Below are 69525 nucleotides of genomic sequence, written 5' to 3'. Positions count from 1 at the left end.
CACACACACACACACACACACACACACACACTACACACAAGTTGTAGGAGCATAATGCACACAGCACAGTAGGTGTCTGCATGCAGACTTGACTGAATGTGCAGGGAGAGCCCAAACATGCCAGACGGGATCAGAATCCGCTGCTCTGTGCTCTGCCGCCGTGGCGACCCCGGGGTTAGAGGAGCTGGACAGGAAGGGTGGCAGACCTTAGTGTCGGCACTGTGGGGGGATGCCAGGGGAAGTGAGGATCACACACACACACACACACACACACACACACACACTTATAGTATGTACAAGGGCAGGAATAAACACATGAGACTGGTTCTTCTTACTGCATGTGAGTCACTGTCGCCGCGCTCATACACCTCCTTTCTAGCAGCAGCAGGCAGCTGTTTACAGCAATACAAATAATACAAAAAAAAAAAAACACTGTACACAACCTGCCAAGCACCAAACAGCAGACAGACAACGTTAGCTAATAGCTGGTGAAGCGTTCAGCAGCTTAAGAGCGAGATATTTCCCTCAGGAGACGACGAAAAACCGAAACGGAGCGAGAAGGAGAGTGAATATCGGACTCGATTCATCCGTTTGACAGAAACACAACTGGAAAAAAAAAAGATGTCGCTTGGCGTCTGCTTGATGTGTAGATAAACAACAGTTCCCTAACACGAGTGCTAGATCTGCTTTATAAGGTGAACATCTGTCAGTGGTGTAAGTGCAGATCGGCTTGTTTTCCCCCCCCCCCGCAGGTAATGCAGCTTTTAGTGCGTTTCAGCTGAGGTGCATTATGGGTCTTGCATGAGAAACGTACAAAACATCTGGATGAAAACTGAAAGTCTTATCCTGTTGAATTCTTCTCCATCCTATTGAAGTTAAGAACCCTTTTCATAACCATTGACGACCATTGACGCATGTATTCACAATATCATTGTCAGAGCTCCGGAGCCCATTGCGAAGAACAGATGCCAATGAATTATCCAATAATGTCTTGAGTTGTGATTCATCACACGTCGAGTCTTTGGGGTTAAGTTTAGGTCTATTTCAGTTCCAGTTGAGCTTGATAAAACACTCGGCGTATCCCGCATCAATAATACAGCGATCAACACGCCGCACACAGCGTATGAGGCTACATCCTTTTAGCCTTGTCGGCCCAAATGGATTTCCATGTTTCTGCATGTAGCTGCCACACCGCTGAATTATTTAAAGGCGGTAATTAGGCTGCTGTATGTGTCTGGAGAGCAAAATAACGGTCAGGACATTGTTAGTTTGTATTATTCTACCGCCATCACCCCCCCCCCCCCCCCTCTTCCTCCTCCTTATTGTGTTTATTTTGGCCTAATTCCAGCTCCCCGGTTCATAGAAAAGAGCAAAATACAAGCACTTAAATTGAATAGATGAAAAAACCCCAGGCAAAAAACATCATTTACACTGTGTGCAGGTCTGTGTGTGTGTGTGTGTGTGTGTGTGTGTGTGTGTGTGTGTGTCTTTCCCTTCCTGTCGGATCACGTTTGTCTAAGCAGAGTGTGTACACATTATACAGTGGCCGACTGTCCCGAAGCTGTTGTGGTATCGCTGTCCCGATGGCATTTGCATTTTAACGTCGCGTCATCTCCACCAACACCACGTTTGTGTTTTTTTGTTTTTTTTATGAATATAAGCTGGATGCGTGTCACAAGAACAATGGGTTTTGTGGAGCGTTGCCCCGCTCATGAACCGGGACGAGCCAATGCTCCGTGACCTGGATAGCAAAGAGGAGAGCCCGCCATATTAGAAAAGGGTCACGGTGTCAGTGGCAACACACATTCGTGTAAAAGGGGGGAGAAAAGCACACACACACACGCACGCACACACACACACACGCAGCTGCACACACACACGCAGCTGCACTCACACGGGACGGCCTGGCTGTAGCGTGCGTCGCGGCGGTTGCGCTTCAGCTCGTTTCCCTCAGCTTCACGCTCATGTGCCGGTTTGATAGCAGCGGGTTTGCTGCTGTTCGAAGCGCAATCTGGGAAGGGAAGGAGCGGATGCATTTGGGAACATGACCTTGTTAACGGTGTTGCTGAGCGGTTGATTTTTTTTCTTTTTTTGCAGCTTTACACACAACCAGAGTGTGAGTTCACACAGCGGCTGAACCAGTAAACTCCGAGGTCACGGGCCAAGTCTAAAAAGGTCTAGATCTGGAAGGCAGCAATAAAGTACGTCAAGTTCAAATAGTTACGCTTTCCAGGACGCTCATAGCTGCAAAGCATTCAACAAGCACTAAACAAGACTGTCCCTCGTAATAAGAGCAGCTCCGCCACATTGAATCCACAGCATCTGTGTTATTTCCACAACTGTTAAAGATCAGTGGTACGAATTACAGTAAAGTGGAGCTCGATGTTAGAGAACTGCCAACAGCAGCGATGATGGAAGATGTGGCGACCGACAGATGGACTAAATCCCCTTCAGCTCTGAGGAGAAACTCTTGAGAGTTCTCCCAACCTAAAAACCAAAACGGGACACGTCTGCTATAAGCGTTGAGTTTGAGCTTGTCTCTTTACCCGTCCTTCGTCCTTCCCTTTCTCCTCCACCTTCGACACGCTGACCTTTAAGGCCTCCCTCATTTTCTCACTATCTCAGTCCTTTTCGCTCTTTCTCTCCTTCCCTCTGGTCGTTTCTGCTGAACTGTGAGGATTGAAGGGATGTGGGAAGAAAAAAAAAAAAAAGAAAGAAAAGAAACTCGGGATCATGGGAAGGTGTGATGGCGGGATGTCTGTCGGGACCTCGGGGATGAAAGAGCACGGCCCCGTGAAAGGAGAGGCGAAAAAAAAAAACCCTTCCTTTCCTTCCTCCTCTCTCAACGGTCATTGAAGGAGTAACACCTTCAATGACCGTTGAGAGAACCTAGATGTCCAGTGGCAGCAGCGGCTCAGCTGTTGGGTCATCGCCAGGTGTAAAAATATGCGCTTTCTGCAGTATGAGAAACCACATATACATGACGTACAGAGTAATATGGTCTGGTCTGACACTGATAATTCAAGATTCTGGATCTCAGGGCGCTTCGGCCTTTTCTCCGCTCGCAATTCATTCATCTCACTGTCGTTTGATCTGATCATACCTATCAGTAGCAGAACCCTGCTTCTTCTTCTCCTCCTCCTCCTCTATCCAACTCTGAACCCCCACCCGTCCATCCATCCATCACCTCAATCCTCGCCCCAAACGAGGCCCTGGTACAGCGCAGCGATACTGAGGGAGGTCGCCGTGCGGTCACTGCGCAAAGCCTGGTCGCATTGTGACTCCAAGCTGCAGAATGTGCCATGGTGCATTAGCGCGCTGCCGCCTGGCTGAGCATGAGGCAGAGAGAGAGAGAGAGAGAGAGAGAGAGAGAGAGAGAGAGAGAGAGAGAGAGAGAGAGAGAGGAGGAGCTAAGGGATGGAGTAAAAGGCAAAAGGATGGGGAAGCAAAAGAGGGAGGAGAACCGAAGGAGGATAAAAGGAGAGAGAGAGAGAGAGAGAGAGAGAGAGGAGGAGCTAAGGGATGGAGTAAAAGGCAAAAGGATGGGGAAGCAAAAGAGGGAGGAGAACCGGAGGAGGATAAAAGGAGAGAGAGAGAGAGAGAGAGAGAGAGAGAGAGAACATCAGCGCACTTACACAAGCAGAGTTCAGAGGCCCCGGGGGCACAGGGTCCCTGTAAGGTGGCTCATCAAATATGGAGGCAGATCAAGGTTGTGTGTTCGCTCCGGTATCGACTCCTCATCTTCTCCTCTTTAACTCTTTTCTCCCTCTATCCCTCCATTTCTCTTCTCAATTCACTTTCTCTGCTCACCGTTTCTGCTCTCCATCACTTCCGTCTCTTCTGGATGCTACTACTTAATGAAAACAACTTGTCCACGCTGACCCACCGGGTTTGACTGAGGGTGTCTTATGACCGATGTCCCTGGTTTGATTCTGGCCAACAACCTGTCTTTAGCAGGTCCTTTACTTTGTTGGCATCCTTGGCTTCAGTCCATCTGCACAGACTACTATCAATCAATGATACAATGCCAAATTATCTTATCTAAGAAAACAAATAAGGTGATAGGATTTTATCCATATCATGTGCACCGTTAAATAAAAACAGATGGGATGTGATTGGAGGATGTGACGGACCAATGGGAGAGCCCGTCGTGATGCTGCTGGCGCATGATCTCACTTTCATCCTCGCCCTAAGCAGGTTTACACAGCTGCGATCGGCCCGTTGCTAATCTGCTCTGCACCAACTGCATGTGCTGTAACTAATGCATGCATGCACGCACACACACACACACACACACACACACACACACGAGTTTCTGAGTCTACATTGAAGGCAATGAATTTGAGGGCGCTGAAAGGCGACCTGTGAACGGTCAGGTTTTTTCTATTTTCAATATTTCTTTTAAGTGATGACACTGATAAATGGTTTGTTATTAACTTCCCTGTTGAAAACCATGCTCTGTGTGTGTGTGTCATGAAAACACAAAGGTGAACGTGAAAATGTCAGCAAAAGCATCACATTTTATGTTCCAGTCAGTAAGTGAGGAACAGCTGATGAAAATGAAACATGTTTTCAAAGTCGTTGGCGTTATTAAGCACTCATATCCGTACTTGGTATCATCAAGTACTCAAATGTAAAGTACTTCCATCCCTAATGTGTTTTAATGTCGGAAAAAATTCCCCTTAGCATGAAAAAGATGAATAAAAGAAAGCTTTTAAGATTAAGGAGCCTACACAAGCATACAGACTTTGACAGAACATGGACAATCAAACACGCACACACACACACACACACGCACACACTCAATTGTCAGAAGAAAGAGGTCACGTCGGGGGTCGTCGTCCAGGGACTTGTGCTGAAAGTCAAACATGAAAGAGCTCTACCCCGAAGGCTCTGGACAACCTCCATGACATGTGACCGAGGTCAAAGGAAGCCGCAGCGGGGCCGTGCTCTCACTATTAACCCATATAACACACACACACACACACACACACACACACACACACACACACACACACACACACACACACACGGTTTACTTGTACTCACTCTTTCTGCGCACACACACACATGCGTGTTTGTCATCAAAGTAGCAGTGTGTGGCCGTGTTGCGATAAAGGCGAAGGCTCTGGGGGGGGGGGGGGGGGGGGGGTGGGGGGGGGGGGGGGGGGGTGGGGGGGGTGGGGGGGGGGTTGGTTGTCCATGGCCCGTCCTTGACCCTCCGCCGCACCTTCGACAGCTTTGAGTGACGGAGGATGACAGATAATTAAACAATGTTAGTCACAAATAGAAGAACTGCAGGGAAATGTACAGCCTGCCTTGTTTGGCGCGCTGTTTTAATAGCAGTGGACATTAAATAAATAATGAAACGGATGTTCAGTACGTCATTACCACGACGACGAAGAAGGCGATGAGACAATTATCGTTGTTGTATTGTTACTGTAGACGTTTACATCACCGCTAGACAGTATAAAAGACTGTTTTTGTATTCCTTTTTGACATTTTTGATTTATTTTGGTAAGAAATGGGGGCATCCAAATGGCAAATTTAAACAGTTAAGAGAATAATTTAATTTCACATTTGGGTGAGTTTAACTTTCGCCACACTGCGTGACTTTGACCGTCAGTTCTCTAGGATTTGACAACCATAAACCCACGATAAAGTAGATTTACGTGAGCCTGGTGATTTTTAATCTTCTGAATCCCCTAAATTCTCACGAGTCTGATTTGCTCAAGAAGTAAATACTGTGAACCCATACTGGAGTATTTCTGCCGTGACACGCATTGATCTCCACAGGACAGATGTGCTCACGCTCGGTCAGGGTCAAGTGGTCAATAGCAGTGATCGGAGAGAGGCCGCGCTGCACGACCGGCCCGTCGATCCCACAGAGACATGGAGAACATGGCTGTTTAATTTCACATCGGCCTCCAGCGTGGCAGCAGGTCCGGGCGTGCAGCAGGAACAAACTGGCACTCTGAGGCCTCCACAGTATTGGCAGGATCGATCTGCTTATCTCAGGCCAAGTGTGAGCTTCCAATCCTTAATGCATGGTCAATACAAAACACACGAGGGGATGCATGAGGAGACGGCTGTGGACTCCGCACGGGAGGGTGGAAGTATCCATTTCTGGCGTGCCTGCAGCCACTCATCTGCCCTTCTCTGTCACAAGCCATTACATTAACTCAGACCCAACAGGTGTCGCCGGACACAGCGGCCAACGACTGCATGCTAATGAAGGCTGTGTTCATGCAGGAGTTGTGTCCCACTTTTTCATTTGAACACCTGCAGCCAGCTGTTTGCTAAATTAGTCAATAGTGAGGTAAAAAAAAAAAGAAAAAAAAAAGGAGGAAGGTCACTTCTTTTAAATACACCTTTAATTAAATTCAACTGACTGCTTGTGGAGACCAAATAAACAGTATTGGAGGTGCTCAATCATGAATCAACAATAATAAATATCTGCCTTTAGTTAACTGTATATGACACTAAACATGCTGGTGGAAAGTCCCTATTAGAGAGCTATAGAGGCCTTTTCAGTGACGTTTTTAGGTGGGAAAATGGTGGGGCAACAACTTTTTGGACATATGCAAAACCAGAAAATGACGTTATTTTACATAATACGATATTTCACAATTCAAATATTAACACAGGTGACAATTCAACTTAACCATACCTGTTCTCCTCAACTCTCTGGTGCGCTGGAAATTGGTGTAAACAAAGATGCTAGAGATCCTTAAAGCTCGTTCTTAACCAGGCAGCGTCTCCTCCGAATAACGCACGTGGGAAGCGAAAACAAAAGCGTCATCTCTGACAAGCTAACTCTTAGCAATGACGTCATAGGACCAGGCAAACAGCCAATCAGAGTGCAGCGTGACAACACGCAATCAGTATGCTCTGCGCATGCGTGTTGTTGTTCTCTCCCGCACTGGGCACTTAGCCCACGCCTCAAAGTTGTGCATTAATCCATAATTATATTCATTTATAAATGACTCAGTACCACGAAAACATCACTTTATCTTCCTGATGCCGGCAGGGGGCGCTAGCGTCGCCTCAGGGTGATTTATTGAGACAACATAAAACAATAATTAAAAAAAAGGATTAGGCCAAGTTATGCCTCAGTGCGAATATTACGCGCTATTATACAGTCTGCGGCTATTATTAATGCATTCTACTGTTTCAAATGTGAGATGAGAGTTGTGGTAAATCAGGGCTCGTTTCCTGGTGACCATGTTTCCACGGCAATCATGGAACCCGTCAACAAATCCAGGAAACGGAGACGTGGAAGATGTAAAAACTGGTAAATAAAAGGAACTGCTTTTGAGAGTTTGTTATGTTATGGGACATTTTGAACACATCTCCGAAAAATCAGGCCAATGTTTTCTTATTGTCCAATTTGGTGCATGTTAGCGTGAATATCTCGTGTGCCTTACGGTGTTATTTTTTTGCAGGACGCACGGATCTCCCCCAGACGGGCTCATGTTTCCAGCTGTTGTCGTCGGGAGCCCAGAGAGGCTGGATGAACGCGTGAACAGACAGGTGGGCTCATTAACATAACGGATAGATTAATATCACATCAATAACAATAGATTAGTGTCTACCCCACATGGTATAACCACCACATGTGTACACAATTAAAGGTCAAAAGAGTATAAAAGTCTCAGGAGTATTCACTGAGCCTTGATGTGTTATAATGTAGGCCTGAATGGGATTTCACTGCTGTGGGTTTATAAAAATGCAATTAAATGAACAAGGGCACATGTTAATCTGTGGAGGAGCTACTGTGCTGCGTTCAAAGACATGGTTGGCCTATAAATACTTCCCTTTAAAACATGTTTTTTCATTAAAAGCACACAATGAAATGAAAATGAAAGCCGGTGCTTCAAAAAAAAAAAAAAAAGAACTCTACACTACATGTACTTCATTTCCACATGTGCACCTTTTGTTGAGGTCATAGCAGGAAACACACACAGGTGTGACTGCGTGCGGTTATCCCAGTAAGCCATGCCAGTGAGAAAGCGCACACAACTGCACGCACAACTTGTGTGTCGCCCTCCAGGGTCTGTCGGCGCTCCACGTGGCCTGCCTTTACGGCCGGCTGGCTACGGTGCAGCGCCTGGTGGAGTCCGGGCAGGAGCGGGTCAACGGCAGCGATCTCCAGGGTCGCCGGCCCGTTCACATGGTGCTGTCGGCCCGGAGCTCACCCAACGCCTCCTCCTGCCTCGCGTACCTGCTGGAGCACGGGGCCGACGCCAACGCGTAAGGGCCTCAATGTGTGAACAATTGCTCTGCGCATGTGTTTTGTTTTTTTTTTAACTTTAGGCAGCTGCATTTTCTATTATGGGTTTCGTTTATGGATTCTGTCAGCTGGATCCAGAGGCACTCGGCTTATTCAATCACCAAAGTAAAGCGATATAAAACGAGAAGCTTAGAATAAAAGCTGCAGAGAGCAACAGTGGAACTGTGATTACAGTGAGACGATGGTGAAAGTTTATAGCTGACTGTAGGAAGGGATAATGATGGTAATGAGGATAATTATGACAAAAGAAATGGTGGTGATGATGATAACAGAAACAAGCCGAGAGAACAGAGGGTTTTTTTCTTAAATACTTTTATTTCTGTTGTTACCAGTACCACAGATTCAGGGACGACCCCGCTGCACCTGGCCGCCTCCGAAGGCCTCCTGGACTGCACAGAGACCCTCACGCGGGCCGGAGCAGATGTGCTGGCCCAGGACGGCACGGGACACACCCCTCTGGATGTGGCCCGCATCTGGTGCCGCAGGAAGGTGGCCAGGTAGCGAGCTAAAAGAACAGTTCAGGGTTCAAGGTTCTGTGACGCTGTTACGGTTACGATTGTCAAGGCTGCTTGTGTTTCATGTGGAGGTATCTGAAAAGCTGCATGTGGCGGGCGGAGAAGAAGAGAGAAATGCAGGAGAGGAAGCTGGTTCAGACGTTGTACAGAGATCTTGTGGATGTGGTCAAACTGAATGATCTCAATAAAAAGGTTAGTTTGTATGTTGTGGAAATGATCCAACATAAATGAACCCTAAACTGTGATGTCACAGATGTCATCAAAAAAAAAAAATCACATATTTTCTGGTATTCTGTTCATCAAATGTTATAAAATGTATACTTCAACAATGTGTGACATATCTTTCAGACACTTGTAGATGAGAAGACGGCAGAGTGGGCGAACAAGAAAGGTTTTCCTCTCCTAAAGGATTCATCCCCCAGAGTCTTGGCGAGTCAGTACCACACCCAGTGCCTCCCATCGGATCAGAACACTTCTCATCCAGAACGAGCCAAGCAGCAGTCGGAAGGTCCTCCGCAGGACCAGGGCACCTCCACTAAGGGACCTCCAGCCTCGTCCTCCAGACCCTGGACCGTCTTCACGGGCCTCCAGCCGGAGAAGCCCCTCAGAGAGCCGGACCTGCGGGACCAAGTCACGGTGTGGCGGGGCGGCGCCGGCGGCGGCGGGCGGCCTCAGTACAGAACCGAGTGGGACGGCACGCGTCGCCCCGCCCCGGACGTGCCTCTGGATGTCCTCGAGAGGGTGTTGTTCCCCAGAGCCTTCCCATCCAGGATCGCCTCCCCTCGGTGCTTTGAGCCACGGGACATTGTGGAGGTCCAGCACAGAGGACAGCCCCGGGGGCGGAGCACCTCCCCCTGGACAGAGGTGGCCATGCACCTGGCTGAAGCGCTGGAGCCCGGACACTACTGATCGTCACACTCCGACACCTGGAATTAGTATTAGTGTGGAGGAAATGTATTAAAACTCTGCTGTTGAAATATGTATTTTTACATCCAAACTTTGTGGGAGGATCAAAGAGCATGAAGCCCTTTTTAGATTTAACATAGTTTCTATACAACATTTTGAGGAAATTAACATTATTGTAATTCCAGGATTATACTTTAGTAAAAGTTCTGGCAGTGTCCTCTGTGCGTAACAGCAAACCTTTCCCAACTCAATATTCTGCCGCGCCGAGACTAAAGTGACAAAATTAAAAATGCCACATGAACGGAGGGGTGAGTGAGGGGTGAGTGAGGGGTGAGAAAACCTCAGTGAACTGGGTCACCTGTCTCAGATGGATCCCTGCACTTTCACTGGTCCCCCCAGGGAACCGACTCTGGGATCCAGGTGAGGGCTTGTCAGCAGCATGGTTGTGACTGCGAGCTGTGGCCTGTCAGCTTAAGGTGTGTGTGTGTGTGTGTGTGTGTGTGTATGTATGGGGGGGGGGGGGCAGTGTCGCAGTTTTGTCTTTTTTCCTTTACTTCACACCTCGGCGGGGGTCACCACAGCCTCAACCTGGTGTGACCCAGACACATGGGACTTCAATAACATAAAGCCATCCAACTATGGCTGTCTCACTCACACTCTCTCACTCTCTCTCACACACACACACACACACACACACACACACACACACACACACACACACACACACACACACACACACACACACACACACACACACACACACACACACACACACACACACACACACACACACACGACGGTGTGGAGTTCAGGGTTGGACAAAACAGAAAATTTTTACTGAAAAAAAAAAAAGAACATTAAATGGGTGAATTAAAGTGATTTTAATTGGAAATGACGAGGATGAGTACATCTATTTTTTGCCTTTATTTCCTTGAACACCAACCTGTGAAAAGAAGCGTTTAATCCGACAGTTATTTCAACAAAATCTTTTATTAAACATTTGTGTGCATACCCGCCTACAAAAGAATTGCACTCCGTAATTGGTAAAAAAGAATGTCGGCCTCTTTAACGGCGCTTCCGTCAAACCACTTTGAGCAGCTTTTGTCCCCCCCGACACACGGGAGCTCACCAGAGCCGCTGCACAGGTTCGATCTTCACAAAGTGTTTTCTAGTCGTCTGATGTCGGGTTAAAACTCAACGATCAATGTACAAAAATCTGTTTGTTATTACTGCGAGTGTTCTTTTAGTGCTTTTTGTTCAAACAGTCCAGCCAGACTACAGCGCTGGTGATTAATGACTCCGTGGATCGTTTCGTGTGGACGCGTGTAAATGATCCGGACCGGGAGATTTCACTTTAATTTAAGGGCGTTTCAATTATAAAAGTAATTATATATATATATATATATATATATATATATATATATATATATATATATATATATATATATATATATATATATCTATATATATCATGTCACGTCTTGTAATTAAAACGCCTCCATCGATCTGAAGCCCATTCATTACAACTTAACGTCTCTCTGATTTAAAGTCATCTTTAAAAGTTCTGCCGTCTCCGACCTTCTTCATCAAAGTGTTCACTGGTGTCGTCTAAATGACGGCGGATCTCATAACCCCCCCCAAAAAAAAGAAAAGATGATATTGACGTATCTGCCAAAAAAGTCCAAACAGATGGTGGTCGACCCTGGACATAGGAAATTAAATACCAACGTTTTAAAAAGGTGGAAGAGTCCAACATGACGATAGGCAAGCGGTGCTCTACGGAGATCCCTACAAAGAGGTCTCTAGGCGATGATCGCAGTAAAGACAGACGGACAGAAAGACAAAGAGAGACGAACGTGTCCCGTGTCCACAGTGAGCTCTGCTCCGCTCATTGGTCCGACTTCTTCTCTATCCGCTCTTCTTCTCACTTTGGCCACCGTTTTGTTTATTTAGTCCCATCCAGAAACAAAATGTCCAAAAGTCCTTCCTGCTTCCCCCTTACTCTCCAACACATGCTCTCACTCACTCACACGCCCCCCCCCCCCCTCCTACCCTGACCCCCCCGCCCCCAGCTTGAGCTCCTCAGTACATCTTCTGTCGGCTGGGCAGCACTGCCTCCTTGAGGAAAGAGAAGATGAGGAGGATCCCGGACCTCTTCCCCCTCTTGCCCTTGGTGAAGTAATTAGACACCACATCGTCTAAAAAGAGAAGAAAGCGGGCGTTATGCGGTTGTTCTTTTATTCTGTAAATAAGGAAATGTATCAAGAAATGTATCAAAACAAGGAAAGACTGACTCGACATCATTTTCCTTTAATTACAATGTACTTTAAACCTCATAAATATGTTCTGAGGACGTTTATCATAAGCATAAGGTAGCTTAAGAATTTCCTCGATTCCTTGACGGACAAGACAAAAACAACACACAAAGCTCACCTCCTTGCTGCATGGTGGACGGAAGCACATTTTCCCCCGCCGACAGCGACACGAAGAAGCCGAAGGGGATCACCCACAGGCAGATGGTGAAGTACGCCAGCACCTTGATGCCAGACGAAAGCACACGGGAGAAATTCAAAATGGCAGAAAATCGTTCCGGGCCGCGTCACGGAATCGTGAATCTTGAGATGACATTACCTCCGAGAATGGATAATACTCTTGCGCAAAGTACTGGAAGGCCATATAATGGTTCACCACCACCAACACTGGAGCGTGAAGAAGAGGGAGAGAGGAAACGATGTTGGGGGGAAAAAAGTAAAACAAGGAGGAGGAGAATTAAATGCGTGCGTCACACTGACCACAGGAGAGGATGAAGTTCGGGGAGCTCAGCAGTATGTAAGGGAACGTCCGCAGGAGGCCGAAGTACACCAAGTTGGTGAAGAGGCCGAGTCCGACCATCAGAACCGGGAAGCCCTCAAAGAGATAGAGACTCGCCAGCACACCTGTGGAGAACTAAACACATTCACACACACACACACACACACACACACACACACACACACACACACACACACAGGGACTCAGATCACAGGCGTCGTTCACTGCAGTGTGCTCTTCAAAACAATCAGTCTGTATCCGCTTACTCACCATTATCATGTACTTTATTATTCGACTGGTGGCTACTGTGTATTCTTCTATTAGTTCTGCCAAGTAGTACAGGCCAGCAGCTGGGTGAGGACGAAAATAAGGCGAGGATTAAACAAACCAAAACAGGGAAAAACAGCAGAAACAGAGACGCCATTCTTTGTCAAATCAACACTTCTACAGACACTGGTTCATTTAGCGACTTCATCCACTTCTTTTGCTGGAAATCAACAAATATTTACAGTAAGTTTCCAAGTTTTCTCTTCTATTTCTCTGCCAGAACAAGCCACACATTGCTTCGTTATGTTTAATACTAAAAGGATGGAGCTGAAACTTTTTTTTTTTTTTTTTTTTTAAATGGTTGCAATGCAATACTTCAGTATCGGTACCATCACAAAACTATTTAAATAGCTTACTTTGAGGAATATTAACAGACTTTTCTATACATCTTTGGGTAGAGATCAAAGAATAAATAAAGAACAGTGAGAGTCGGACCAGAGATTCAAGGCCAACTTTTTCTAAAGCAAATAAAAAAGGTACTGAGGTTCAATATCCTGCTCTAGTCAACAGCGAAGGTAAAGCAAGAAAGCCTAAATAATATCAGTTCAGTCAAGTGAATTAATATAAAAATCACATCGGCAACACAGACCAAACACAGACCAAACATGTACGCCAGGTGAGAGCTCCCAGAGCAGAGGCTCATGGGAAAGTCTGAGAGCTTCATCACGCAAAGTCAATCTACAGGGTTATTCTTTTAACCTTAATCACATCTATTTATAACAGGTGGAATAAGATACGGAACGATGATAGCGACTTGAGAAAGCAAAGGCGCTCACGGGTCACACATGCTCTTTCACCTAGTTTTGACAACAGTGTCACATTGTTGCAAAAGCAGCTTATGAGTGGCAGCAAAGTGCCAGAAGGAAAGCTACTCAATAAGGCCTCCGTACCACTTTCCAATAAGTTGGCATATTTCACAAAAAAGGACTATAAACGTGTCTGTGGTTCGTTACGTTTGTAATAAACAGATGTGATGCTTTACGTAAATATACAAAGCAAATGTCAGGTTGTAACCGACCTATAAAAGCATCGGTAAATGTTTGATGTGTGCAGATAAGTCCAGTTTGCCTTATTAGAAAGTGTTGCCATCATTTCATCTGATGGTGGTTTGTGTTGACAGGCAAACCTGGACATGATTGTCCCTTGATCGAGTCTCTAGAGAGCAGACACTGACAGAGCTCGACAGTCAAACAGCCACACCTGACAGCTGCAGCAGGTGGTTTACGTGGCCAGGTGACTAACTGACAACGTGGCTCCTAAAAAAAAAAAAAAAAAAAAGTTTTGGAGCAAACTCAACATGTTGCTTGTAACAGACATTGTGACCAAACTAAAGTCATTTGCTGAGGCATCGGCTGATTGATTAACTCCAGTTTGAATCGATAAGACGAGAGAGAGACAGAGAGAGAGACAGACACAGAGAGAGAGAGAGAGAGAGAGAGAGAGAGAGAGCGAGAGAGAGAGAGAGAATGCATGCTAGCTCAGTGTTAGCAAACATAGCAGTGTCTCAAGAAAACTACTTAAGATCCAGAAATGTCAAACTCTAACCACAATACCTTATTGTACTTTTACTCAATGCTATACAGCCGGAACATACGTAACGTCATCATCTTGTAAGAGTACAATAACTTAAACAGCATCTTGTATTCGTTGCACATAATTCCCTGTGCTAGCTAGCTAGCAAAACATGCTATCAGCACTTCGGTGGACTAATAATCTCATTACTCAATCCTGAGGCAACGTTACTCTTGCATTTTATTATTAACACATTGGTCAAAGCTAGTAGAGTCGCTGCTTTGTGAAACGGAGCCCCGTTACCGTTACACAGGCATATATATTTATATACCTGCTGACTTGGTCCGCTAGCATTAGCGAGCGATCAGTGGCTAGCTAGCTAGCACTTGCAGTGATTTCCCAGCATGCACTTACCTATTGCTAGAGTGACGAAGGATATCTGGATGACTAGCGACAGCCAGCTGAGTAAATAAATAAACCACATCTCTCTGCATATGAAACAACACACACACAAATGTGGGGAAAAATAATACAGAAAACAGCTAGCTGGCTGCTAACTAGCGCTAGTGCACCATGTAGAGCTCAAAGTTCCTCCCCCCCGGCGTTTAGAGTCCAGGCTGAGGAGAGGAGAGAAGAAGGGCCTCAAAGGAGGGGGAGCTTTGGTCACAGCGCCACCTGTGGTTGGAGGAGAAGTGCAGGAGCGTGACAATGACTATTAAGCTCCTAAAATAAATACGTTGTAGATGGCTACAGGTACTATGTTATTATTCAACTTTGAGTGCGTATATTTACAGTTTGCCTCTATTTCATCTATCGACACATCTTGATGAAATCTTCTGAGCCACAGACACCCCGAGAAATAAGACGGAATTCTTAAAGTATGTCAAAACTTTGACTTTTGTCTCTCCTTAAATTTCTCACATATCTATTTTTTTTGTTTTTGTTGGTAAAAATGTGCCTCCTTTAGCAAACATTTGGCATAAATATTGTTGTGTTAAGGAAATAGCTGGTTTCCACAGCTATGCTGTTGGCTGACCAAGACATTGACTCAAAACACTTTTGCCTGGAATTTAAGAAAAACGTCCAAAACATCGTCAAACAACACAAATTAATACATTTGTCACATCTCTGACTTCATTCATTAAATTAGCTGGTTTCTCAGGGCCTCCAATACGGTCACATTCGTTTCAGGAAAAGGATGTAAGTACAAACATATATACATATAAACATATACATACACAAACATGCTTCCTTTCTTCTGCTCATTAACCTTTTACTTTAAAGTAAAGACGTTTGGGTATTAATGCCAACGTTCTCACAGTATCATGATTGTCTCTTGTTCACACGCAATTCATTTTCAATATCCTTAAATATCAGTTTCAGAACCGCCTGTCTCGCTTTCACTACCTGTATGTCTCTATCTCCTGCTTTCTGTCTCACACGCACACACACACACACACACACACACACACACACACACACACACACACACACACACACACACACACGCACTGGCTTTCATGTGCATTGATTCAATAACACTGAGGGGACAGAATACATTACTGCATCTCCAAAAGCTATAACACCTTTGAGACCGAGGAGGAAAACAATAAAACATGTATGCAGGAGAGTGAAAAGGCAGGCCTGCTGGTAAAAGGAGCTAAATAAAGTAAATATATAATGTGAAACAGTGTGAAGACACTAAAATGGTGTCGGAGTCAAAGGTGAGAGTAATTTCATCTTTTTCAAATGCTTTTAACAAAGGGAGATAGAGAGATAGTGTGGCGTCAGGGTGTGGGGGGTCCGTGTTCATTCATGCATGCACACATATATACATTATCCGTGTGGAGGTGAGAAAACAAAAGGCGACCTGCCGCATTTAAAGATACTTTCAGGAGGAAGCGGTCCAGGTCACCTGAGGCTCTTATCTCCACAACACCTCTGGGTTTCGGGTGTGAGAGCTTTAATGTGCCGAAATAAATGGCGGCCTCCGTCCTTCTGCTGGCTCGGGCTCTAAGAGACCGACACCTCGGGAGAGAAGTGAGTATTCTCATAATATAGTGTTTTTCATGGCTCTGGATATCTTTCATCTATATTCTGTGACATGCACTTAGATCAGATGAAACCCAGGCACCCAAAAAGAACGATGTCGGCCATTAAACACGGCTGACTGAGTTTCATTTCCTCTGACACGCAACAAGTACTGAAGCAGAGCCGGGTTAAATGGCGTTTTCGTGGTTCTTCTGAAACCCCTGAATGTGGGGATTTTATGTTTCGTTGCAATGTACACCTCCCTCTCTGGTACATAAAACAAGCATTAAGAACTGATTTCTGACGCTACTTTATCGCAACTCAAGGCTTTATTTAAACTATTTAATAGAGGCCAAGATCAACTGACATTGTATTGTGAATGATAACAAAAGCGATGCATTCATGCATTAATTGAAAACATCTGCTAGGATATAATTGGTTCCTATGAGGTAAAAAAAAAAAAAAAAAAAAAAGGCCTTTCGGGAAATCACTTACAAATTAAGAAAAAAGAAGGAATGGCAGCTCTCAGTTTTCCTGGCTGATGATCAGTGCTGACGCTCGGATGCGAGAGTCTCTCTTGTCTCTGTTCTGTTTCAGCCTCCGGAGCACCGGGGCACTGCCGCTCTCGCCCGCCCAGGGAGAGTCTCCTGCTGCTGGGACACACTGTGGACCCGGCTGGGGGTCTGACCAAGAGATTACCTGAAGTTAGTCACGAATCCAGACACTTTGTTCTGATTCTAAACACTCTTTGTGTGCAGATCAAATGTTGAGCCTGTACGTGATCTGATGGTTACTTTGAACTCTTTATCTTTCCTTTTTAACAGCGTATTTGTAAGAAAATACGAATGCAATTTAAAAAATAACGCATGAAATGACTAAATTAATTGTAAAACAATGAAAATAAAAGAGAGGCGATGGTCTTTCCCTGTTAGTGACCTCATAGTATTAAAGGAACACTCCAACATTTCGGAGCATCACTTGCTTGCTGTTAAATCGTCTGTTTTGCATTATGTTCGGCTCTTTGAGAGTTTAAATATGCTGTCAAAAAAAACATAATTTTTTTTGGATCCAGATCTGGATTTCTAACCTCATTAAAAGCTTTATTATTGAGAAACATATCATCGCGTTGCTGCTTCTCGCTGGGCTCAAACAGTCGAAAGGGGAATCATTCCTTAGTTTCAGCAGACCAGACAATAACCACATCAACCTATCCTCTAACAGAAGTAAAGGACAGAGAGACACGGTGGCATCATTGTGAACCTAGAGGAGTGACAGCGTACCCCGTGTCTGGTCCTGGTTCTCCCCCATGGCTCTCCTCCTCCTCTGGAGCACCTGCAGGAGCTCCGCCTCCCCGACATTCCGGCCAAGTCCCCGTCTGGACGGCGCTTTGCGGAGCTGCTGACGTTTCATGTTGTCCTGGTGAGCAGAAAAAGGTCAAAGGTGTGTTTTTAAAACCGCAGCGGCTTGAGTCGCCATTTGTCACTCAAGTGTTTTGCCTTCATGTGAGGTGAGGTACATTACCAGCATTCCTTTCAACTCCACGATAGCGGATTTTCTGTTTTCACTCCTCTGGTCCTGCAAGAAGATTTGGGAATAATTTGGGAACTGCTATATAATAAAAAAAATTAAAAAAAAGGAGCAAATGTGTATGAGGAGAACTGACCTTCCAGGAGCTGTCATCCTCCTGTGAGCAGAGAAGTCGTTAGTTATCAGAGTTTATCATTTATTACTTTGGTTTTTTTGTTCCTATACAAGTTCCTCTGTTCATTCAAAAGCCCCCAAAAAATGCAAACACACATTACATTCTTTGAGAATACACTCTGACCACCTGTGTTCTCCTCATGGGCCTCAGGACGATGCCTCTCTTTATTCTCTCCATCATTTCATCCACCGCCTTCGTCTTCATGTCCAACAGCGGTGCTGCTTCTTACAGATTGGGGATGGAAAACATATTCAAACCCTGTTTTAAAGCTTTAGGACGGAGAGCTCATTGTTGCGGAGTACGTACTGCGTCTAATTTGTGTTCAAATGAAGTAAAAGCAAAGTGCAGGGTTCAGAGAAACAAGGGGGGAAAAAAAAAATCAATAATCCAGGATAAATGAATACATTCAGGATAAATCTCGTCTTCAGGCTGAAAAGTATGTTTTATGGAAGAGTGACTCACTGCTTTGATCAGCTTTAGTGGCTCTTTCTTTTCTCCTGCTTCTCAGGAAATCAAGTGAACTTGGCACAAAGAGAAAGAGAGAGAGCGGGGGGGGGGGGGGTCACATTGTCATACACGGTGAAATGGTGTTTTACAATTCATAAATATTAAAAGGCCTCAGTCATTAGGGTGTAAAAAGCCTTTGATACAGTATTTAAACTGACTGGCTTCAATTAAACATACTTGGTGACGGCAGCGGCAAGAGGAGGAAGAGGAGGAGGAGGAGGAGGAGGTGGAGCAGGAGTGGCTTTCTCCTCTGGTTCTTCCTGCCTGCTCAGCGCTTCTTGCAGCTGCTTCACTACAAAAGGAAGATCGTCAGTATCGTGAGCCGAGGGAGCATCGGCCCGCTAAACACACAGCGATATTGACCCGTTTCACACGGAACAAGCGGCTCATTCAGGGGGAAAGACTCCGAGCTCATCGAGGCAGCGATTCTTTTTTTTTTTTTTTAGGAAGCATCTGAGCACACAGTACTCACTCACATAAAGGATGTTTTGAAGCAGAGATAAGAGTCGGGAAATCCACATCTGTGCGGCGAGATGGAGCTGAAGAGGGTTAGGCCACCACTTCTTAATCATGCCTCCAATTAAGCTTTAATATCTGAACAATAACATTAGAAGAAGCGGCTTTCGACCCTTCCCTGCAGTTACCACTGAGCACGTTGGATAAGAAATGCCCCCCCGCCTCGCTACCTTCCTCCTGGAGCTGCACGACGCAGCCGTTAGATCCACACAGCTGCGTCTCCAAGGCCTTCTTCTCCTCCTCGCTCCTCTCCAGCTGTTCCCTCAGGTTCTGCAGCTCAGAGAGGACGGCGCTCTGGTCCACGGCGCTCTGACTCCGTCTTCCCTGAAAGACAGGGATGAAAGAAACAGGGATGCATGATGAAGAACATAAATAGAGCCTTTCGCTCCGGCTTTTAGCTACACCGTCCACACACACACACACACACACACACACACACACACACACACACACACACACACACCTGGTCCTGGTAACAGCGCTGTATGTCACACAGGGCCGTGCTGATGCTGGAGATCTGCTCCAGCGCCTGCTGCAGCTGCAGCTGCAGGCCGGTCTCCGAGCTCTGCGGCAGCGTCTCGCTCTCGCCGCGGGCCGCGAACATCTGACGAGACAAAAACCCAAATTTCCTTCCTGTACGGTGTGACAAATAAATACACCAGCTATAGTTCCTGTAGAGCTAATAAATGACCAGAGGGATGTAAACGGACATTTTGCTCTCCTGCATGAGCTCATGAGACGATTTTACACAGATAAACATGTGGCTATTGATCAGTTAGGTTGGATTAGATGGACGTTATCAATCCACAAAGGCAGGCAAGTCACAGCAGACCACATAAGACACACTGCCACAACGTAACACAAACACACACACTTTAAAACGTATTGAAAGAGGACATTAAAGTAGCTCAAGAGCTTGTCTAGCCACTGTATAAAACAAGCAAAGGTGTGAAATACCAGCGGCCTAGGAATATATAGAAGGCCGTCAATAAGTGATGCGCATGAAAACGTGACCAATAAAAGAGGTTTCATTTTTTTAATTATTACTTTGTCGCCAGAAGCTGGCACATTGGGAATATATTGGCTCCCCAAAAATATCAGAATCAGCCTTAAAGGCCTCTCCTGTGTAATGTGTGTGTGTGTGTGTGTGTGTGTGTGTGTGCGTGTGTGTGTAATTGTAAGTGTGTCATTTTGCAGAAACAACACAAAAGGAGGGCAGGGATCTCAATGTGTTCTGCTCATATTGGACTCACTGTTGAATGGACACTTTATGAGAGCAGGTCCGCGATCAGAGAACAGGAAGTGTGAAGAAAAAAAAAAATCAGTTTTCATTTCTGTGTTTTTTTTGTTTCAGTGCAGCAGCAGCGAGGTTTGGTGAGCTCCGTTTCACACGAGGCCCCCGCGCTGCAGAGCACACACCGCTCTGATCTCGGGTCTCCCCTTCAGCAGAGAGCAATTTTCACACAGCAATTAGCACAATTATTTCATACACACAAACACACAGCTACAACCAGACACGGCTACACAAACAGACAAAGACGCAGACACAAAACACCCCCCCTCCTCCTCCTCCCCCCCCTCCAAATTGTTTCCTGTTTTGAGGCCCTGCGTCATTATACCACCATGCATCACAGAGGAGAGGTGTGAATGGTTGGTGTTTTCAAAACACATGAAAACAGACAAATAGTAGTGCATACAAGAGGCATTCAGCGCAGGGGGGTCTTTTAACATGAATTGAGAGTAAAGGGGTGGGGGGGGGGGTGGATTGTGTGAACAGTTGGGGGTCCTTTTCACAGGTAAGGACCCCTGCGAGGCGGCCCATTGTGAGCCTGTCCGGTAAATGGAGGACGCTGCGCACAAAGGCGACAATTGCTATATGCTCGGCAAAATATAAAGGTGTCAGGCAAAGACAGGTTGTGCTTAAAGACCACTATTCTCCTTCAGCGGCAGTGATGACCACTAATTACGGGGAAGGGAGGGGCCAAATGGGAAGGGAAGGGAACAGAGAGACGTTTTTTGAAAGAAAAGGCCTTCATTATAGGCGCAGCTGGGGCAGCCAAAAACGGTGCTGTGTGTGCGTGTGTTTGTGTGTTTGTGTGTGTGTGTGTTTGGGTATTTGGATTTTAAGTGAATCTGTGTTTTTACAGCTTGTATACGAGTGTGTGTCCTCCTTTGTCTCCTGTGTGTGTGTGTGTGTGTGTGTGTGTGAAGGCTTTGCCCCACACAGAGAGCCGGGATGTGACCAAAGTGTCATCGGTGTGAAAACAGAGAATGGAGACCCCTTCTCCTGTCCCGCCACATCATCTGACAGCGGAGGTGTGTGTGTGTGTGTGTGTGTGTGTGTGTGTGTGTGTGTGTGTGTGTGTGTGTGCGTCTCCCTCTTCCCTCCCCCCCCCCACCACGGTCCAAATGTCCGTCTGTTCGCCGTAGCCGCCCGAAGGTCAACGCTCTAACACTCATGTTCCCGTCCTGTGGCACGACCTGTCACCCTCAAGTGTCTATAGGTGTGAATGTATGACAAAATGTTTTGTGCATTGCAGAAAACACACACACACACACACACACACATACACAGGCATGCCACGCGCTCACACCTGGTGGGCGAAGACTTCAGCGTGCTGCCGGAGGCCCTGCTCCAGCTCCAGCTTCTGAGACATTTCTGTGAACTCCTCTGTGACAAGCTGGGAGACTGTGTGCGCACACACACACACACACACAAAATGAACAGGTATTTTCAATGGCATTCATGATGTTTTTAATTTAAAAATTGGAATGAAATGCACTGAAATGATTTCTCGCTAAATAAATGAGTCAATCTGAAGATAAATGAGTCAGATTTGACACCCAATTAATCGCGTTATGTCACTTATGAAGCAAAAAAAAAATGCCGTTTATTCGCTTAGTTTTTCAATTATGAGGCTGTTTTTTTCTGTCACATAAAACTCGGCGTTACAGTGAAAATAACATTCCGGACGCAGACGTTGTATTGGGGTGGCAGCAGAAATCTCAGAGACAGATATCTGAAAACCTGCAGCAGATAGAAGCAAATCTAATTACGTTACGTTTGGACTGTGGGCTGGACAAAAAGGCTCATTTTACACTCCTTTTGACATTTTAAAATAAATTATTATTTACTTGTTGCTATTTGGTAAAAAAAAACATGATGTATTAATGATGAAGATATTTATTAGCTGCAGTCTAAATTTAATGAGGACTCACCGCGTTTGATTTTATTCATGGTCTTGTTCTGTTTGCTCATTTTCCTCAGGAGGGCCTCTTTCTCCTCGACCTCCAGAGCAAGCTGAGAGAAAAAGTCTGTGATAAGGCTCCAGGTACACACACACACACACGCATGCACGCACACACACACACACACACACACACACACACACACACACTACTGATGTACCTGCTCTCTAAGTTGGACCTGCTCTTTGGTCAGATCCTCCACTTGTTGCTCCAGCTGCAGCTTCTCAGCCAACAGACCGTCCACTGACGCCTGCAGCTCTGACACACACACACGCACACACACACACACACACACACACACACACACACACACACACAGAAACGCACACTAAATACTGAATTTCAATCCTTAATCTGTGTTCAGATCGCCTGTGATACTAATCTGATTACGCATTATTTTTGAACACCGGAAAATATTTAAAGAAAAACATATTTTGAATATTTGTTTGCTTTTTCCTGATGAGGATTGAACAGAAAACACTGAGTGACCAAATCAGTTAATTATCTTAGTTCTGCATCTAATTGGCTGAGCTGGGAAATGTTTAATATATCATGCTGATTTCTTATTATTGCTTCATTATTGGTTAATATTTGGTTCACAAGGCAGACACAAAAATAAGCCAGCTATCCCAGTTTGACTTCTGAATTCTGTCCAACCTGCGATCTGAGCTTGATTCACCATCAGCAGCGTCTCTTCGCCGAAATCGTCCACCTCATCACCGTTAACCGCAGGGTCCGCCTCGGGCTCAAAGGTCACGGTAGCCATGTTTTCCGGCAGCTCGGGGATGAGCGGCATCATCATCTGGCTCGTCCTCTTCAGCACTTTGTTCTCTTTGCTCACCTATAGGCAACAGAGGAAGGTAATGGTGAGTCTGGAGCTTTGTGTTAGGTGTATTTTTAAACTGCTGGTGTGAAAATGACTTCATCATTTTACAGTACGCAAAGCTGCTTCTCACTTCAGCCTCTTCCCATTGTCATGATGAGGAAACGAAAGGAAGTAGAGCAATGAAAAGGCAACACAGAGAAGGGAAGGAAAGGAAACAACCACAAAAGAAAACAAAAGGACAGAGGAACGTAGAAGAAGTAAAGAAAAATGTATAGCAAAGAAAAGGACAGGAAAGGAAAGGAATGAAAAGGAAACATTAACGAAAGGAAAGGACACATAGGAAAGAAAAGGACCCGGAGTAAAAAGACATACTTTGACAGCCAGCGCCTCAGCACTCTCCCTGCAGGAGCGCTCAATCTGGAACTGCATCTCCAGTACATTTATCTCTTTCAAGAGCTGATTGGAGACTGGAAATAAAAGGAGACGAGTTGTTACAGAGCAAGGAGACATCTGACTTAAATTACACAGAATCAACAAGACACCTTTTTTTTTTTTTTTTTATGTCATACTGCCTACAGATGTGAATTAGAGTGTGATGCAAACTGGGATAGTATGCTGAATGTGGACAAGAAGGTCAAATAAAGACACGATTCTCACCTTCCTCTAGTTCAGACAGTCTCAGGTTGGCTTCATCCCTCTGAATTTCCAGGATCTCACACTTACAATAAAGCGTCAACAAACAAGCAAAACAGGAGAAAGAGACGACAACAAATTGATGTATTTCATTTGATTCATAGTAAGATGATTGTCTTTCTTAATTCTGCAATTTATTGTTGTTGAAATATGTGAGCTGGGAGGATATTCAGCATTCCCTCCCACGTCGATTGTCTCTATTGCGCATTAACCTCGTCATGTACTACCTGAACGTCTCCCTCATCTTCGGAGGATGAACCCTTCTCTCCGTCAGACTCTGTGGGGGAAAGAAGATCTTATCAAAAGGGCCGGAGGGCAACAGAGAAAGAAGAGACGCTCAGCTGAGAGGCGTCAAAATCGAACACCCTCACATCCTGTCTGACTGCAAGAGGAACTACAGAGGCCGTCTGAGGAGGAGCAATACAGGAAGTGAAATCACAGAAGGATCATAAAAACACTTTTCACTCTCTGTGGACTCAAAAGTTGACATTATCCACTGTTTCCTGTGCGGCTTAAACTAATTATAGACGGGTTAGTTAGGGAGCTTTAGAGGCGCACACCTAGTATCTACCTTAGGACAGAGCCAGGCTAGCTGTTTCCCCCTGTTTCCAGTCTTTGTGCTAAGCTAAGCTAACCCGGCTCATGTTGCTGTATTGATCTTCTCAATACTCTCTGAGAGAAAGTTCATGTCAAACTATTGCTGAAGTATGACACCAGAGCTCTGAAACTGATTTTGTGGTTGTGGTGGGGTTACGCGTGGGACTACTTCTTGGAACATATAACACCAGTCTTTATGTTCAGCTAAGCTAACCGGCTGCTGCTGTAGCTTCACCTTTAACAGACGTTTCCACCTGGGAGAGGTACTGATATTCTCATCTAACGCTCGTCAGGAAACTACGACTTTGGCTGTAATTTTATTCAAGCATTGTCTAATGTCACCAATCAAAGATAATCCAAAAAGACACAAAATGGAAGCATTTCATTGTTCATGAAAGGTCATTTTGAACTTTTTCACACGCCGAACCTCCATCATTTAAGAAATAAAACCCCTTAATAATCTCACTCCACAAGTCCACAATAAATAACACGACTTAACGCGATACGGTGAATTCTTATTGAAAGCTCAAAAGCTCATCATGTGACTAAAATAGTATCTCAGCACCAGTTTACCTCCACATCATCAAGCCTTACCTGCCGCCGCACTGTCCTCACCTTGTGCCCACATCCCGCCGCCTGCACAGTTTTCAAGCTTTTAGCTCCTCGGTATTAAAAATAAGAAATTAAGCCGCACATTCAAGCACAAACGAAAACCTGCTTTCTGTCTGAGCGGCAGTCGGCTTGCTATTTAGGAAGCGAGTGGGAATCACTACTTAAACCCTCCCCCACTGCCTCCATTTCAAAAAGAGGAACCTTTTCCGCACACTGGCCAAAAGGCCATCTTAAGCACTACAGTCCAATATGGATTCATCCCCTAATAAACCAGTTTTTTATGTGTGTTTTATTACTAAAAAGATGTTATTTCCACATAAACATTCATAATATCTGCTTTTGACGTCACAAGTAAGTTAGAGGACGAGCTGTTTGAACTCCCCCCCCCCCCCTTTTCCATGCAGTGAAAAGAGGAAAGTGTAGCCTCTGTCCATGCATGCGGTCTCTGAGGGACGACTCTGTCTCTCTACTGCAAGATCAATGTCACTCAGGCGGCCGAAGCCAAGGAGAAGCTGCTTTTATTCCTCTATTAGCGTCCGTGCTAAGAGTTCATGACCGCTGAATCAGACCTGCCATGGGAACCAAATTCTGGGCGATAATTCGGGAGGTGACAGTGACGATGCTGATGACACACATTTCTCCACTATGAATAATTTAAAATAACGTAATGTTTTATTTATTCATCTGCCTGCCAGGAGTTTATCGCAGTATATTCTATTTTATTTTCAGAGAGTTTGGTCAGGGTTAAGTACTACTTGCATTCATCTGTTAGCGGGTAAATGGAGGGCTTGCTGCTCCAGATGGGTGGGGCAGGAGGTCGGATGGAGTACAGTATCTTAAAGGATAAGGTTATTCCATATTATTCTAAGTGTCTACAAATCCCATGGAAAGACCAGTCTGTCACTCAGGGCTTGCCCATTGGTTCCTATTAAATATAGAAATCTTTAAAAAAAAAAAAAAAAAAAAGCTCACATATGTCATTTTTATTTTTAATACCGAAAGAAGCAATCGGTGCATTTGTCAGGGACTATTTTCAGCTGTGGATTAACACACATTTGGCTCTCTAAGTATTTAAAGCAACATGACTGTACATGTGGGTTTGACTCCAAATACAAGTGCCATGCATGCTCATTGCAGTAAAGTCATGAATCCATATCAATCAAGGTGAGCTCTATAAAATTAAATTAAAATATTCGTTAAACATTCACATTTTGTGCTGAAACACCTTGAATAGCCTCTTTTGAGAAATTCTAGATGTAAATTTGAATACACAAAGACGGGACAATAACTCTGTCTAATCATTCCTGCTGAAAATATGTCTAATCTAAAATAATCAAAAGACCCCATTGGGATTTTTTGATTTTAAATCACAACATGCTCGTGGGCCGCCTGTTAAGCTGAAGCATGAAGCACTGCTGGGTTTCACGCCAGTGACGTCCTTGTAATTTAATGAGTCTTCCCTCTCTCAGTGTGTTGCTCTCTTTACAGGCACCACCTGAGCACCAAAACCTCCTCCAGCCTGTCACCCCGACCTTTGCTAATGATTCTTCACCATGTTAATAAAGGTGAAATTGTCACTTAAGATTAGCCGTTGTCTGGTGTTTCTTGCAGCGGGCGACATTGTCAGAAAACTCCTCATTAAAACTGGCTTTTTTTAAATCCTATTGAGAAATGTGGTATTTTCTGTAGTCATTTTTTTTTTTTACAGTATGACAAACAGGCTTTTTAATCAATATACATGTATTTTATAATTTTCTTCAATAAAATGTAAATGTATGAAATCAGCCAACATTTTTTTTTCTGGGGCTTCTGAATTTTTGTAGCAACCTGTTGGGAGTTCAAACCCTACAAATTAAAACTATTGGTCACACTTTACTGTGTAAGTCCTGCTATTTAGCATTTATAAACAGTATGTGAACATTAGGTTTATGACACATATATATATAAAAAACTACAGCATTCATCACCAGAATATTATTCCTCACTCTTATAATATTTTTAATATATATTTCAGGCTGCAATAATCACGTTACAGTCAAGGGTTAAACGTATTTCTTCAAAATAAAAGTCTTAGATTAAAAAAAAAATATTCTCAATTCAACTGACGGAGAAGCAGGTACTGACAAACAGCGTGTCTCACAGAACTGATGATTCATATATTCATTCGACAGTCAATATTACGTGTTTACAACGAGGTGCGTCTCAAAAGGATTCTGTCAGAAGTGGGATTCGAACCCACGCCTCCAGGGGAGACTGCGACCTGAACGCAGCGCCTTAGACCGCTCGGCCATCCTGACATGAATAATACGATAATTACATGTTTAGTTAAACAAAACATTGTTCTGGGTCACATGAGACAATACATTTTAATGATATATTAATAGACCTATACCCTCCTCTTATGACGCATGTCACACATAAACTGTACAGAAGAGGGTCACACACCTGCTGCAGTTCTGCCCCCAACATAAAGATATTCATGTTCAGGGTGAAAGTTCAACTTTATGATCATTTGACAGCGTGAAAAAGTGGATAAACAAGGTCGTGCAGGTTTCATGAAAACGGTAACATGTTATTATGGCTGCATCAAAAAAATGTATCTTGCGATCTTTTGAAACTCTGAGGATTTCGCTTAAATTAAAAATGAAATTATAATTAATAAATACACATTAATCTGCACTAATGTGTATCTAGTGTGTGTATTCGTGGTCTGTGTTTCACTGTTAGGAGTACAAGATTGATAGTAGTTCTTTCTTTTTTTTTAATGGGTTGCCTCATCGGAATACCTACCAGTTTATTTTGCGCTTCAGACACTATTTACAGTCTAATTAACATTTTTCCACACGATCAATTGATGTTTGAGAAACACAACACAATATAAGTTAAGTTAAGTATCATAGTTTTAGGAAGAAATACATAAATAGAATACTGTGATACAATGAATCATTTAATAAAACTTTGTATGTAAAGTTAGCAGGTCATACTGTAAAGCACTGGGGCTAAAATCATTATTGTCTTTATTTGTAATTAATCAAGTATAGGCTCCACTGTGATTAGATGGTAACAGACAGAAAGGACAGCATGAATAAATAATAGATAATAAATAATAAAAAATAAAAAAGACATGGGCACCATCCAACTGAAACTACTGCTAAAGCTCTGGAGGACCGTCTAAATAAAAAAATAAAAAATAAAAACCCTGCAACTAGAACCCCAGCAGCTAGTCTTCTCCGTGATTGGCTCAGACGCCACGCATGCCTCTCATGCTGAAAATCTCAAACCTGGCAACCCCTCCCGCCCTCATCTGCATGCACACATACCCGCGTGGATCCAAAACTCAAACAGCGGTTTAATGAAGCTGCAACGTCGGGTTTAGGTTTACGACACGACAGCAGCATCTGGTCGTTTGACGCTTGTGATTATCTGCACGTGTAAAACGAGCAACAACAACCGCGAAAAATCCAGTAAAAGATTATGAGAGAGAGAGAGAGAGAGAGAGAGAGAGACACAAACACTCACAGAAACAAACACACGCTCACCTGCTCCGGCTCTGGCGTACTCAGCACTAATGACTGTGTGATTGGATTATCCGGGCTTTTAGCAGCACCACAGCTGCAGCTGACAGAGAAGCTAACCTGCCAAGGCCAAGCTGGGGTCAACAAGAGGTCCCGACCTTTGCATAAGACGAGGCCTAGGGCGGGGCGGCAGAAGAGAGGCGGGGAAAAGAGGGGATGGTGTGTTTTTTTTTTTGTTTTTGTTTTTTTTAGCCGAATGGTGACAGACGGGATCCGTGTTTCTAAGAATCCAGAGAGGAGGATGCTGGAAAGAGAGGAGGGAGGGAGGATGGATGGTGTTTGGAGGAGGGAGACGGGATGCGCTCTGACAGAAGAGCCTCGCAGACACTGCCGGCCTCCCGGTGACTCCACACAAAAACACAGCTCCATCCACTCTTCTTTTTTCTATCTCACACGTTCTCTCCCTTCTCTATCATATAAAAAAAAAAAAAAAAAAAAAAAAACGTGTCCCAGCCATTAGGATTTGTCCAAACAAACCTCGAAAAACAGAGGGATATCATTTTCCATGACCCCAAACTATCCTTTAACCATCTGCCAGGAGCCAGCAAGGAGTTTTGTAAGCGCTTAAGGGGGATATTTAATATGTGTGCCACGTTTACTTCGTATTACGTCACCGCGGTGTCACACATTTAAATCTGTACTTGCTGCTAACAGACGGCACAACAGCAGTGTCTGATTCACTCAAGACACTCATGGTGTCTCTCTGCTGGACTGATTATAATCCTGGCCGTATATACTTTATACTCTATATTATATTATAGTAATAGACACGAACACGTAGTGCCATTAATTAATCATATCGTATATTTAAAAGGTGTGAGATTAGGGGCAATTTGATTGAGTCTCAAAGGCTCTCAACATGGCTGAGTCGGCGGCTCGCAGCTAACAGCGCAAACCACAGCAACAGCGCAGACAGAGCTAGCGGTCAGCGCTCTGAATCCTGTGTATTGCGACTTTAACCTGGTGTACATCGTTTACATAGACTTTGTATAGTTTCTATTTTATCCTTACATTACTTTGTTTACCTCCTATTGTTTATCTTGGTTACTTTCTATACTTATCCGTACGTCTAACAACCGAATTTCCCCACTTGGAATCAATACGCTTGTATTTTAAAGTGCATTCACGTCGTTGCGAGTCACTCCTCCGCTGACGTACAGCGGACTCGTGGATATCTGAGGCTGCAGGTGTAACTGAATGAGTCCTCAGCTGACTCACAGTCAAACCCCTGCAGGGAATTCATCTCTGCATTAGTTTAGACCGAGAGGATGACGGCCGAGCCCGTTAGAGTGAGTAAATGACAATACTCTCAGCGCAGATTACACCCACTGATCCACTGAACCCGAGGGAGAATATTCACAAATGTCTGCTGGCATGGTTGTTACACATTATCCCGCAAACGCTTCAGACGAGGAACATTGTACCTGCAGAGCTCAAACTGTTTCTTTCATTGAACGTTCGTTGACGTTTTATTCTTAAAGCCAGCACCGAATACTCGTTGAGAAGTTTTAGAGCAAATATCGCCTGATACACAAATACTGGCAAACAAGCTCTTGTACTTTGTGACGCGCTGTAATGTGCCTGTGGTGTTGAATACCCTTCTTTTCATCTCTTAATACATTTAGCATTTAAAAGAAATAAAATGATTATTGTGTGATATTTCTTTGTGCTTATTATGTTTTTCTCAAATCCCCTCTTCAGAGATGAATTACATATTTTAAATTGAATTCATTTAGGCATTGTTGTTGTGTAGCAGCTTTTGTGTTGAGACAAAATTAAACAATTGAGAAGTTTCTTTTTTTATTTTCTTCAAAGGAAAAAGGTTTTTTTGTAGAAAATCGTGTTGTGCTCCTTAAATGAGGTATCGAAAAAAAGTATTGTTTCAGTATCTTATACTGAATACTTTTATGATATCAATCCTGATATCGGAACATTTTAACAATACTCAGCTCTTTTGGATTTCATTTTACATTAAATAGAAAAATACAGAGTAAATTAAATTCAATAAAATTGTAAAGAAAGACAGTCAGACTTATTGTAGTTTGTATAGTTTGTCCGTCACCTTTATGACACGTTGAACAGCTCTACTGTGTTTGGTTTATTGATCTATTGTCGTTGAACTGTATATGTGTTTTCATAAAAGCCTAACTTGGGACAAGCAATGTAAATTAGCTAAGGCTTTAAACACTGTGATGCATGTACATGTGTCCCCGCAGACAGACAATCTAAACGTATCAAGGCCGTAGTTGCAGTGAGTTCCTTCAACAGGGAAACTAACTTCCACAGTGAGTTGCAGCTGGTGGGCTTTCCCCCCTGAGCTCTGTAGGTGTCACTCTAACTCTGTGAGCTGCCACCTGTTGCACGCAACAGGTTCCTCCTTCAGTGCTGAGCTCCACGTCTGTGTAACTGCAGCGGGAGACACTGAGCTTCAGGATTTGAATACAAAAATAAAACAAAGAAAAAAAAAGAAAAATCATAATCAAGCGGCTCATTGTTTTGCTTCTACGATAATGTTTTATTTACTTGTGCTGATTATTTCCTGTTTTCTGCAGCGCCTTGAGGGCACGTTTCAGCGCTCGTGCCAGACTCAAATCCAAAAGTTCCATAAGAAAACAACACGGCACTAGAGCCACTGCACGGCCAACAAAAAAAAAAAAACCCAGACACGCTGCTGTCAGCGTCTCCTGCAGCTACATCACCGTCTCACTGCGATGATGTCAGAGGGGAGGCCGTCTGCTGGACCCCGGCACAACGTGGCACAGACGGGACCCCGAACCGCCGTCTCCGGGTTTACGACAGGAGAGGAAGCGGGGTGTCTGGGTCACGGTGGGCACACAGTGGCACTGTCTGCAGCTGGACACACACACACACACACACACACACACACACACACACACACACACACACGTACACACGCATTCATTCACACACTGCAGCTGATGGATAGAGGCATCCGTCTGTCTGGGAATTAACAGCGTAAATCAGCATAATTTTCTTTTGTTAGGAGAAAAAAAAGGATTCCATTACCTCTCGCTCTTAAATCACAACCTGCTGTATACGTTCAGTCACCTCACCTTGATTGCTGCTTATTTTCTCCTTGATAAGCGTCAGAGCCAATTTGTTCTTATCAGTGCGGAAACATCATTTGACATCAATTACCTGATTGCTCTAAACACGCTCTTATTTCTCGTGAATACTGTTTTCTTTTCTTTTTTTTACATGCAATCACATCATGTCTGTTTTAGATGACAATGGTCTCCAATTTATAGCCTAATTCTTTTCTTTTTGCTATACAAATGGAGAAATTTGAATGAGCTGCGAGACTTTGAGCTTTAAGTTTAACCAGCAATGAGATTCTAAATATGCTTCTCTGTGAAAGACACGGTTCAAAGGCCTGTCCACATATATATATACATAAGTACGCAAGCTGGAAAGAGAACAAATATATGACTGAAATATGATTTAATGCCGACATTAAGCCGGTCACATCTCTCACATTCACTTCTCATCTTCCCAGCTGTCATTCAGCTCAAACTTTGTCTCTCAGCATAAGCTTCTTCTCTTAAAGTTACACTCTCAGTCCTTAAAGCAGAAGAAGAATAGTCATGTGTCAAAAAAATTTACAAATTAAAAAAAAAAAGGGGAAACGTGACACGAAAAACATCCAAGGCCACACCCATCTCTCCCCCTCCATTTCTCTCGCCACCCCGTCATCACTCCATCACACCTCCTTGTATTTCCTCTCATCTAAACTTTCCCCGACACTCTTTTTCCATTCTTACCTCACATTTCCCGTTGCTCCTCCTCTCTCTTTCCCTCATATCCATTTTGCATTTGTTTCCTCTCTTAAATCCTGTTCCTTTTGTGCTTTGTCACATTTTTTTCCAGCGTTTCTCTTCCTAACAAATACCAGTATTTCCCTCAAACTCCCTTCTTAAAACTAATTCTTCCTCTATATTTCCATCCTCCTTCCCCACTCCAGACTTCTCCTTCTCCTCTTCCTCCTTGGCATTTCTCCTCCTACTCCCAAAACTTCCTATCCACCACCCCCCCCCCCCCCCCCCCCCCCCCCCCCCCCTCCTCAGTCTTTCATCTTTTCTGCTACCTCTCTCCTTCCTCCTCCTCCTCCTCCTCCTCCTCTTCCTCCTCTCTGTGCAGCTGGTGGGGCCCTTCCATTAGTCCTGACATGCAGAGGCACTGATTCTGTAAAGGTCGTGAACCCTCGCAGCGGGCTTTGCCAGGGCTTAGTCCTACACACTCGCACATCTGCGTGCCCCGGGATGCCCACTGCATGCATAACTCCCCCTTTACGCAACACACACACACACACACACACACACACACACACACACACACAAACACACACACACTGAGCAGCGCGGACACACACTCATATCTGCAGAGAATACTGTATATACATAGAGCAACGTGCACACTCGGACTCTCTCACACTCGGGCCTGCTTTCATCATTCTGACAAGTCTACACCCCTCCCTCAATAACACTAACTGACTGCACAGCTGCTGTGTGTGTGTGTGTGTGTGTGTGTGTGTGTGTGTGTGTGTGTGTGTGTGTGTGTGTGTGAGTCATATGCGGTGTGGGAGAAATCCTGCTTAATTGGACTGCTGCAGGCTTGGGAAAGACCCACAGTCACTCTCTTTTTCTCACCCTTCTCTCTCTCTCTCTCTCTCTCTCTCTCTCTCTCTCTCTCCACTCTCTCTCTCTCTCTCTCTCTCTCTCTCTCTCTCTCTCTCTCTCTCTCTCTCTCTCTCTCTCTCTCTTTGTGTTTCTGGTCGTCCACCTGTACTCTTTATACTCTTTATACTCTTTATACTCTTTATAGTCCCGTGTTTCTGTGATCAACAGGTGGTGGTTGTACAGTACAGTAAACGGCACAGCTGCAGTAATTGCAGGTGTGCTTTGGAAATCCACTCAAATGTAACAACAACAACAAGAAAAAAGCTCAGAGGCAAATTACTGATCATCATCCATCGTTCACAACATCAGCGTTCATATTTAGCCTCGGTCATCAGGTGCGCAGGAGTTGTGAATCCTTTCCCAAGCTGAGGATCAGACGAAGAAAAAAAATTTAAAAAAATCAACCGTTCACTTTTAGAATGAGTTCGATCAACCACAGTGTTTTCACAACACTAGACCTGAAGAAGCAGAATAAACCTTGTTTCAGTTTGATGACAGCTGGCAGCTCAAAGGCCGAAGCCTTGAAAGAACGAAACAATGCTGAGAGTCAGAATTTCAACATCATTTTGCTTGAATGTTTACATGGTTTGCATTCAAATTGCTCAATCTTAACTCATAGATATAGTCTTTATGAAAGCACATTTTGCATTACTTGAGTGTATTCACTGTAATGCAATTATCTTTTCAATTTAAATAATTGTGTACGGTCTCTAAATAAAGTTAGTAGAGCTTTTACTGAACATATGATGAATACAAACTACATTACAACACTATAAAAACAAGAATGTAAAGCATTTTTTGTTGTTGTTGATAATTCTGCCTGATTATTTTAAGTAGGGAAACCGTATGAAGAGTGTGTGTGTGCCCATTTTTATACACATTTTAAGTACTTTTATTAAGCACAATTATTTCTATTACATAACCGCAGCAATCATCTTAACGCTGTTCTATAAGAAGTCTTGCAAAAGAGGGTCTCTGGAGGTCTAACATTGGTGGACCCAGTGGTCCATCTGAGCTCCTGCTGTTTTGTGCATAAATCCTGCCGACTCTGCAGATTTCACTGAAAACGACTTTCCCTCCACAGTCTCCCCCCCAGCCCCTCCCCTTTTCTACTACCAGTATGTCTTCATCTCATTTGACCACTGTCTTCATCCACTGAACATCTCCTCCTCTTCTTCCGCAGCCCTCCTCTTTCATCTCAGCCATCTCTCCCCTCCTGTAGTTTCCTTCCCTTCCTCCCCCTTCCCTCGACTCCCTCCTCCCGCCTCAGAGTCCGTCGCTGCTCACTGTAACTGGCAACTTTGCTTCTCTACCCTTTTGTGGCGGGGACAAAGGGGGCCGGTGCCCTCTCGCAGGCTATGTTACAGGCTGTCACATGAGGCGGACACTCTGGGACGGCCCGGCGTTATCTGCTGTGACAACTCAGATTACTTCCACAGCCTCCCATCTGATCAGCACATCCAATTCAATTAGTGGCAATTAGTCCTGGTCCTCCCCCCCTGTGTCTCTACAAAAAAAAGCACAGTTGCCGAGCTCAACCTGGCAAGCTGGCTGGTGAACAACTTTGGAGCAACTTGTAGCTCCCCCTCCTTCGTCCCCCAATTACCCCCCCCACCCCCACCCCCCTCCCCTCCACACACACACACACACACACACACACACACAATGACTCATTCACACATTCATACTCATATTCACCGTCAGAACACATATTCAAAGTGACACATCACACAAGAACCACAGTTTTCTGCACACAAACTCCCACACATCCAAATCGGCAGCAACACAGAGGGACGGACATGAAAGCGATGCACGATCTGCACCGGAAAAAAAAGAAAGAAGTTAAAGCAGCTGTAATCACTATTTGTATAATGACAAAAGGACCAAATGACTACATGTATAATGTGAATGTGTAGTGTAATTGTCGCTGGTGACGACAAAAACAAAGATTTGTCACCTAACTTTGCAGTTCCTGTCACCTTTATGCAGCATTTTAGCATCTTTCAGCTAATCGTTTTGGTTTTCTGGCTCACAACTTTACGGTTTTGGTCTATTTCAATGATTTTTAGAGGCATAAAGAGATAAATTGTAAAGTCATTAAAGTCGTTTCTTTTCAGCTTTCATCTCCTATCAATCATCTCGTGACCCCTCAGGTTCATCTCGAGACCCCTTGTGAGGGTCCAGACCCACAGGTTGGGGTTACATTGACACAGACAAATAACACGTTCAAAACAACCACCAAAATGGAGAGAATATGGCAGAAACAAAGTCTGCACCGATGCCCTCTGGTTCGTGAAACCCCTTTGTGTGCCGCCAACCCCTTCTTCCCCCACACTCACCCCTTTCCTCACCCCCCCCCCCCCCCCCCCCCCCCCTTTACTGTGGGCCCGCGCACACCTGGCCTTCGCAAATTAGGGCCCTGGAAAAACCAGCGAGCGGAGAGAAAAGCGGGATGCATGGTGGAACGAGGGGAGGGGAAGGGGGCGTTTGGTCGACGGGGTCTTTCAGCATTCCGATGGAGCAAAAAGTTAATGACGGCTCTATTGTGTTGTGAGAAAGCTGGCCGGAGGAGAAGCGTTATAGGGAATCACCGCCTGTGCCAGTGAGCAGTGACAAAAGGGGGCCGGCCATAAGCATGCATTGAGTTTTTACCATATTTATATCGCTTACATGGCCGCTTTATGTCGCACTGAAAAAGTGCACTCACCCGTCCTCGCTTCTGAAACAATGCAAATTTGTTTGGAGCGGCAAAGCGGCAAATAATGAGAGGACTTTGTTTTCCTGAGACAAACGCATCAAGGTTCGTCAAGAAAGGCCCGAACGGCGTTTTGGACCGAACAAAGTCTTAGTTTTCAGTTGATCTTTTAATCATATCCAAACACTTTCTCACTCCTTAACTCCCTCCCTGCGCCTCCTCCTCCTTCATAAAAGCCGCCCCAACACGCCCGCCTTACGCGCAGGCCTTAATGCATGCTGACAGCTCCCCTCCTTAATTGGTGATCACACCCAGATGGATGGTTCCTTAATTTGCGGTTCCCAATAAAAGCCAGGCAGCTCAAGGGAGAAGGGGCAGCAGGGGGAGTTGGGCTGTGGATGTGAGGGGGGGGGGGGGGGGGGGGGGGGGATCCTTGATTTGTTGGTTATAGATACAAGAGCAGTAAACACCCTAGGCTTCGGGCCCGACAGTTTGACCAGGCTTTTGTTCACACGTTTGTTGAAAAGCAGAGAGGGAAGGGGGGGGGCCCTCCTCAGCCCTGGCCCCCTCCTCCTCCTCTCTTCCGCTTCCCCGATAATCCCGTTGTGAGCGCCTGCTCCGGCTCTCTCACTAGCTCCCTCTGTTTTCGGTCCGGCCCGGAAACGCTCTGCACGAGTGTGTGTGTGTGTGTGTGTGTGTGTGGGCGAGGAAATGATCTCTTGTGTGCATCTGTGTCTTTTTTCCCTTTTCATTGGCCGAACAGATTGCCGCAGTCCGACTGCATGAAGTCTGAATGGAGGCAAAGAACGACGCGAAGTTCCCGAGGTTATAGGTTACCGTCCGGGTAGGAACCTCTGTTCATGTGTGGTCGTTTCTTTTGGCTCCATTGGGGAGGACACAAATAGGGTGGTGGACCGGGTCGAGGTGGAGACCCCCTGTTACTAATGAGGGCAACCTGCGGTGACCCCAGTGGCGCAGAGGGTCAAGCCGGGATGATCCGAGTGTGAAACCAAGATCTGAAAATGAGACATTTTATTTTCTGGACAGGAGGAAAGTAAAACTCATTTTTGATTTAAGGTACAATACATGAGATCAGAATGCAGCTGATGCAGCATTTACCATAAGATAATGATGTTACATTTGACCAATAACACCCTAAAAGATCAGGTAATCTATATTTCTTCGGCAAAAAATGGATGCCCAGTGTCATCTTACAATCACATCTTAGCATACATTAGCTTAGCATCTCTCTCTGCATGCTGAAGAAAAGTACATGGGGGCTGTAAAGAAAAACACAAAACCGCAAGAGTTAAAAATTAAACTGTGGGTTTGTTTGCTCCGTCATTAGCTGACGACGTTAGCATGCGCAGCTAGCTCTTACCTACAGTAGTAAGAGTTAAAGCCAGGGAACGGATCATTGGCTAACTATATTTTGTGGGGCTACAGGTTGCATTTCATCCGATTCATATACTTAGTTACGGCTTCTTCTTAGCACAACACTTAGAAATACACACAAGATGGTAAATAACTGCACACAGATTTGGGCTTCACATTACCTACATGTACATTAGCAATGTGTGACAGCAGTTATCTGGGTTTTTTTCGTTAACGTTCTCTGTCAATTTTGCTGTGTTACTTTTCATTGACTTGACTTGTTTCATTTCCTTCAGTTGTCGTTGCGTTAGCAGTTCTCGGGAGTTGCTGCTGGAGATGTCTGGCTGCCCAACAAGAGGAGCTCCAGCTGCCTCAGACCTGCTTAACAGAGCTCTGATTGGACTGCACCATGTTCCTCCTGCACCACGGGGAGGGAACGTGTCTTCTACGTTTCATTTTGGAACTACTTCTTCGGACAAACAGTGTTTTTTGGATATTGTTGTGACATTTAATATAATTTAACGTTAAGTAGCGCTATAAGTACATGTGTTGTGGTTATTACAGTTTGTGTATATTGCTGTGTGTTAGTATATCCCCCTGTGTGTCTGAATGGCCTGGTCAGCTACTATATATGTTTCCCCTAGAAGAACTCACTTCTGTTAATATTCAGTTTAGTTGTGTTATTTTGGCCTCTTTTTTTGAGCCCAGAGTTATTATCAGAATCAGTTTCTTCCGTTTGCGTTTTTTTTAAATAAGAAAATAAACCATCTGTGTCTTTCTGGTCAAACCCGTTCAAATTCATATTTAAGCTTCTTGTTTTTAAACGAGTCAGCTGAGAGCATTGAGCATGGCGGAGTTAGCGTCGTTAAACTACAGCTGATTAAATCTGCTGCTTCTCAGTTGACATCATCGTCAGTCAGTCGTCGACTACAGACGCAAAACCTGAAATGGACATCGAAAAAAAAAAAAATAGTTAAAATCGCACGCAGCAGCCTACAATGAAGGGAGCAGAGGGAGTTATTGATCGCCACGAAGAAAGACAATCACTTAAAACTTCTTTAGAAATGAAGCAAGGCAGGATCAATACCTGCCTAAAGATACAGTGAAGGGACACAAATATCCTCCGAAAGCTTCATTCATAGGAGACGAGTGTCCTCAAAGCTTTTCAATGAGATACTTAATACGTATACGCACGCTTTATTAAGATTGTCTTACTAAAGAAAAATCTTCCCTCTCCTCGTTCTTTCAGACTAAATGCTGCATTTCTGCACTCTGCTCATCGTCACCCGATATTCCCTAAAAGGACTTTTTGCGCCTTTCTAAATAACGCATTCCTTCTCAGTGTCGCTGATCAGCTATTGTCGCTTTGCCTTGACTGCGTCGCCAGTTCGTCGAGTCTTGAAGTACGTGATGATGATAGAATAGAAGAAGGCTTCTGCACAAAAACCTCGCATTCATTAGCGGAGAAGGCACTCTGCTGTGCATTAGCGCTGCGCATTACTGCTGAAGTGAAGGCAGAGGAAGAAATTGAAAGACGTTAAGGTGGAAATAAAAAGCGGAATTCATCAAGGTTCCTCTAACTCAAGGGGAGACCAAGGTCTCTAGACTGTTTTGCGGTGGTTAACGGTGAAAGATCAGTGCTTTAGAGGCCGGGCACATTGTGCTCCAGGAGACAAACGAAGGTGCCATCTCGTGTCCTTGAGGTGTGATCACTTTCTAACAACCCACTGACCTAATCGAGGAAGCTAAGCGCAGGAATGGCCGCCCCCACATAAGCAGCTTTATACCCAAGGCCAGAGTCAATCTGCAACTCTGTCCACAGATTCAGAGCGCTGCTTGTTTCATATCTGAATGCACGCTAAACAGTCATAAATGCAGAGGTGAGGAGGTGATGCAAACATGCAGTGTCAAAGCAGAAGATGAGGAGGGGAAGCAGCCTTGAATACAACAGAAACGTGTAAATTGAAAAGGATAGTAAGGATGTAGAGTCATAGTCGGGAGTGAAAAGGGGAGGCTGTTACACCATCGCTCCAGTTTATTGTGCCGAAGGCTAAAATACAATTTGTAATCTTAACTTCGTGCGGCTGAGCTTTTTTGTATGAGGCGGCAGGATTCATTCCGCTCTGTGAAAGGTTGAGAAATTGAAAACGGCAACAGTGCAATGATTGTGTTGTCACAAGAGAGAGAGAGTGTGTGTGTGTGTGTGTGTGTGTGTGTGTGTGTGTGTGTGTGTGTGTGTGTGTGTGTGTGTGTGTGTGTGTCACAATGCCACAGAATACAACAATAATGGTTCCCCTGCATCTCTCTGGTCTAAATGCCTGTTTGTCCACATGTTTGATCCGTGTTAGGCCTTGACTAGTGTTAGCAGATGGGACAGAAAATATGCTTTTGTTATATAAAATAGCCTGAAAAAATATTTTTCATCCTCTGATGATGCAACCGTGTTTGCTTTTCAGTAAAAAAACAACAACATAGCAATATGAAAGCAAACACATTGTCGTATAATGCTATATAATACTGGATTGTTTATATTAAATCCTAAACAAAAAACTGCTATTGATGAAGATGCGGTCTCAATTGGTTTAATGTCATTGTGTACTGTAAGAACACTCATTCTTGACCTTGGAAACACCAGTAGAGAAAGCGACCTGGCCAGCAGGTCCATTTAATAGCTCTTCTAGAGCTTTCGTTCCTGTCACATGATCTTCATCAGATGTGAGCACTTTTACGATGACATTGTTTTGTCAGCTGCTGTTTCCGAGGTCAAGAAGGAACTTATAAACTCACCTTTACGGTAAATATAGCGATATAGATGCACATATAGATCTATATATATATATAGCTGTATATGAACATCATTTCTGGGAGACTGGAGTGTTATGAATGTCTCAAAAGGCCTTTTTCACAGCGGACACTTTGACTTGTCTCGGTACAAACAGCACAGGTGTTGCTGTTAACACCAACGATGGCTTTGTTCCATTCAAGTGTCTCAGTAGGACCTGGAACTGAAGCAGAGAAATGGAATTCAGCCATCATTAATTTGTGCTTAAACCCGTTCTTTCGCTACTGCAACAAATCAAAACATCGTCCATTAAAAACGGGCTACAAAACCCACAGACAATTGACCTTTTAATACCTAATCTCCATAATATATCGTACATCCTAATGCACACATTTCACTGCCTTATTAAGTGCTTTATGTCTCCTTATTACCTTCTTTTATCGTCACACATCCCTCCTTTGCATTATTGTATAAAATAAATCTCTTATTCTCTCTCTGGACGATCTTTCGGGTCGGTTTGGTTCTCACAGGAATGCAGCTGTGAAACTTTTTTAAGCCCGACTCTTGTGTGAACCGTGTCAAAACAAGCAGACATCACTTAGTCCACGAGAGCTGAGAGAGGCAGGCGGGTTCGGGGCCTCCGCTGAGCTGTCCGGCCCTTAAGGTCACCTGGCAATTAACCTCTGACCGGGCATGCGTGTCCCCGCCCAAATTTCTTAACGCGTCTTTCACTGTTTCGTTTTGCACTTCCTCTACATTTCTCTGCATACCTACTCCCTCTTTTTGGACACTTCTTTTGAACGATACATAAATAATCTCTTAACCTTTTCATTCAACTTATATTTCTGTTTTGTAATTTGCTTTCCAGAGAACTTTTGTGGGTGTCGCTGTTGGAAAAATGTATAAAATCGAAACTGTAAAAGGTTCAATAGCGACAAACCCAGCTACCCGTTCGGTTTCCTCCTTTAACCCCTGTCTTCGTCTGTTCAGTCAAACTAATCCAAACCCTCCCTCTCCTCTTACCCCCCCCCCCCCCCACCCCCCACTACATGACCCTTGATCCTACGCACCTCTTTGAATGTCACATGACCGTGCAGGTGTGGAGGGGTCTCTGCCCCGGCCAACCCCCAATTAGTGACCCTAATTAGTGAAGGGGCCCCCCTGATGGGCCGCTGAGCTGCTTTATAGGAGGAGGAGGAGGAGGAGGGGGGATGGAGGGATGGAGGGAGGAGAGCAGAGGGAGGAAAAGGTGGGGGTGGCAGGAAAGTGATGCATTCCTAAAGGTCTGTGGACCCTCCAGAATCACACACAAACACATACGGGGGCTGTTAAAAGAAAAAACAGAGCCAACATGGAGCTGAGAGTTCATTTGTTGATGCACAACAAACAGCTTTGAAGTGCTGATGTGGAATTGATCTGCTGCTCAGTTTTAAACATGAGACTAGTGGGAAGCATCAGGTGCACATGACAGACAACACGGCAGGCATCCTTTAAGTGTTTTCTCTCATTTGATCGTTTGTATTGGAATAAAAACCTGTTTTTTAAAGTTCTGAATCTCTGTCAATTTTTCACTTATCCTACACATTTTACTTAAAGTCTGACTAACATTTGTGATTGATTTAATGTTTGTAACACACTATAATGTAGTCGTGTGCAGCTATAAGGCCATGTCCAAGTGTTTATTAAGACATATTTTACTAAACTGTAATTCATTAGCTGTTTATACAACAGCTTCTACTTTTGAATATCCACAAGAAGAGTTATAGTTGTTGACAAATAGATCAATTAACACTAAATTAAAGTGAGCTATAACTACTGTATTAAATGTTAATATAAAGACTAAGTACAGGGCAAACATTTGAAGTGTTTTTACATCAATTCCCTAAATATACACATACACATTTTTGATGACGCCTTGAACTCTACAGCGTAGACATGACTACATCCAATCAAATGGGATTCAACCTCATGCATCATATAACACTGCACTTGACTTTGAGTGAGAGCAGGCAAAAATCATATCATGTTTTTTTAGCATTAGTTGTTGCAGGTTTCCAGTGGCAGGTCCAACGGCTGCAGCGTTGGTATAAACCATGGTGTTATCGACGTAGAGATTCACTTTTCTGCTGTTTACTACAAAACTGATGAAGTTAATGTAACATAGATGTAAGATACACCTACATATGGATTTAAATCATACACTAGTTGATACTAAGCGATCCAGAGTTGTATTCGGTTGAATTAAAAAAACTAACAATAGGAAATATGATATAAATGTGTAAATTGATACTATTTACATGGGAAATAAAGGAAAGATTCTGTGTCAGTTGTGTGGACTTTCTAAGCAGTTTTAAACTTCTGAAAGGAACTTACTCAAAAGAACTATATTATTGTTCATTGATTGTTACGTTTATTGAGAATTGTATATTTGGCTGTAGACAAATTTCACATGTTTGTATTTTCACCTGACCTGACGTGCACCGACTAAACGACTAGAAATTAAATGGACATAAAGAATTGGAAATGTACCATTTCATTTATATTTCTTATATAATTACCAAATTACATTGCCCTTCCCAGGACCATTCTTATAGTTATAGTTACATTTGAAATCCCTTCTAAAAATGTTTAGAAAACATTACATATTCTACTTAAAATATACAATGATATAATATTAATATTATTCCATGACCACTGAGCTCTCTGCTCAGCCTTTTATTTCCCTGTTGAGCTACACACACACAGCAAAAGGCACAACCTTAAATCTATTAGTTAATATGGCCGCTAATGAGAGATTACCAATTAAAACCACCAATAAAAACCCAATTAGTGGGGTTGCGTTTCCCACCATAGTGTCTTCCTCTGCTGTAGGGCCGCTCCTCCTGTCCGACCCTCCCTGCCCTCCCCACCTCTGAAACAGGCCACCCATCTGGTCTCCTTTCTGCCGGCCCTCTCGCCTTTTCCTCGCTCAAATAAAGGTGCCAATCACTATAATTGGCACCCTGCAGATCAATTGTCCCAGCTTGGAAAAGTGCCCCTCGCTGAAGTCTGGGGGATAGACGTTACTTTTAAAGCTAAGCAAAACCTATACTTGTTCTCTCCTTGCCGATTATTCGTAATCGACACATTATTTGGAGAGTTTTGGTTGGAAATCATCAAAATGTGATTTTTTTTTAAAACATCTAAAGGTTTAAATCAGTGAGCTGAACTGTGGTTTGTCTTTTATACAAAGACATTGAACACCACGCAGCCAGCATCCCTCCTGTGTCAGTCCAGGTAACAGGTAACATTGACAGGTGCTGCATCATGCAGGCCTTTAGCCATGGAGACCCAGAGTGTTGAGGGCTTTGCATTGGTGGAAGAAGCACTTTTTACTTAATTGAAAGTAGCAATACGACAGTGTACAAATACTTTGTTGCAAGTAAAAGTCCTGCATTAAGAAAAGTAAAAAAATATTTTTAAAAAAATACATAAATAGAAATGTATAAGTACCATTTCAGAATATTGGATTATAATTATTGATGCATTAACGTGTTCATCACTTGGTAAACTGGTGCTAACCATTAACTACTTCATACTGCTGGGTAGCTTGTCAATTTAGAGTCTTATCTTAGCCAATAAAAATACATACAAATGTATTCATTGATTCTATTTTGTATTAATAATCTGAATCTGCAAAGCAATTAAAGTTATTAAATAAAAAGTACAATATTTGCCTCTTTGTGTCACTTCATATGCAGTCAATCAAACTTAGTTTCACCAGCATTCCTGTATAAAGCGTTCTTACACAAAACTCTAATAAAATGTGTTTTTCTTGTAAATATGAGATTCATTACTGACAGACATTAGGCTGAACAGCCAGAGTCATTTCACATATTTTGATAGTCTCATATTCCAATTAATATCCCAAGGGCACATCAATTCAGTCTTTGTTTGCCACCAACCAAACCAAAACAGAATTAAAAGTATTTAAAAGCCTCCGCAGAGAGAGAGCTGAAAGGGTGAAATGTCCACTGCCTTGATGTTTTTGCCACGCTGACGGGGAGGACAAAGACTCCAAGGTTTTTAATAAAGCTTGGAGCGAGCAAAGGCCCGCCCAAAACCCTCAGTGCGAACAGAAAGGAGCTCAGACGTGCAGATGTCAGTCACGTTCGTTACATTCTGTTGACCGATTTAACAAGCAGAAACTCATGTTTTCACTAGATATCCCTCCAAAAGATTCATCTCAGATTTCAGTTTCCGGGGCCTTGACGCAGGTGAGAAAATGAAGAAAACAGAACACAGGAGGCAAATTACATAGACATATATTTATATGCATATGAATAAAAATACATATACATATTGTACAATATCTTGGCCGAGCGTGAAAACAGCTCTGTCAGCCCAGAACCAGAAGTAAGCCTCTTTAAATAAGTGCAAAATGTTAATGAGACAAAGAATTGTAAAGCATATATAAAGTCTTTTTTTTTTTTTTCAGAATCTTCAGTCGCATTTTGTTTTTTCCTGTTAAAATCACATGGAGCGGACATGGAGATAACTTGTGCAAAGACCCATTTATATATATTCATATATAAATTTATATCTATGTACATAGCGTTTGTTCATCATAAGTAGTAGCTGGTGCCATTAAGTAACTTTTACTGCTTAAAGAAAAGACGTTATGGTCTATGCAGGACCTTGGCTGTGCATAAAGAAAGAAAGAAAAAAAACAACGAAAAAAAACCAAACAAAGCAGACGTCATTTTTGAAATAAAGGAACATTTCCACACAATCTCAAAGGACGTTACCCATCAGAAACACTCGCGATGCGCCGTAGTGAGAGCCACGTGAAGGCCCTGAATGCGTCTGAGAAGGTGGTAACCTAAGTGCAAGATGTCACACATTGCACACAACAAAAGCAACATTTCCACTCAGCTGGAACGAGGAGAAACTGCAGAAGAACCGACGAGAAAATAATAAAAAAAAAACAAAAGGCTTTGTTTAACAGACGCAAGGCTTCACAAAGCTTCTTTCTGCTGAAAGACGAGTGGCATTTCACTTCTCCTCCTCCTCCTCCTCCTCCATCAAGCTCCGCCTAGCTGCTCTTCGGTAGCCTCTAAATGACTGAGCGCACAATACAGTAACTGCAGAATTACATTACGAAACACCACCGTACAGTGACAGAACATGGAGCCAGTGCTGATTCGGAATGTCGAGGGAAACGCTGTTTGTAGAAGTACAATCCTCTCCCGTCACGTTGACAATGAACTGAAAATGGGATCAATCGAGAAAGATTGGACAGCAGTTTTAGAGCGCTTTTATCTACTATTTTGCACAGCTCTAAATCATGCAACAAAATTGTTTAATATTCTGGAAAAAAAAAAGGGGGGGAACTGAGACTGTGTTTTGCTTTAAATGCGCAACAGGAAAGCAACTTAGCAACGAAGCAAAGGAGCCTCACAGCGAGCAAAGAGAAAAAAAAGAAAAACGGGTTCGTGAAAGGCTACAGCGGCCTTACATGAGAAGCACGACTCCTGACCTCTCAGCTCCATCTCTCCGCTTAATATTTCATGCCGCAGCTTGTGAATTATGGATGGTGCTTATAGACAATAATACAGTGTTCAACAACAGCATAGGTGCGCCGCTGCAAAGAGCCGTGAGTGGATAACAGGGGTTTTCGCTAGCACTGGTGGGGCCTGAACAACAACAACAACAAATCACCTGCTAGCAGCCGGCGCTACACGGGTGCAAAAAGGCCCGGAGAGCCGCCCGGCTGTCTTCATAGGCTGAGGTCAGAGACCTTTCCGTGCGGTTACCTGCAGCTGGGAACATGCGCCGCGGCTTCAGCTGGAGCCAGGCCTTCACTAGTGAGCGGCTTTTGAAATCGGTGGTCACGAGAGAGAGAAAAAAAAAGAAAGAAGAATATAGGTGCCGAGTCACCTTCAGCGAGCGTGGGAGGGAAAAAAAAGGGAAAACGTATTAATCCTCACAATGAGAGGCAACCTAGAAATGAATAGACACGTGGGGGAAATAAGAGGTGAGAACGAAGGGCGGCAAACAGACGAGAGCTCATCTGACACACACAAATTGAGGGCAAACTGTTCCGGGAAGCGCAGGTTCTCGCAGGTGAGTTTTGATTTTCTTTGGACAAGGAAACCTGGAAAAAAAAAAAATGGCATCATATGGGGGGGGGGGTATTACAGCTGTTTCTTTCCTTCTTCAGCCTGTCCTGCATGAATGTAATGTATATTTTCTGAACCACAGAGAATGTCTCAAAGTGGCCCGTTTTTCAGATCCTGAAGTCGATTTAAAAGGTTCAAAGCAATCTATTCCTGTAAATGAATGTAGCTGAAAGACATTTAAATTGTGAAAAACACCATTCTAAGAATAAACTGACTCCAAACCCTGACTTTCAGCAAAGCTGGGAGGTTTTTCAGTCTCAATAGGGAGTTAATGGGGGGGGGATACAGGAGGATGAATAAAAACCTACAAACATAAAGTGCTTTCAATGAGGGGCAAGCAGAGAAAATCCTTTTGATGAAGACGAGCTGAAGTCTAACAGGAGGGCGAGCCGAGAGTCATCATAACACATCAAGAAGGGTAAACATGGCGCAAACACAAATACCAATTTAAAGAAAAATAAATTATCGTTACAAATACAACTTGTCACATGTGATGCTGCATCCTAAGCGTTGTGCACACAGGTGAGAGTTTCCTGTAAAAATACATTTCTTGTGATTACGGATACTTATGATGTTGTTGCAAACCATAAATTGGGCAACTTATGAACAAGAGAAATGAGTGTTGGTGGGGGGGGGGGGGGGGGGTAAAACAGCAGCAAATCCTACTAGTGTCACGGCTCACTGCCAACTAGTGCTGCAACTAACGATTATTTTCATTATCGATTAATCGTTTAGTCTGTGAAACGTTAAAAAAAAGAAAAAGTTAAGATCACAATTTGTCAGATGCTGAGCTGAGTTACAGCAACTTGTTTAAAGGGGTTTTTTTTAAAGCTGGAACTGGAATGTTTGGTAGTTTTGCTTGAAAAAAAAAAAGTATCAAAATAGTCAAATTTTCCTTCGATGGACTAATCGATTAATCAACTAATCGTTGCAGCTCTAGACTCAACCACACTGATAAAACTAAATGCAGAACAGAAACCTCTGGGTCGAGTGTCGAGCTCCTTCACAAGTTGGGTTCTGGAAATAAAAGAATCCCCCCCAAAAAAAAAACCTGGTTTCAAAAACTCTTCACACCGAGTCTCATCTAACAGGAGCGTCTCTTAAAAGACGCTTCAGTGGATCGAAGAGTGAAAAGTTCATCTGGGTTCCTCGTCCAGAACTGCTTTGGCAGAGTCTACCCGGCATTCCTCTCATGTTCTGTCATATTAAACTATCGGATCTAGATATGTGATTCTTTTTTGCACCATTTGTCCAGATTCTACCACAGATTATTTCACACGAACACAACCAAATAAAGAATTTACAAAAGCTACTGCTGGACACCAAACAGACTGATATTAAATGCTACGATTCTTTTTTCCTTTTTCTTTTTTTTTTTTCAGTGTTTCTTCCATATTGTGATAGCACATCAACTAAAAGTCAAACATGGCCACTTGTACTGAAATGTGTACAAACTGCTGTCTCTCCTCATCCAGACTCCGATTCAATCTGAACTATCTATGTCAAGTATTTTTTATTTTTTTTTCCTGAACAGTAAATGAAGGCCTGTATAGAGAGAAAAACACACACACACACACACACACACACACACACACACACACACACACACACACACGCACACACACACACTGGACAAAAAGTGAAGAGTCACTTGAAACCACTGCGAAGAGAGTGGTGATAAAAACAGCTGTCTGTCAGGTTTCCTGTGAAACATACACACACGGCATGTTTGCAAAAAATCACAAGTTTTTTTTCCGTTTTTTTTTTTTTTTTATGTGGTTGAGTCTCTTTTTCACCATTTTGTGTTCCCAACAGTTCTGTGGCACAAAATGGTGCCACACGGAACCTGGTCTCTTCCTTTTTCCACATTTCTCATGATCCAGGCCCCCCCCCCACTGCTCAAATGTCAAACAGGCTGCAGAGCGAACATCTAAGGAAGAAACGCCCTCCATCCAAGACGAGTCCCAGTCCCTCCGGTGTCCTAAAAGAGGGACACGTTAACTTAAGAAACCGTCTTCTTCCCTCCCAGATCTGCCTCCTTCCTGTCCAGCCGCATGTACGGCTCGAACGCTGAAGAGCCGCAGCCGTAGGCGGATGTCAGTTCGTGATGGGCGCCCCCCAGCAGCGGCATGGAGAAGCAGAGGGAGTGCGGCGGCGGGAGGCCCAGGCGCGGTGAGGGCGGGGTGCCGCCCAGCGAGGGCAGCGACAGCCCGAACGTCCCCCCTGCTAGGGAGTTGGGAGGAGTGCTGCTGCTGATCCCCGGAGAGGTGGAGGAGCCTCCGCCCGGGCTGCTCAGCAGGGAGCCGTTCGCCAGATGCGGGGGCCCCAGGAGGGAGTTCGGCTGCGGGACGGGGCCCGAGAGGAGGCGGCCCTGCTCCAGGAGGCGCAGGATGTTGCAGGTGGCCAGCGACTCGTTTGAGGAGGACGAGCGTTTGTCCGAATCCTTGGTGGTGTCCTTCTTCTGCTTGGTCCGCCGGTTTTGGAACCAAACCTTGACCTGAAACGAGCAGGAGGGAAGAGTCACTCGATCAGTTTTGACCCAAACAAACACTTTGTCAGCGGTAGAATCGGTGAAATCAGAAATGAAATGAAACAGAAGTTTTTTTTAAGTTCTTGTAAAGTTATTCCCTGTTCTTAAAAATCACACCACAAAGCTTCTCCTGCTAACAGCGATCCATAACTCATGAACTATTCACATCGTTTTCTTCTATTTAACATTATAACGTGTGCAGATCACCGATCTTTCACTAACCCGCCCTGACACCATCCTCTTTACGTGCCCAAAAAAAGTTGATACGTTCGCACAGGCTGAACACCCGTGCGGCTGACTTCTTTGTGACCTCTTGCTTGATGCACATCTCTGCTGCAGCGTGCTCCGAGAGCACGCAACACCTTAGCGCTAAAGCGCTCATACACGCATTAATCCGTGCAGAACAAGCAGAGATGCCGTAATCCCCCTGGCACCAGCCATTGGATCGACTGTTGTTTTTGTTTTGTTTTTATCCCTCTGCACATTTGATCACGGTCGGTCCCATGCACTCTACCTCTTCTCACACTTCCAAGTGAGGCTAAGAACGGCGGACAAGGCCATAAGAGGACGGGGGACAGTGATATCAAAGCTATGCAGCAGAGAGGGAATAGTACGTGTGCAGAAGTGTAAATACAGCTTTAGAAGATGGGGAACAGAAGTATGCAAATGCACCATAAATCAAGTGAAGATGTAAAACAAAAAGAAAATGTCATAATCTGCGACGTCGCCTTCTCTCACGGCAGAAAGACCTTTAAGAGTTTCTCCACACGGGCCGTCACGCCACCGGCAGCGGATGGAGGAGAAGCTCCGTGAACTCTGCCCGTCCTTGTTCGGCTTGTTTAATTGATGCAGCGCGGCGTAGCTTTAATGTATGGCGTGCCGGTGAAGTCGCGGGGGCCCTTGGTGGGATGCCGATTGCGGGGCACGCCGGGGTCACGGCGGATCGCTGCACGGAGAGCCACCTCTGAGAGGAATCACACGCATGAAAGATGTATACCGTCCTGACCGAGTTTCACTGCAGACTCACTACGGCATCCTGGCTCTGCTGGGCTCTGGGCCGTACTGGAGCGCTTTCATCTAGTTGCCGTCTTATGATACGCAGTTAAAGTTTGATGACAATTAAAAACAATTGTGTTTTAAAATCACTCACAAAAAGATGCAACCCATTTTTCATACCTGCTTCATAAGGGAATGCATGATAAGTAGGCCGAGTTAAATATTTACATTAGTTCCGACGCCAGTGATCGTCATCGCTTTCGTCATCAAACAACGTCATAAAACAGGGAAATGATGCTCATCCTGATTCCCTGAAGCGCAAGTATAATATCTCCAAATGTCTTGATTCGTTCCACCAACTCAAACATCCTCAATTATTAAAAAAAAAAAGAATTAAATAAAACAGAAAACGAGCAAATGGTCCCATTGAGTGGCGAGAATCAGTGATTTTTGGGGCATTTTAGATTAAGTTTTATCTTCCGAGCTTCTGATTGGTTAGCTCAATCGCATCTGAAAACCAGGAAGTATCGTCATCGTGACGTTGATTAAAGTGCGTTAAAACTACAGTTATTAAATCTGTCAATCTGTCAAAGAAGACAACAAACGTTTCCACAGATGAAACGCGTCACACCACACAACAGCTGCGTTTATCTCGTCCACTACGTACGTTTACCCAACACTCCAGTGAAAGTTATTTACGCACACGACAGACTGTCCACCAGCCTCTTCGCGATTCTTCGGAGAAATCCATTAATCTAATCCCCGATACGTGGGGATCGGAAGCTGACGACTTAAAGGGAACTCCTGCAGCAGCAGCAGAAACGCGTAAGCCTGTGAAGGGTCGGTCGTTTGAAGCTTCATAATCATTCATGATCGTCAGTAAATGCAAATAAACGAGTAATGTATGAAGCCTCCATTAAGGTCTCTCACACACACACACACACACACACACACACACACACACACACACACACACACACACACACACACACACACACACACACACTAATCAGTACGACTGCTCTGTTAATGGGCCTTTGTGGGTCGAGATCCTGGTATCGGTGTTGGGAAAACAATCGTTTTGGGGATATGGAAAGACTTTAAGGTCTCAGTTTCACAGACTACAAATTTCCAAACACACTCTGAATTAGTTCTTCTAGTTCAGGGTTAGAGTTAGACCGGTACAACTAAACTTTGACATCTGGGGAATGCTAAATCATTGGCATTCTGCACGGCTCACTACTTTTCGTGTCTCTTTTCGGTAATCATCGTGGACGGTGCTGCAGAAGCCGTGAGGAGAACGCCTTTAGAAGCGCGTGGCTGAAAGTGCTCAAATTTCACAGGAGTTTCTCTTGAATTGAATTGAAATTGCAATGAAAATGTCTGCTGTAGAGCTGCGCTTTCATTGGAGCGGTGGTAAATAACGGTCAAAAGGGTGAGACGCCAGGATAACTCGCTGTGTGTTTGACAGAGTGCAGAACAACGTGGGCACTTTTCAATAGAAATGCTCCAACGTTAACCAGTCCTCACAACACAGAACCAACAAGCCTGTCACATCTAAAAGTCTGGCAAAGCCGTTTGTTATGTTAATGTGAAAGATTAAGGTTTTGGCAACTTAACTGTGGTTGATCCATTTAATGTTAATCAACTAAAAACACTTGGTTACGGTAGGAAAAGGTCCTGAGGTGAGAAACACTGATTCTAGATCTATTTTCTATCAATCTTAGTGAATTTTATTTAGTTAAACATCTTAATTGTTATTGTTTAATTTTATTGCTGTCTATTATTTTATTTTAATTATATTTTGATTTAATTTTGTTTCTATTTTAATTATTTTTTTAATTTAATTATATTTTAATATATTTGTTCATCCTATTTTTTTTATATTTTATTTAATTTAATCTGTGCGGTTTTAATCTCGCTCTGTGCAGCACGATTGTCTGAAAGGTGCTTTATGAATAAAGTTGAGCAGAGTCTGTGATGGTTCTGGTCTCCTGCATGAAAGCCGGACTTACTTTCCGCCTCACTGCACCAGGAGAACTACTTCCTGGGGATTCTTCTTCTTCTTCTTCTTCTTCTTCTCTCGTCTCTCACCTGTAGCGTGTCACCGCCGCACCTTCGTGCTGCTGGCACCAGTTCATATTCTAAAACAGTGACGAGGAGGCTCGCCTAATCGGGTGGCATAAGTTAGAAGCCAAACATGGCGGTCGATTGTGTGGAGGTAATCGGGCTGGCTGCTGATAACTATAGTATCACTGCACTCTACAGGCTCAACGGGCAGCCAGGCCAAGTGAGATCATAGTTTCGACTACTGACCATGACACAAATAATGGGATCGGAGAGGATCCAGCAGCTCAGAGAGGAATACTGACGCTAGCAAGTCTTACTGTAAAAATCCAAAAGAGGCACAGAGGGAGGGGTAGCGGGGGAGGGAGGGGGGACAGGAGGTTGGAGTAAAGCAGCAGAAATGATCTCTGAAGCTGCCTCTGTATTTCTTCCTCGTTAGCTCACACACACACACACACACCGCCTCTGTAAAAATCTCTCTTGGAGTTTTACTCATGCGCCACCGCCTGCCAAACACCCACATCCCGTTAAAAGCTTTCACGACAGATGAAACTCCCCACCAATCCCTCTCCTGTTATCCCCGTGCTGTGGGTGTGGCTCGGTCCTCTGTCCACATCGCAGTCCTCCTATCCATTGGTGGAGGGGGGAGGGGGGGGGGGGTTTACTGGGATTTTATTAGAGGTGGAAAAATGATGGGAAGAGAAGAAAGCAAAGCTGCCTTTGGTACATCTACACTATTGGATGTAAATCCTTTTTAATGGGATCCAGGGTTCAGAGCTGGGGCAGAGATTACCGAGGGAGATCTGGATCTGGCCTGACCTGCATCTGCCCCGGACTCGCCCTCTGCTACCCGCCCCGCTGCACTCTGGTCTACCGGGGGGCGAGGCCGGGGCGCAGAGCCTGGGTGAAGAAGTTAGGACTGAGACTTGGGGGGGGGGGGGGGGAGACCTGGATCCGACATAAGCATCTGTGTCATTGTGTTTTTAGGTCAACAACACCTTTAATGGTGGTCGTCCTCTTTTGTAACTGTAGTTTTTAGCACTCAAACAGGAGAGAATAGTGCATTTGTTGGGGACTATTTTCACCTGCGGATGAATACACATTTGGTGCTCTCGTGGGTATTTACAGCAGCAGAACAGTGCAACGGTGTGACACATTAATGTGTTTCTATCATTGAGCTCTGTGGCACAAAGGAATACAATAGATCAGGCTTTGGCGTAATAGTCGGATCAATTCTTTGCTGGTTTTGGTCTTTTGATGGGATTTTTTAAGAATTAGAAGAGTTCTATATTACAACCAGCCTTGTAATTTAAGACAGCTGTGGATTTAGTGAATTTCTCTGTGTAAATTGCATCTTAAAGACTGTGATTTCTTATGTTTTGATAATTGTCAAATTACATTTTTATGATTCGCAAAAGCAGCAGGAGTGTTGGTGTCCTTACTTTGCATTTAAATGATTGGAGAACTATATAAAGAGGAACACAAGAAGCGGTTTAAATGTGTGTATATTTACAGAAAGAGAACGTGAACGTTTTAAAATAGGATTTAATAGCAATCAATCTTATTGATTACACAAAGCTCTGTGATCTTTGTTCAAGACAAATCATGTTTTAGCTCCAGCACAGTGGAGCCCCCTCACTCTCAGGTCAGCTGCCACATTTAAATAATAATAATAATAATAATAATAATAATAATAATAATAATAATCTACCTGTATTGACTGGTATTTCCATAATTTTTGTATTTCATTGAATTCTCGCTGACCGTTCCCTAACATGGTTTTGTTTTATTCCATGGCGAGCATGTTAGGCACTTTGTGACTGTGCTGCGTTGACTTCATTCATTCATTGTCACCTTATCGTTACAGGTCAATGAATGGAGTCTAGTGTGTTGAGGAAAAAAACAACAACATAAAAACATATTAAAAAAATGTTTTTAAAAAAGGGAAATAATGAACCCATTTTCCACTCCTACTATCAAATGAAACCGTCTTTCATCTCATCTGGAAATACATCACAATAAGGAAGCAAGCAGCAGCTGAGGGGGGGGGGGGGTCTCTGGGCCAGATGAAGGATGAAGACAACAAGGTAGGGGGGGTAAACGTCTGCAGGGCGGGGTAAATTCAAAGGACGGGGGAAGAGATGATCAGGCCGACACGCATGAACACACAGAGCAGTGGGCCGGAGTTCAGCCAATCGGAGGCCTGCGCCGTGACTCCAGACAGCTGCAGAGAGAAGCGGAGGTGATCTGGGCTAGAGGTAGAAAGGTTAAGCCTGATCAAGACCCAGTGTACGGATCAACCGGGCATCCATATGTGTCCATACAATAAATCAGCTGAGCTTCGTCCCACCATGTTAAAAGTTGGAACAAAGACGATGTTTGTTGACTTAGATGCTTCTATAATTCCGTCTCGTGTACATCTATCACTCAGCTTTTTTTTTTTTTTTTTTAATCACTTTACTGGATGCAATAAAGCTGAACTGATCCAAGCTATAGGTCGATGGAGGGCATTAACTAAAACACATCATGTGACATAACGTCCCACCGCCCGGCTGTACAATGCAGATTTAAATGCAGGATTGCGACGGTAAAGTCTTTAAGAAGGACACTTGGTGACAGTCTTTCACACTTTCCATGACCCCTCCTGCAGCCCGGTGCTCCCGCTGTGACCCTGGTTCAGACCCCCTGATCCCAGGCATGTGATGAGCCGCGGCACACAATGGAAACTTTTTTTTTTTTTCCACCGAGTATACTGTACCAGGCGGACCGGCGGCCATTCAAACTGTGCGTAACACACCAGTGGATGCTCGACTGTATGTAATGTAACGCACCGATGGAAACCAGTGTGTGTGTGTGTGTGTGTGTGTGTGTGTGTGTGTGTGTGTGTGTGTGTGTGTGTGTGTGTGTGTGTGTGTGTGTGTGTTCGAGCTGCGCCGTTATTGAAGAAACCAAAAAAGCAAAAAAAGGGCGGAGCCAATGACTTACTCAATTGTGTGCGATGGAGCAACACATCCGTCTTTTCTTCACAACTCCTAGAGATGATATTAACGATGCTGGCGCCAATTACAGGAGACCGCTTCGGACAATTCCACTTTAACCGGTCATCTGACATTTGTCTGACTTCACACATTGAGAAGATCTTTTTCCAACTTTGTTGTGATTAAATACACCATTCAAAGAACTATTCAGGTTATAGTACAACACGGGACAGAGGGCTTGACCTGAGCATTGTTTCTGGGATTTTTAAAAGGAATAATCTGCTTTAAGTATTTCTACGCTCAAATTATATACTCATTGTGGAGTTGGTTTTAAAGCAGCATTGAAACTGTACAAACTGACCCAAATCTTTCTTTGTTTTTGTTGTTGTTTTTTTCCCCCCCAATCCATCAGTATTAGGATTGCAAAACCATAGATGACAAACGGTCATGTGACACACCAACAGCCTGGCTCTGCTCCTCAAGTCATTTCCATACATCTTACACAGAAACCCTCAAACCTGTGCCACCACCACCACCACCACCATCACATTTTACCCGACCCTAAAGCCTCGAAGCCCCGCCCCCTCCATTGTCAAACGTTGCCCGAATAAACCCGTTGTGGTCCTCCATCACTGCAGCACATGTCCGGCCAGGTTCAGCCAGGGGTTAACCCCGTCTTATAGAATCGCTGGTAGATATGGCTGCCTAATCCTCCTTAACGCAAAAGCACTTGGGACTGTTATCAGGCCCACCTCTCCCTCTCCCCCGCTACCCCTCCCTTCCCCCCCCCCCCTCCGCCCATTCTCCGCCCGAGTGAACCCCACCAGGTCTAGATGGCAGCCTTCGCCGTCCTTCCTTCTCGTACCGTAATGTTAGGAGATGTGCGGCGCTCGTTCGCAGGAGGAATCAGCAGGGGTTTGAATATGGTCCATGATTTTTCTTGGATGTCACCCCGCAGTCACTCGAATCACATTCGGCCAAGAAAATGACAAAGCGTCTAGCCTTTGGTTTTTTTTGTCCTTTTAGAAATCACATTTGATTTTGTCACAGCTGGCAAAAGCAAAAAAAAAAAAAAAACGAGGACGCTTGCACAATTCTGCTGCCTCATAATTGAAATGCATGCCACGCTTTTATTCCTCTACTTTGTTTCGGTACATCTTTTACATGTCCGTCTGTTGCTCTTCCTGACAATTCTTGGTTTTCTGATGTTCACTATGAAAAGGCTTTTTTTGGGGGGGAAGTAAAGGTTGAATTTGAAGCTGAGGTAGAAGCCATAGAGAGATGAAAAACACATATTGAGGACACGATTTCCAAATTTATGCGCATCGAATAATATGCGTTACCTCAATTAGATTTGATCGTTCCCACGTTTTGATTCCTTCGTGGATCCAGTCTCCACCTGTCCCTGGTTGTAGACCGCTATGGACGGAGACTCGTCGAGCTTCACTTTATCTTAGGGATGAGTTTTCAAGACACGGTGACAACAATTGCCTTGGAAGAGATTATTGTCAGTAAAAAGGCAATTAACGAGGATATTCGAGAGCTTGTGGATTATATCGTCTGCAACATGGCGACTGCGAGGACGCCATCGGCTTTGCAGTTGGTCGAGTGGAAGGTCGTGGAAAACTTCACCGGTGGACGTCTGTAACGTTGCCTTGCAAGCTTATTATCAACTTAACTTGAAGCAGGTTGACTGCACTTCCTGCTTCAGGGAGGACGGCTGGTCTCCGCTGGCTCACCTGACAGTTACAGTCAGTTGAGTGAAAACCTATCGTCTCCAGTGTGGCCGATATTCCTGTTTTCACGGCAGCTGAAGGATTACACGGTCCTCTGTATGTTTGGAAAATTACACACACACACACACACACACACACACACACACACACACACACACACACACACACACACACACTCTACCAGAAGCTGATGAAACAAGTCAATTCAGATTGAGAGAGTGATTAAGGACAAAGGCAAATAGGAGATAATTGCTAATATGTCCTCCTGATTACCCAATCAACTGATTAGATAAAATCAGAGCCTCGCAGGTTTTCTTCCTGACCGTGAGCCAGTCGGACTACAGTTCCCGTTCTGAGGATGACGCTCTCGCTTTAGGTCACCGCGGAGCAAAGAGGAAAGAGTTTGTTTCTCTACACAAGCAAACATTTCAACTGAAAGCACAAAGCAGCCAGTGTCTGTCTGTCTGTCTGTCTGTCTGTGTCCCTTCCTATCTCTTTCTCTATTCTAGAGTGTTTGGACAATCCCCGTACTGTGCCGCCTCCTCTCTGCTACATCGGCACAGCCATTCGTCACGGCCGGCTCCTCCACGCTCCAGACAAGTGGCCAGACGACGTCTGTCTGGAGCGTCACCGCGCACAACGGGGACATTCACCGTACGCAGACACATAGACACTACTTGTCATGTGGAAAACACAGATTTCCTACAATACGTGGTACCAAACAGAGTCTTTTCTTGTGCGTCTTCTGTGTCCATTTACCACTACAATAACCCCTTAATTCACACAATTGCTTCTAGTTTCAATCTGAGACTAGTTGCACAAGCAGAGGTGTAACTTCTTAACGGGGAATTTAGACTTACAGGGTTTGCTAAGAGGTCAAAATAAGGAGCGCATTGTTGTTTTTTAGAGCCTTACTCTCATAACAATAACAACACGTTTTCTTTTCTACTTCTAAACCTCCTCTCTGAGTTATAGAAAACCACGAAGCAACAAGAATCTATAGAAGTCAGCTACGAGAAGCGTCACTACACTGAGCTCCGGGCCGTTTGGTATCAAAGAGAAAGCAGACGGAACATGAGAGCAAGTGGGACGCTGATCTCAGGTGACTTGAGCACCTGTTACACAAGCACACCAACGAAAAATGGGTTTTCAGCAGGTAAATCAGTAAAAGGTCTAAAAAAACTCTTCTGTCTTTTCTTGTATTGGTCTCTTTGAGTGCGATACATTCCTATAAAATGTCTCCATTCTAAGAGCAGGTGCATCGTTTTAGTTTAGTTCTTGAGCCAAAAAGTGGAAGTTTTAGACACTGAAATGAAACAGAGTTTCTGTTGACGGTAAACTTCACAACCAAACTGTGGATTTCAGCTCAAGTTGCTTAACTTTTTTCCCTCCGTCCTCCTGCAAACAGACCTACACACACACACACACACACACACACACACACACACACACACACACACACACACACACACACACACACACACACACACACACACACACACACACACACACACACACACACACACACACACACACACACACACACCAGGGTCTGCGTGGTAAAGTTGTGGTCGTCCACATATAGTAAATACAGCTCATTCAATTTAATTTAAAAAGGGGAATTTATCACCTTGGTAGCCAATTGTATGTTTGTGTGATTAGAAACCACACCCCAATGTATTTATGAATTCATATTTTTATATCTTGGATCATTCTCTCAAACAGCTGCGACAAAAAAAAAAGGACAACAAATGCAAACATTTGCTCACATCGTTGCATTGTTCCCTCAAGCTTTACATTAGAGATTACCCGTGTTTCCATCACTGTAGCTCTCTCCCATTTGCTGCAGGATTAAAAGCAGTTCAACAAAGCCCGGAGACCATTAAAGCCATAGCTTCTCCATGGAAGGGCGGCGCACAACAATAGGCCGATACAATGGCAGCGTATACGTCAGCTGCACTCGACTCAGGGGGGGGGGGACTGTGGAAGAGCTTAAAGTGACCACACAGGAGGGTGTCCCAAAAAAAGCCTCCTGAAGTCACGCTGTCAAACCTGTCGGAGCAGACAGGACACGTCCAGGAATGTGTGAACGCTTTTGTCTTTTTCATGCAAAAAAAAAAAGAAGGAAAAAGAAGGAAAAAGGAAGTAGTTTGACACATTTTTAGATGGTGGAATTCTGCTAAATGTAAACAAAACAGGAGCAATAAGCTCCAAAAATGTTCATTTAATTACCCAGAGGTTCATCTTAAAGAGTTTAAGATGAAAAGGTGAATTACATGTCCTCTTTACACAGAAAATACAGGAAACTAGCAGTAAAAGTTACACTCACGCATGATTTACAAAAAATATGAATGAACCTTCTCCACGTGCAAACATACCTTCACAATAAGAGCATCCCTGAGCATCCCTCTGTCTGATCGGTGACCGTCCATGAGCAAACTAAAGACGGAGGTAGACTCACTGAGGGGCTGTCATGTTTGAGTTCAAGGTTTCTGCGCGCGTGTGAGAGCGCGCGCGCGCGCACTCCCTTCCCCTCCCGCTGCGTTTCCCTGTAGCGGGGAGCCACCTGCCGGGACGAAGGGAGAGCTCCGAGCCGGTAACGGGTCGCTCAGTAACGCGTTACCGCGGTAGGATTACTTGTAGGTTTCCTCGAACGATGCTGCAGCTGCTAAAGAGACAAAGACGCGCTTCTGCACACGGCTAAGAGGTTCAAACATAACCGCATGTCTTCCTCTGCTTCCAGATGATACATGGATCTGAAGAAGAATTTGGAGGAAAGCGTCTGTTTTTCTTCTTCTACTTTGAAATATTTGCGTGTGATCGCGCAATGGTGTTGAATATGAACTCTGCGCAGTTCAAACGATGAGCATTTTATTTGTTTTCTTCTTCGCCAGATGATAAAACTCCACCGGGTTGTTCACGGTTTTATTAACTTGTTTTATTATATTCGCTCTTATTTCGACTCGTTCATTGAACGCTGTGGGTCTTTGCCCGCCGAGCCTCCATCAAGAGAAAACTTTTTGGAGCAGAAATAGTGCGCGCAATGGTCAGAGTTTCATTATTAAAATCAGAAAGTCTCTGCTTTTGACCAAAAAAATAACAGAAAAGTTGCGGCAAAATCGCCTGAAATACATTTTGGAAAGGCAAAGTTTCAAAATGTCATTCAGGTTTATGTTTAATCCAAGTTCTGTGCGTCTTGGCGAGACACTTTAAAAGACACATTGATCTAATTATTTCTAACAGTCCTATAATAATCTTAAATTGTCTTTAAAATAATCCACTAGTGCTTCCGTAATTCTGTTAAAGTCTGGATGGTTTTGGCCCCTTCTGCATTTTGCGTGTGTGTGTTTCCAATGTCTGCTGCCTCATTGCGTGATCAGTTTGAATACCTGACCAAACTAATTGGAGTTACTCCATGGGTCAATGACCAAATCCCCAAACATTGTTAAAAAACACTTAACGATCCAATCTCCCATATTACTGTAATTAGTATTTGTGTTTCAGTCGCAGATGAAGAGGCCTGTCACGTTCAGAAAGACGTTGATAATAAAAGGTGTTTGCTTTAATCATGTTGTGGGCGTTAATGTTTCTGAAACCAAAGGAAACTCCACAAAACAAAAAGGAAAAAAAATGATGGTTCAGATTTTTTGGGTTCAAATCTAAGATTGATGATGTTTTGGGGACAAGAGTTGTAGGAGTTTGGCACAATAATAAACAACGAAATGTAAAGCTGATTATTATGTGAATGTAACGGGTTAATTCATTAAAACGTTAACAAAACGAAACAGCTGATGATCAGAATATCAGCAGGTCAGCGTGCATACAATGTTTCGATTGCAATTCCTGAATCTAATCATAATTAAAAAAGGAGACACAACTGTTGCGCTCGAGAAAACATTGAAAAAAAAAAAAAAAACTTATTCCAAGTTATTTCAGGTTCCTTTTGTTGCCTTGGAATCGAGCGCGCAGGCCCTTTAGCAAACCTCCAAACACAACGAAGTGGAAAAAAAAATGAACCGTTGTTCAACTCTCAATAGGAACCATGTTGCTTTAAAAACAGCAGCGAAAGGCCAAGGAGCGAGCATTTACAGAAATATTACAAATAAAAAGGCTTAGAAAAGACTACAATGTAGATAGATAGATAGATAGATAGATAGATAGATAGATAGAGTTTAGTTTTTTGAAAGCCTATAGAAGCTGTTTGCTATAAAGAGCTGCTTTAGTGCTCTACAAATTGAACATGAAAATCAAATTGCTTCATGAAAACCTTGAGTAGCGAACTAAGAAGCAGCAAACACTTTAAGTCACCGGGAAACAAGAAAACAACAACTCTAAAAAGGACCCATTTAACTTTAGAGGGAGCTCAATCTTTCCTTTTGTGATTTTTTTTTTTTTTTTTTTTTTTAGCGTGCTTAGCCTTGAATGTTGCATTTGCTTAAAAAACATATGCAAACGCCACGAACAGGAAGGAGAGAATATGAAGAAAGAAGAGGAACTAAAAGCATTTCGATCACACGCCTAAAAGCACGTTGCATTAAGAAAACTCCGCGCGATGGGTTCAGCGTTTCACGCCATTATACCGTGGACACTTTTAGTATTTACATTTTGTTCTCACTTGAAGGTCAGGCAGTTTTCTTTCAGCCAATCAGCTGCGGCCCAGCGTCTCCTCAGCAGCAGCAGCAGGAAGCGGAGGCCCTCCCATTAACACCCCTAGTGTCAGCACTAACGAGGGACACAGTGGCTGCTCTGTGCTCCCAAAAACCACACACACACGCACACACACACGCGCGCACACACACGCGCGCGCACACACACAACTATATGTTTGAGTGGGTATACATGTTGGTGTAGTCCATGCGTAAAGCTCGTGCAACAAGTGTTTTCTACACAAGAGGTGGTTTAAGTCTGCAGAGCACAAAAGGCCTCCTGGTTCACACATTGTTGACATCAAAATAAACGGGCTCAGTTTGACCTACTTTAATTTGAATTCGTGGATTTACTTTTTTAGAGGTTTTCAGTTTTGAAAACTTGTCTCAAACTTCCCGTACAGGCTACCCCATAAATACATTTTTATTTTTAATGATAAGTGCTTCAGACGTATTTGGTTATTTACTTATGGGAAGATGTGGCGCAGTGCTGTTGACAACGTGTCAACAGGTTTTAAGCAATACAAAAAAAAAAAGAACCTCATTCATCGGCCCACACGGTGTACAATAATACACAGATCGTAAGATTTATGTTTATTGCACGAATGTTTTCTCCAAAAGTAATCTGACATTTCCAGAGTGCAACACCGCTATTATAACTATTATTATAAATCTACAGCGTGTTGACAAAGACACATCTCTATTGGTTATAGGTCAAGTTAAGACCCCATGTGTTGAAAACTACAATGGTTGAGCAGTAGCCTATAATTTTATTTTCGATAAAAAAAAAAAAATGAATTAGACGTATTAGACCTGCTGTTCACTGCAATATTACTGAATAAGTCCGCCCTTCTATAAACGAGACAGGAAATCACTGGTAGCGTAGAAAACAGTGCAGCGCTCCAGTAATAGAGGCGATAGTCTGCGAATACGTGTGGAACTGATGACGCACATAATAAAAACACGGAGGGGTTGGGCTCGCGGCGCTGCAGGAAGGTTTGAATGAGGCGCGCGGGGATGATAGAATATCAGCAGTGTGCCGATCTACCGGACGGCAACACGTTTCCTTTCACGTTACACAAACACACGACACAAGGAAACACGTTACGAGTTACGAGTCTTCTGTTGGAAGCAAAGAAACGTTTCACTATTTTCATTTCAGAAGCCTAAGAGTTAAAACACTTTCGGTGTATATTTTGTCAAGATAGGAACGAAATGTGACCGTTACGCATGAAGCATGCTGTCACACACATGGAATATCGTACACAGTTATTATGTATTCATCTTTTTTTAACGTAAGTGTAGCCACCATTTGTTAGTTCTTATAGCCGTAAGGCCATGAAGGCTCCAAGCACATGTAAGGCCCTTGGCGCGTGCTCAAACCCCTGTGACTTATTTATGGGAGACTTTCTATATGCTTAAAATAATATGACGTAACATAAATAACATATGCATCATAAAAACATATATATTTTTACGATGGGTCTGTTCTATGTTCCATTATGCGCAGTCATTTGTTGATGTTCTATTGTGCTCCTCGTGTAAAGCGAATGCTCCTATAAGGGCTACAGAGGTTCCATTCATTCAACGTCTTTGTTGTGGATTGTAAACATCTTCAGCCCGACTTCGGCCCCGGATGTGATCGTTTCTCAAGGCAGCTGGGTTGTGGGCGGGGCAAGCTCTTCTACTCTTCAACTCTGATTGGCCGAGGAGCCAATTGAAGGCCCCAAACACACCTGTCACCCAATCAATACTGTAGGCAAAACAAATTCGAAATGACCCATTGACCTGGGCCAGTGACTAGCATATGCTACCAAAACATCCTACAGGTCTGAAGTAGCAACTGGCGGCTAGGCTAGTTAGCTCAGTTGATGACACATTGTATCTAAAGTGTATTAAAGCATCGTTAGCATTTTCCTCCTAGAGCCTTACCTGCGTCTCGGAGAGATTCAGCTGCCTCGCGAGCTCGGTGCGCTCGCGGCCCACGACGTACTGGCACCGTTGGAACTCGAGCTCGAGCCGGTACAGCTGCTCGGCCGTGAAGGAGGTCCGCGTGCGCTTCGGTCGGTCCAGGTCGAGGCCCTTCGGCAGCACGATCTCCCGGATGGTGCCTTTGGCGTCTGTTCGGAATAAAAACGGAAACGAAGGTCTTTAGACAACAAAAACCAAACAGCTGCTTCCGTTTTCAGTTCCACGGCACGGAGTTCTCCACTGAGACCATTATTGTTCACGATAATCTGAATGGAATCACTTTATCAATGGGTTAAAAACAGATGGACACGCCTTTCTTTACGGACGTGACTGAATCTATAGGCCTGCATCGAGCCAAACAGATGAAATATGAATGAGTATGGCTAATGGCTTTAAAGAGAAAATGGATGTCTTTGAGATAAACATCCAACGTGTGTGTGTGTGTGTGTGTGTGTGTGTGTGTGTGTGTGTGTGTGTGTGTGTGTGTCAGCACTAGGGAGTGTTAATAACACACTTGTGTTTCTGTGGTCAAAGACCCTTTTGTCGTGATTCACAAATGTGGTGAAAATAACACTTTTCTGTCATTGCGCTTAAATCAGCGGATCATAATAAAAGGCAAACATGAACAGTTCGTCCACATCACGGTTTATACTCCAACTTTCATGTTAGCTGTTGACATTTTCCCCCATGAAATCAAACCCGCAAATCCCCCCCCACCCCCCACGCACTGCCTGCGTAATTTCTACACGCGTAATGTTGGTCCGCACGTGATTGTAGACTCAGGCTGCGTCAGTTGTGCGTACTTAAACATTGAAAATATCTTGGCTTTTCATTGGGCCTAACTGGAGAATTCAAATCGTTGAAACAACGCCACTGCAGCCGGAGCGATGTGGAGGAAAATTGTGAATATTTGTAGAAATAAATGGCGGTGAAAATAAAGGCTGCATAGACGGAGAAATGCTGCTCAGTTTTGCCCCCATGTCTCTACATCGGAGTGACGATGAGCACCGAGCGTTTGTCCGGGGCCGGTAAGTGTTTCTCCAATGAGTTCTGTCTGCATGACAAAGAACGTACAGCCAATCAAACGCTTCACTCTCAACTGTTTCCAAAGTTATAGGCCTGTGCGTCAGAATAACCGCAACAACAACAACAACAACAACAACAAGGTGCGTGTTGGTTTTGGGGACAAACTCTCATTAATCAGGGTTCTTTATCTTATAGAAGTGTCAGGCTTATTGGTGTTAACGTGTGTTTTATGTTTGTATTTTATTTTATAATATATGGGTTGTTTGTTTCTTGGCTATCTGGTATTAACCTCAGATGATTTTTTTTTTTGTAATTATTTCTTAGATATTTATGTCTTTAAAATCACAACTTATCAATAAAAAAAATTGAGCGTAAAAAAAACCTACCTATATTTAAACAGTTCTAGTAAATGAAAAATACTGGAGAGCTATCCTGACTGGATCCGGGTCATTACACTCCGCCCTGGACACAGAAGCCCTCAGGTTATTGTCTACACTGTTAAAATAAAATGACAATAGTTACTTTAATTTTGCTGTAAAGGAACAAATGCTGGAGTTTTAAATACGCGTTTCAGTTCAATCCTTGTATTTTTTGGGGGGATATACTGTGGCCGGGAATATTTGTCCTTATTTATCACATTGAATGGAAGACAAGACGTCCTCTTTGTCCAAGGTTTTGAGGTCATAAAATATGCAATTCAATAAAATATGAAGAGCCCTGAATTAAAGATGAAACAAAACTGATTGAACCGAACATCCATAGTGTTTCTATAGGAAGGCCATACCTCTAACAGAGTCAAACTTAAATTTACATTTTATTTTATTTTATTTATTTTTGCTATAAAAGGAAATTTGGACTTGCTGCAAAGCTTCATGTACTTTTAAATCGTCGTAATATAGAGGTAAACAAAAAAGCCCGTATGTACATAATAGACCGGCCCAGCCAATAGAGCAGGTGTAGAGGAATGAGAATTCACCCATTCATTCATTCAACCTTTATTTGAACTCGGAAAAGGAAGAGAATTAAACAGGAAAACTGACAGTAGTTTCTGCTCCAGCATGAGAAACAAACCACATCAATCACAGAGTTATGCACAGTTGGTCTGCAGGCCCCAGCTACACAACAACACTGGCCTCCATCTTTACGCACGATGACTTTGCGTAACGTCTCACCAGACAGGCAACAAACCCTCCTAAAATTCAGACATTTCAATTTACAGATTTTTATTCGCGAGCTCCAGAACCACAAAAAAACAAAACAAAAACACGAGCTCAAATGGAAACGTTTGGCGAGCAGAGGAGGAAACCAGCGACAGCACGCAGACAAGCTGACCTCTCCGTGACCCCCCGGCCTCATCCAGACTCAGCTTCAAAAACAAATCTGCGTCGTTCGCTACAAGAACAAAATGTTAAATATCTTCCCCCAAACCGGCGCACAGCCCCGGATCCTTCTCCAGGCCACGTCCTCCTCTGATGGGACGCCATTAACCAGCGACTACATGAACACCTGCCCGCTAGATCTCATGTGACAAACATAAGGAATGCATGTGATCAGCAGTAGGGATTTAATACGGAGCTGTCCCACAGGTGACAGCAGCTCTATAACCACTATATACATATATAATAATAGTAATGATAAACGTAAAAAGGACATGGAGCTGCTATTACAGACAACTTCCGGCACTGCCCGACGCTCCTAAGAAGCAGGCCGGTTTAAAAGGATCGTTCTGTCAGCATCCACGTCTAAAATCTAATTTCCCCCCCCCCCCCCTCGCGCCTCTCTTCCTCTCACGTTCTCTGTGTCGTTGTTGAGTTCACTTTACTGAACGAGCTGCTGCTGAACATGCCACAGGACACCGCGCGGCTAAACGTCCAATAAAAAGGGTCAAACTAACCATAATATCCACGCAGCGAGGATTGATGGCCCGGCGTATTGATTATGTCCACAGTGAACACTTTGACTACGCTGCAAAAAAAAACCCAAAAAAATCTTGCACAAAAATACCAGTTGCATTTTATTTATTTTATTTTGTTAACAGAATTCTGAGTGGAACTGAAGCTGCTGAGTTTCTGTTCTTGGAAATCATTACTAAATATCTCCTTCAACTTCACAGTGATTCAAAACATGCCTCACGTGATAATAATAATAATAAATAATAATAATAATACTAATAATAATATATTTAGAATTCTGTTTCTCCTCCTCACTGGCTCTTTCTGTTTACGTGCTGAAATAATAAATAAGAAGGTCCTTAATGCAAATAACCTGCAGGTCTAGTCAGATTTATACATGCTCTCTTCACGTCACTGGACCCTTTAAGCGTCCCTGGAAGCAAATAACACACGTTTAATGTGCAGCTTATTTTTCCATAATTTAACGAGCAAACAAATACCAATGTTTGAGGCTATTTAGACTTGAAAATATATTTCCAAAATCTGCTATAATTACATAGTTTTTGTTTTAAAATAAATAAATAAATACATGGCAACAGATTTCCTTCACTCCATTTTAAACGTGTATTGTGAACTGCTGACATTTTACTTAATTTTCTGAATTATTTTTTTTAAACTGTCACATAGAGGCTACAGGCCTCCAGCAGGAGGGCGTGGACCCTCATATTAAATTAAATATTATTCTGATGGCCATTAACATAACGTTGGCACACAAAGGCGATCAGCTACTGACAAGTAGCCTAACACACACACACACACACACACACACACACACACACACACACACACACACACACACACACACACACACACACCTCTTTATAGCGGTTATCGATGAAGAGCTGAATGGTGTTTTTTCTTCTTTTCAGCTTCTTTGTTGATTAAACCCAAACAGTGTACAGGAGGACATGTCTCCTGATTCTCCTCAGCCCTTCTCCTTTGTTTTGTTTTCTGCTTCCAGGCCTTGTTAAATACAATCATGCACTATATGTTGGACACCAATAATACTCCTACACTAAGTCATTGTTTCCACTGTTAATCTGTCGAATCAATTGTATATGTTCCCAAGTTGTTCACAGCTCACACATTGTGCCAAACAATACGTTTTAAGTGCTTTCATTCTATATTAGAATTACTTTTATTCTAAATGACTCTCTACGGGTGTGGTGTGGTTTGGTGTTACGATCATTTATGCATCACGGAAGTGATAGTAGCCTATTGTTGCCACAGCAGGAGCCTTTTTTTTTTGGTGTCGTCCACCCTGCACCAGAGGTGTTGTATTGTTCAACATCAGTCCAAGTGTGAGACACGTTCAAGTTTAAATGTGCTAGTGTCAGCTTCCTTCAGTTCATTCCATGTTACAGCAGTGTTTTAACATGTTTGTTTTTAAATGGGAGACGCACCAAACGACTCCACAATCAACCTCCCCGTTTAGACGATTTTGTCCCACATTTGAGACATTTCCATGCGTCTTTTATAATGTGTTAATCCGGGGCGAATGGCTTAATTGTGGAAAGAATAACAGTGCCGTTAAAATAGCCCCAGTTTCCTGGAAACTCCCACAGATTCCCAGTTTGAGAGTGACTTTTGGCGCACAGAGTAAACCGGTGCTCTTTTGGTTTTCGTTCACTCACCTCTCACTAGTATCCTCCGACAGTAGTCGGGGTCCACTCCCAAAAGTTTGTCGTGTCCGTCTTCGCTGGAGGACGTCGGGGTGGACGCCGACGTCCCCGGGGTGTCAGTGGTGCTCTGAACCGGGGACCGGCTCCCCATATCGGCGCGGCACTTGGTCTCCATCCGGTCCGGACACAGCGGGTTGGGTCCACAGCGGTGGTTCCCATCGCCCATAGTCGTGGCCTGATCGAACATCTACAAGTAGCCGAAGTTGCACTCTCTAAGGTGATCTCTCCCTCCTCCGGCTCGCTGCTGCTGCTGCTGCTGCTGCTGCTGCTGCTGCTCACCCTCGCCTTTCTACTTTCTTCTCGTCTTTGCAAGTGTTCTCCAGGGACGAGGAGAGCATGCCCCTGTCTCCCTCCAGGAAAAAAAAAAAAAAAAAAAAAAAAAAGTAGATCCAGTTACAAAGGAACCATGCGGTCCTGCAACGGAACCGAGGTGCGCTTCAGGTGTCGCGGCATGACGCACGGCCCGGAGTCCAAACAGAGTTATGGAGGGTTGTGGTAGGAGGAGGAGGAGGAGGAGGAGGAGGAGGAGGGGGGGGCGGAGAGTCAGCTAAAGGAAGGGGGTTGAAATCTCTGGATCCTGCTCCAACTACAGTAGCCAAGAGGCGCAGAAGAAATGCATGGTGCTGCTTGTAAAAAAGGTACAAAGGGGGACAACCAGATCTGTGGAGGAGGTGCCACAAATACACGCGCACACTGCTCGCCCACGTAGAAATAAAGTGAGAGGCGGTGCGCAAGAAGAAGAAGAAAAAATAAACACGGCACAGCGGTCACAGTTCAGCGGGCACAAGCCAGGGGAAGAAAGTTTCTCCCGGTGTGTGCGCGGAGCAGCAGCAGCCTGTTACTTCACCCCGCGGTCACCTCGACTGCCTCTGCGGATCCGTGATTGCGTGTTGTTGGCGGTGACGTGGCCACGTGAAGGGGGTCGGAGGTCTTCTGCTTTTTTTGGAGAGCCCACAAGACAAGATGTCTGTGTTGGAAACCCTTGAGGAGGGCGACTGTCGGGAAAATGGGAAATGGTCACATTTGCTCACAAATAAAGTCTGGAGCGCTCGTGTCAGTTGTTTCTCTTTTCTTTTCTTTTCTTTTCTTTTTTTTTTATAATTTGCTTTGCGGCAGAACCATCACGTCTGCGCGGGGCGTCCTGGAACACCCTGCCTACACGACCGGAGCGGAGACGACGGTGTGAGGAGAGTATTTGTGGTGACACGGTGCACTTTACATGAGGCAGAAACCCCGCACGTCACTTCCTGCCCACGCAGGCTCGTCGCCGATTGGTCCGCCAGGCAGGGCACGTTTTGACAAGAGGGCGAGCGGCTCTGCAAACCTGGATCGGGCACGGAGACATGAGACGATGGTTGTGTGCGCGCTGCCCGGGCTTCCCCGCGGACTCTGACGTTGTTTTGTTTTTTTTAATATTTTTTTTTTTACGGCTGAACTTTATAGCTCCGAAAACAGTGCGAGTGCAAAGAGAAACAGTAGTTTAATTAAGAGCAGGCGGGATCCCTTCTGACCCAGAGAGGCACACTTCTAATTACTTAATTCATTTAAAAATGCATCGCA

The 69525-nt window shown here is 44.0% G+C and overlaps 4 protein-coding genes and 1 non-coding gene across 7 annotated transcripts; 1 reads left to right on the top strand and 4 right to left on the bottom strand.

Annotated features, from left to right (window-relative positions):
- Window positions 1-7213: 7213 nt before the first annotated feature.
- ankrd53 (ankyrin repeat domain 53) lies at window positions 7214-9857 on the top strand. Its single transcript, XM_068728331.1, has 6 exons — window positions 7214-7294; window positions 7446-7533; window positions 8054-8253; window positions 8626-8790; window positions 8880-9000; window positions 9157-9857. Exons 1-6 carry the CDS (start codon window positions 7242-7244, stop codon window positions 9715-9717), a joined length of 1188 nt encoding a protein of 395 aa, XP_068584432.1. The 5' UTR covers window positions 7214-7241; the 3' UTR covers window positions 9718-9857.
- Window positions 9858-11781: 1924 nt separating this feature from the next.
- Window positions 11782-14992, bottom strand: tex261 (testis expressed 261). Its single transcript, XM_068728339.1, has 6 exons — window positions 14779-14992; window positions 12796-12875; window positions 12507-12660; window positions 12346-12413; window positions 12148-12250; window positions 11782-11912 (listed from the first exon to the last, which is right to left on the bottom strand). Exons 1-6 carry the CDS (start codon window positions 14846-14848, stop codon window positions 11797-11799), a joined length of 591 nt encoding a protein of 196 aa, XP_068584440.1. The 5' UTR covers window positions 14849-14992; the 3' UTR covers window positions 11782-11796.
- A 1713-nt stretch (window positions 14993-16705) lies between these two features.
- shtn2 (shootin 2) lies at window positions 16706-25219 on the bottom strand. 3 transcript variants are annotated; one of them, XM_068728129.1, is made up of 17 exons: window positions 25080-25219; window positions 24116-24165; window positions 23853-23913; window positions 23568-23662; window positions 23027-23210; window positions 22530-22627; window positions 22340-22421; window positions 21715-21809; window positions 19584-19724; window positions 19291-19444; window positions 18782-18896; window positions 18560-18618; window positions 18224-18321; window positions 18059-18079; window positions 17917-17970; window positions 17676-17811; window positions 16706-17078 (listed from the first exon to the last, which is right to left on the bottom strand). In XM_068728129.1, exons 1-17 carry the CDS (start codon window positions 25111-25113, stop codon window positions 16921-16923), a joined length of 1635 nt encoding a protein of 544 aa, XP_068584230.1. In that variant the 5' UTR covers window positions 25114-25219; the 3' UTR covers window positions 16706-16920. The 3 variants fall into 3 exon arrangements, with proteins under 3 accessions (XP_068584230.1, XP_068584231.1, XP_068584233.1); XM_068728130.1 differs by having other exon boundaries at window positions 18224-18318; XM_068728132.1 differs by having other exon boundaries at window positions 25101-25219.
- Window positions 25220-27311: 2092 nt separating this feature from the next.
- Window positions 27312-27394, bottom strand: trnal-cag (transfer RNA leucine (anticodon CAG)). The gene has a single exon. It is a non-coding gene; the product is annotated as a tRNA-Leu (tRNA).
- Window positions 27395-44512: 17118 nt separating this feature from the next.
- On the bottom strand, window positions 44513-69167 carry vax2 (ventral anterior homeobox 2). Its single transcript, XM_068728394.1, has 3 exons — window positions 67918-69167; window positions 63267-63454; window positions 44513-48878 (listed from the first exon to the last, which is right to left on the bottom strand). Exons 1-3 carry the CDS (start codon window positions 68150-68152, stop codon window positions 48384-48386), a joined length of 918 nt encoding a protein of 305 aa, XP_068584495.1. The 5' UTR covers window positions 68153-69167; the 3' UTR covers window positions 44513-48383.
- Between the last annotated feature and the right edge of the window lie 358 nt (window positions 69168-69525).

This window comes from Cebidichthys violaceus, unplaced genomic scaffold, assembly GCF_023349555.1.
Source record: "Cebidichthys violaceus isolate CVI_PGR_0920_01 unplaced genomic scaffold, fCebVio1.0.p SCAF_41, whole genome shotgun sequence".
In the NCBI taxonomy this organism is placed as follows: Eukaryota; Metazoa; Chordata; class Actinopteri; order Perciformes; family Stichaeidae; genus Cebidichthys; species Cebidichthys violaceus.
The sequence above is the reverse complement of the archived record's forward strand: the minus strand, read 5'-3'. Positions and strand labels throughout refer to the sequence as shown.

Excerpts from the sequence above, each read along its gene's own strand:
- ankrd53 (XM_068728331.1), top strand. The coding sequence starts at position 7,242 with ATGGAACCCGTCAACAAATCCAGGAAACGGAGACGTGGAAGATGTAAA. Across the intron at positions 7,295-7,445 it reads CGTGGAAGATGTAAAAACTG|GACGCACGGATCTCCCCCAG; the intron begins GTAAATAAAAGG and ends ATTTTTTTGCAG. Across the intron at positions 8,254-8,625 it reads CACGGGGCCGACGCCAACGC|TACCACAGATTCAGGGACGA; the intron begins GTAAGGGCCTCA and ends TGTTGTTACCAG.
- tex261 (XM_068728339.1), bottom strand. The coding sequence starts at position 14,848 with ATGTGGTTTATTTATTTACTCAGCTGGCTGTCGCTAGTCATCCAGATA. Across the intron at positions 12,251-12,345 it reads AGTATTATCCATTCTCGGAG|GTGCTGGCGTACTTCACCAT; the intron begins GTAATGTCATCT and ends TCTGGCATCAAG. Across the intron at positions 11,913-12,147 it reads GTCCACCATGCAGCAAGGAG|ACGATGTGGTGTCTAATTAC; the intron begins GTGAGCTTTGTG and ends TTCTCTTTTTAG.
- shtn2 (XM_068728129.1), bottom strand. The coding sequence starts at position 25,113 with ATGTGGGCACAAGGTGAGGACAGTGCGGCGGCAG. Across the intron at positions 18,897-19,290 it reads CGTGCAGCTCCAGGAGGAAG|TGAAGCAGCTGCAAGAAGCG; the intron begins GTAGCGAGGCGG and ends TTCCTTTTGTAG. Across the intron at positions 18,080-18,223 it reads GGCCCATGAGGAGAACACAG|GAGGATGACAGCTCCTGGAA; the intron begins GTGGTCAGAGTG and ends CTCTGCTCACAG.
- vax2 (XM_068728394.1), bottom strand. The coding sequence starts at position 68,152 with ATGTTCGATCAGGCCACGACTATGGGCGATGGGAACCACCGCTGTGGA. Across the intron at positions 63,455-67,917 it reads TCGGAGGATACTAGTGAGAG|ACGCCAAAGGCACCATCCGG; the intron begins GTGAGTGAACGA and ends TATTCCGAACAG. Across the intron at positions 48,879-63,266 it reads TGAATCTCTCCGAGACGCAG|GTCAAGGTTTGGTTCCAAAA; the intron begins GTAAGGCTCTAG and ends TGCTCGTTTCAG.